This window comes from Watersipora subatra, chromosome 11 (genome assembly GCF_963576615.1).
Source record: "Watersipora subatra chromosome 11, tzWatSuba1.1, whole genome shotgun sequence".
NCBI lineage: Eukaryota > Metazoa > Bryozoa > Gymnolaemata > Cheilostomatida > Watersiporidae > Watersipora > Watersipora subatra.
In genome coordinates this window covers 41,856,973-41,915,689 of record NC_088718.1, presented here as the reverse complement: position 1 = coordinate 41,915,689, position 58,717 = coordinate 41,856,973, and the positions used below count along the sequence as shown (strand labels likewise).

General features: G+C 34.8%; 1 protein-coding gene across 1 annotated transcript; it reads left to right on the top strand.

Annotated features, from left to right (window-relative positions):
- Positions 1-34,285: 34,285 nt before the first annotated feature.
- Positions 34,286-57,355, top strand: LOC137408478 (galactose-3-O-sulfotransferase 2-like). Its single transcript, XM_068095020.1, has 7 exons — positions 34,286-34,389; positions 39,061-39,137; positions 40,631-40,807; positions 46,318-46,538; positions 53,924-54,093; positions 55,967-56,222; positions 56,888-57,355. The coding sequence occupies exons 1-7, from the start codon at positions 34,313-34,315 to the stop codon at positions 57,098-57,100; spliced, it is 1,191 nt and encodes a 396-aa protein (XP_067951121.1). The 5' UTR covers positions 34,286-34,312; the 3' UTR covers positions 57,101-57,355.
- The last annotated feature ends 1,362 nt before the right edge of the window (positions 57,356-58,717 follow it).

Genomic DNA, 58,717 nt, shown 5'->3' with positions numbered 1-58,717 from the left:
AGCCTATTGTATCTATACTGGACCAAAAAGAAACAATTATCTGCACATGTAGAGCTAATAAAAATATGTTACCAAGCTAGCCTGAGTGTAGTTTTGCTTTGAAAAAACTTTTTTCACTTTTTTGGAAAATGACCGAAAAAGAATTTTTTCTCATTGTGTAGTGCGTTTGTAATATTGTTAATCAAGTGCAACGCTCTAGGTAATATTTTTTGGGTTTATCAGTATAACAGTGAGTCATCCACAGGCTGGCTGCTGCAGCACGCTCCGTCATATTTGGGTTTCTCTTAAAAAAACATTATTTCTTTAAGTTAGAGCTTGTTTCTTGTATAATGCATGACACAACGCATTATAGTGTACAGTAATGTACAATAGATGATATCAAATAAAGGTATTGTATGATCTATCATAAGGTATTGTTTTATGTACATATCGTTTACATAAAACAACACCTAAGACTGCTTGATACAAAAGAACTTTACCCGTGCATTACCGTGTAGTTGGTCTCACTTAGTCTCTAAACAGAGCATGTTTATTCATAAAACAAGCGCAATGAATACAAAAAAGGTTCAACCACATGAAAAATTAGCAGTCATTTTCTTCTCGCAGCCTTCAGCAAGTTGTTAGCTCAAGCCTGAATCACCATTACCCGTCTATTAGGCAGCTTTAAGTGTATCTCATCCAACACCTATCTTGTTGGCAGTTTGCCTAATGTTTTAGTCCAGTGCTTGTCAAATTTTTCTATTTCTTTTGCACTCAGCTGTTTTATGCTGACTGCAAAAATAACTAATGTGAATCATCATTTATAAAACATCTGGTATGCTGTAGATTTTGATGAATCACATATAATTGCTCAGCTGCACCCAAAAATTAAACAAGCTAGTTATGGTGCCGCAAGTTAAAACAGAATTGAAACTTTTCTCAGATATAAGTAAACAATAATGACATCAATGCTCGCTTTTGTTATCTTGCATTCAGTAATATAATACTTAATTGATGTATTGCGATTCAGGTAACTAAAAATGCTCCTGATAGACTAGTGACATTTGATTATATAATTAAATGGCTGTGATAGAATAAAGAAACCTTTAGGTTCACCATTTCCTGCCGCTGGTTCTTCAGTTTCTGCAATTATCGTCGTCTCATTAGCTCTAGTAAGACAATCTTCAGCTTTACCGTCATTTTAATCACTGAAATCAGTTTTGTCTCCTTCTGAACAAATAACAATAACATCAACTAATTAATGATTATCATTGACACAGTAAAGGCACAAATACACTAGGCAAGATTTAGGACAATATTGTGCAGCATGGCGCCGATCGGCGCTGGATTTTGTTGAGCAATTTGATGCTGAGAGGTAATGTTAAATGTGCTCAATCAAAACCTTATTGCTCTCGAGGTTTAATTCAAATGATTGTTTTCTCCTAGAACATAATATCTACCATCGTACAGCAAAAACTTCGCAATTTTGTTACTATCTCAACATTATTAAAACGAATACTGATTTGTTTATATATTTATTAAAATTACACCTAGTTAATCCGTTATAATACAAAAGAATTACAGAGATATGAAATTAAAAACCAACATTTGGGAGTAAATCATGGCGCATATTGACCGTTTTGAGAATGGAAAACATCTATTTAGTACCATAAAAACTACTATAAAGTAAATGATATATACAAATCGTTAATTTGCATTGTTAGAAATATAACAATATTTTTTGTTGCCTTCTTGTAATGGCAAATAGTGAAAGTGATATCAGCTTTAACAAAACCTGAATTCACTTATATTGTTCTCTCGATGGCGCCATATTTATGTAAACTAAATAAAAACTTCGAAGAAATTGATGATGTAAAATTTTGTTGGATGTTTGCAACCTTGCCTATGTTATCACATGCTGGTGAATTGCTTAAAAGTTTACTTGCAACAAAATTCACATTACAGGTATTTGGTATTGAAAGGTTTGCCATGTTTTACTCTGCTGTGTTGTAGGTGCAAAATATATGGACATGCGATTACAACTTTTTAAAAGCTAAAGAACGAACAGTTAATCGCAGCCTTCACAAAAACGCCATAGTTGAGAATCTCTTTATTTGGCTCACGTACTCCAACAGTTTGGTTATTGTTTTGACACATGATGTTATCACCTGAAATTAATGGCCAATAAAAGGTTTGATATAAAACGTCTTGGAGCACTAGTATATGACAAATATTTCGGGTTCCACCGGAAAGCCCGTATCAAATATGAATGCTCGCTACTTAACAGTATCATTTCAGCCTGGTCTAATCATCTAGTCGTAATCTGATTATGTGACCCTACTTTCTGACAAATTGCGCGAACAGTTTCTGCAGCATTTTTCGACTATCCTGGGTGACCAACAGGTTCCTCGTGTTCATCAGAGAATGACATTCACTTCTTCATGCTAAGGTTAAAAAGTTAAACAAATTTTTACAGTACTTTTTGAGATATCAGTGCTCAACGGACAGCTTTAAAATTATGGTGAAATAGACGTGTAAGGACAATAGACATGGTTTTATTGAATACATTTAGTATATTTGTGAAAATATTTTGATGAATGATATGTATGAAAGTGTAAACAGAAGCCATCCTGTTTAACTACGTACCAGTTGAACCATTTTGGAAATGGAATCCAATCTACGGCGTTTTCGTGATGGCTGCGATTAACTGTTCGTTTTTTAGATTTTAAGAGCTTGTAATCACATTTCCACATATTTTGTACCTTCAACACAACAGAGTAAGACATGGTGAATCTGTTGATAGCAAATAACTGTAATATGAACTTTGTTGCAAGTCCACTTTTAAGTGTGTTTGAGCACACACCAGCAATATCTCCGCGCTCCTCATGGCACTCGTGATAAAGTTCCTTAGTTTGTTTCAGCCTTAAGCATTTGTCAAGCCACCTGATTTTCTAGCAATATTTAAAACTAAATTGCAGAGGCTGATCTGGAGATAACGCCAAATTCATGACTTTTAAATAATAAAACAAGTATTTTCAGATGCAATTTAGTTTAAGATCTATTCATAACAAACCTTTTAGGATACATTGCTGAATTGTAACGTATTTTGGTTTCCCTCTACAAATTAATAGGTTTACGACCTCTAAGCAGTCTAATGTTTCTTTAAGCAGTACTACAATTTACGGTAATATGTTTGTAATAGGTATGTATTTAGATTAGGCGACTTGATTGGCCATTAGTTGAGCACACCAACACTGCATTATAACACAACTAAAGTTAAAACCTTTATTAAGAATAGCTTATCATTGTCATGAATTGAAGTTGGAACTTGCAGATCATTGAGCTCCGTAGCCTAGCTATTGAGCTTGTGCAACTCTCCAGCATGGTATAGACATATTTTGTGAAAAAACAAAAGCGACAATTTCAGACAGCAAAAGGTTACCTAACATGTAATTGCTAAGTACTTCCTTAGTGTTTGGGCAAGCATACGATTGAAATGAACTAGGTTTTCACATTTTGAAATCACTTCTTTCGGTGCACGGTTGTGAAGAGTTCACCCTGCAACAAAAATTACATTATAATTATTATATCATTATTGCACTGACAAATAAATTTTTTGATACGTCAAGCACAAAGACCAGCAACGGCAATAAAAATAAATTTCAGATCATCCGATTTAGATTTTGGTTTAAAGCAAATAAAATATGTAATATATAAGATAATGTGGAATTGCTATATGCATACCTGGCAAACAAATAGTTTGTAGGCGGCAACCTCTTTGGTGTCGAGACTAGCAAAACATGTAGCACTTTTTTATCTGAACATTGACAAACACAAACAACTTTTTTATCTGACGAGTTGACTTTTTTCTGAATTCAACCAAAGGCATTCTAAAAAGTACCCAAAAAATTTGAGCTACTACCATTTAGGAGACAACTATGCATATTTGCAAACAATAAAACTGCTTGCAACGAACGATAAAAATTCTAGAAAGTTAGTTTTTACTATTTGACACAAAAGCTACTTTGGCCTTTATTACATTATTTCTATTATTTAATAATTATTAACCAAGTAAAGCTGCAAAAGTAACTGCAGGATTAATTCTGACCAAAGGTTATTTCTGTTTTTCCACAGCAAAAGCATGGTTATAATTAGTTTGTTCATTACTAAACAGCCACACAGGTAATTCTAGTATGTATCACATATGAGAGTCTTTTGAATATTAGGTTTTATTAAAAATCAAAAACTTGACAAACGCTTTTATTGTAACAATAATCTTGCTAATTACAAAACATTATATCACACATAGATATAGTAAACCCTAGATATGCGAATAATCAAAACAAGTGAGGCCTATAATTAGCATGACGCAACGTCATGGTGATGTGCAAAGCGAATCAGCTGATCTATTAACTCCTATTGACTTAGCACTAAAAACTGCTCAATTTTTCCATAGTTTGTGCATCTGAGACTGCATACTTTATTGAAAATATGTAAAACTTATATGCAGTAATACTTCAACATACAAGTGCCCTAACGTACGAGAAACTTGAGGTACGAGCCAGCTTTTAAGCAAGTTTTAGCATTAAAATACGAGCCATGTTTGAGATACGAGCACATGAGACAGTTGCCAAGTATGTCGGAGGTGTTTTATGAGAACAGCATCACTCTGTATTTTCAACTGCTCAGATTATACTTTTGTACCATGTTTACCATGTAAAAAATAGACATTCGGACAAGTTGCCTAGCGGTCATGCATTAACCCTTGGTGACAACACCTGTGTTCGTCCTGATCGCAACACGTTGAAAGGGCGACAAAGGCAAACGTCCTTAGATAGGTTTCTCTTAAAACGGCCGGCTGGTCGTCAGAGCGAAACAAAAGAAAAATTAGCAAACCAGCGAGAAACTTAAAACTATGAACGCCGAAGAAACTTTAATTACGTTAAGTTAAAGATTAAAGTTTGCTTTTAGGTTTGCTTTTAAGTTTGTCTTTTACGACTTGGATAAAATCTAAATTTATCAAAGTCAACTGTTGTAATGAAGGATAACTTATCTCTCCCTCTCTGGCAAATGCTAGCGTTAGCCGCTATTTTATGTATTTGATTTTACATTTTAATTAATCACATTTCCTTGCATTATTTTTATTTGTTGTTTTTTGAAAGCATGTGGTAAGTTAGGACAATAACCAACATGTTCTTTCTGTTACAATATATTGTTTTGAGTGTTTTATATGCATTTTCAGAGTATGAAAACCTATCAATATGTATTTAATTGTTCTATATATAAATAAATTGCACCAACATGCGAGTAAATTGACATACGAGCTCAGTCTCTGAACGCATTAAGCTCGTAAGTCGAAGTATGACTGTAATGACTTTGGATGAGAAAGGCAAGAATCTTACACACATGGTAATGAATAATACCAATGATTTAGAAGCTTCTATATTATTGATAATACAAAGAGTGACCAAATAGAAATTAAACTAATAACAAACTAATGAATCAGATGAGGTTTAGAAGCAGTTACGCTGGACCACTGTATTAAACACCCATTAGACATGACTGAAAATAACTAGACGAGATAGTTTTTGTCTAAGGTTGGTTGAACTAGATTCCTGCTTTGAAGCGGCATAGTGTTTTCTGATTTTAGTATAGCGATTTAATATAGTTTTGAGTAGACTGTTGGCATGCACTGTACATGTAAAACCTTGATGGAGGTTATATAATAAGACATATATGTTACTGTCTGTGATGTTACTTGTTTAAAAGCTCTCTGTGTGATACCACAGCTCTCCATGTGTGAACGTAGGCACTTTTCTGCAGCAATTCATATTCGGCCTATCAATCTGGTCACCAATCCTCCTCTATTTTTAACTGAGATTAGGGTTATGTCATCACTATTTCTACTTCCCACTACTTCGACATCGGTCAAGAACTTGATACGCTCATCACATTTGAGTTAGAAAAAAATCCTCATCACCGAACTCCTCATCTTCACCTTCCTCAGCTTTTGTCTCTTCTTTCTTTTTCTTTCTAGCCAGAGAATGTAGCAGGAGTTGGCCAGTTTTTTCAGCCCTGCTCACATCCAGATCAATACAGTTAACATTGGGACATGGTGTGATATCTGCTTTTATGAACAGTGCTCGAAGTGCAGATCTAAAGCACTGCACATCCGGATTATTATTATAGCCACCCTTAGATCGTATTGTGGAAAGCAGAATCTCAATGTGATCCTGGTTGATCTTAAAGGTTAGGAAGTAGTTGATGTAAGGGTAGTTGCTGAAAAGATATTGAGCAATGTCATGTACAGATTTGGCTGCTGACTCAAAACCAATGACGAAATGATGATGATTTTCCTATTATTTTCTACTAGCAGCTTTCAGCTTGGTGTCTTTAATCGGCATAGATAGCTTATGATATTGTTGAGAACTTCTTGTTTTGAGTTGAAGTTCTGTTTTGTTATGGGCAATTCAGGATATACCTGGGGTGTTGTAGTCTCTTCTGATGACATTTCACTAAGAATTTGGTCTTATTGTTATGTTTATGACTTAAAAACTAGCATGCCAAGCGTGATTCCACTACTAAACTTATTGCTCAATTGAAGGCTTTGATGCTGTGATGCACATCACTACGACGTAACGTCGTGAAAACAACAGCCAATTATAGGCCTCACTTTTGCTCCATTGTATTGATAGCTATTCGCCAATCTAGGGTTTACTATATCTATGATATCACAACTACACATTGCCTTCCAGTGTTCAGTTTAGCAGCTGAAATACACTGGCCTATGTATTAGCACAATTCTAAGCGCACGAAGAACACACATGTACTATAGAAGCTACTTTGATGAGCACATCTATGTATTATTTCAGTAGCTAATTATTAAAATAAATTGTCTGTCCCTTGTGTGAATGTGGAAGAACAGTTTGAATTTTTAATTGCATCAAATTATTAGAGAAATCATCAGGATAAACGATCATTTTCACATCAAATCTTAATATACATGTAGTACCGCCTTAAAATAGAGAAGACCAACCTGTTAGCCACTACTTTCTCTTCTACAGACAAATGAATTGTTATCTCTTCTTTCGGCTTCTGGTCAGCCGCCAAAGAAAGCCTATAGTCTGCCACCTGCAGATCTTGCACTGCCATTGGCCTCCTTTTGTTAAACAAGATGAGAGCTGAGATTACCACCTTCATCTAACATACATGATTCATAAAGGATGCCAATTGCTGGCTCACTTCTTGGTCGATATTCTTAGGGAGCTTCACCGAATCGGCGGAAGGTCAATTTCCCGGTTCAGCTTCCACAGCCTCTGTTTTTGCATATTGATGATGCGACATTTGTGGTCCAGCTCACCTTATATAGTTTCACAAATTGTTCACCACTTCTCTCCTCATCAGCATCTGACGCCTTCACTGCCATCGCAATCCTCAAATGGCACAACTGTTCCAAGTAGTGATCGAGTGTCAAACTAAGTTGGCTGCTCCTTTTGCTCAATTTTCTTGATGCTCTTACAAAACAATCGTAATACTTTGGACAGTAGTATGATGTAAAGTCATGCCAACTTTCACTCTCTGCCCAAATGGTTTTGAGGAAGCAGGCTAGACTTCTGAGTTCGTTTCAAATGTTATTAGTATTGCTAAACCTAAGGTTTTTACCCATCTTCAAAAACTGGTTTATTTCAAACAGATTGAGCAACTCATTCCTTTTGATTACATCTAACAGACCTAAAATATTGTCAAAAGTGCTATTGGAAAGACAGTTGCAATACTAGTCAATAAGCTAAAAAACACTTGAATGAATTATAACAAACACTCTCTTGACACTAGATAACTAGCGAATACGTACAACATTCAAGGCAAACACTGTGGTACCCACATTTTACAAACTTTGTTAAAAATTATTGTGAGTGAAACACAAGAATGAATACAACATAAAACTTTGAGAGCAAGGAAAGGTAAAAAAATAAAGAGAATGAAAACAAAAGAGAGAAGGTTGAGAAAAAAGTGAAAAGTTAAGAGCAGTTTAAACTACAAGAAATGCAATAAAAACTGGTTACCAGAATATATAAAGTATACCATGCAAGAGAAACCTGTAGATAAAAAGAAGTCTAAAGATAGATACGCATTTGCGTAATTATTATTTTTATATTTTATAGGTTTACAAGACAGGTTGCAAGATCTTAGTTTTGTTTTTTTACAGGTTTTAGGATCTACTGATGTAACCAGCTTTGTAGAAAAAAATAATTTAGACCAATATTAAGCATATTCACTTTGTAATACTTTAAAAGTTGCCTCGGTTCTCCTTCGTTTCTTTCATACCCAACAATATTTTAGTCTTTAGTTGGGTGCATCTCATTTCATTTAGCCAGATGAGGCGCAAGCATGAGGTATTCTTCCTGGCTAGAGTTAGTTGGCTTGATACTCTCATCTGTCAGGAGACACTTTCTTGCATGATCTGCCAATGTTTCTTTATTAAAAAATCCTAAACACATTGTGCACGGCAAAAATTGGTTAGCAGAAATAGGTACTGTAGGTGTGCGATTAACCACCAGTTCTCCTTCTCCAGCAGCAATAACCTGAAATATTGATATTGCAATAACATACTGAATGACTATGTTTTCTTTCAAAAGTGATGAAAACTCAATAGTTAGATTACACATATATTTTCAATTTAAATATTAGATTTAGCTATTTACAATTCAAAACAAAGAATATAATTGTTCACAAACATTATATGGGCTGAAACCATCACGCCTCTCAAAATCTTTGCACAACTAAATGTAGCCTATAATGATTTTAGCACAACTAAAACCAAAGTACTGCAATCGTGGTCTATAAAACTAGTGAAATTGATCAAAAAAAGGAGAAAAGTTGTCGTTGCAAACTAATAATGTCGCATTTACGGTATAGCCCACGAATTAAAAAGGTTAAGGCAAGTTTTTCCTTTTTGTATACCTAAAGGAGTGAGTTTGAGCCCTGACTAAAACACTGTCTGATAGGTTGGGGAGAAGTGTTTAGGATGAGTATCAAAAACAGTCCAAGTAAAAGATTAAGATTACCGGATTAAGCAATTTACATGTATTTTATTGTTCATATAAAGTAAAATCCCTACCGTAAACGTTTCTGGAACAGATTATTTATGTTTTAAGAGCGCCTATTGTAGTGAGTAAAAAGCACCTGATGAGGCATTATGGGGGCGGAGTTTTCTGCAAAATGATTGATAAGTCTTTGAGACTAACCTTCCAATACTAACTAGATAAAAATATGGCCACTATAATGTTGTATTGTAGTTGTTGTATTGTATTATCACAATAAGTCTTGTATCACAGAAAACACAGCTAACAGGTAAGAAGCACATAAAGGAACTGACTTAGTTAGCAAGCCCATAGCTATGGGTTATTAGACAATTATGCGATTATAGCACAGCTAAAAGAAAGCTGACTGCACAGCTAATATGTAACACATCTCCCTCACTATTCTGAGTTTATGGTTAGTCATGACCTTGTTAGAACTTAGAACTGTCATAGTAATCAGGTCGTCTTCTATTACGAGTAGGATATCTGGGACTTTGTACTGGCCTCTCATCAGGTACAGATTGGGCAGGTTGGATGTTAAGATCATTTGAAGCTGTGATGATATTGTCATTGGTCGATGTATCATTAACTTGAAGTCTAGCTTGTAGCTGATTGGCATGTCGTCTCCATACACCACGGTCTGTTCGCACAGCATACAGTATGTTACCCAGCTTGTTAATTATCGTTCCAGGTATCCACTTAGGTCCAGAGCTATAGTTCCTTGCATAAACCAAAGAGTCTACTTCATACCGTGATGATGTAGAAGATGCTTGACCTGGTGAAAGAGTTTTCTTGTTCTGAATTGGTTTCAGCAAGGTCAGAGTATTTCTCGGCTGTCGTCCATGTAGAACTTCAGCAGGTGATTTCCAGTTCAAAGAGGGATGAGGTAAACATCTGTAAGTGGTTAAAAACAGTTGTAGGGCAGTCTTGATTTTCTCCCCTCCTGCACAATTCTTCTCTACAGATTGCTTAAGAGTCTGGACAAATCTCTCCGCTTCTCCATTCGATGCAGGATGGAATGCGGGAGATGTTATATGTTTAATGCCATGCATGGTGCAGAACTGGTCAAATTCATTTGACACGAATTGTGGGCCGTTGTCTGTAACAATAGTCCGAGGAAGACCTTCATGTACAAAGATCTGTCGTAGCACGCCAATTGTGTCCTTAGAAGTAGTTTTTCCTACATCTAGCATAGCAACGTACGGATATCGGGAATGTGCATCTACACAAACCAACCACATCTGACCTTTAAAAGGTCCTGCATAATCCAAATGAATTCGTTCCCATGGTAGTTGGGTGGACGGCCAACTTTGGTAAGTCTTGGCTGGGTCATTAGCACAGATTCGGCAAGGTTCACAAGCTTTGATTAGCTGTTCTATGTCTGCATTGATGCTAGGCCACCATGCGTATCGACGAGCAAGCTGTTTTACTCTTTCTACACCCCAGTGTGATGTATGCAGCAAGTCTAACACTTTACTCTTCAGAGCCTGTGGAATGACAACTCTAGTAGTGCCATCACGTTGCAAAAGCACAGCCTCCCCATGAACAAAAAGAGACTCCCTCATATTCCAATATGGCCGCAAATGTTCATAGCTAGCTGTAAGCTTACTGGGCCAAAGGCCATTCAGTATCCACTCTTTCACTATCTGTAGTGATGTGTCTTTCATGGTTTCTTGTTTAACAGCCTCATCGTCAAGGGGACCATGATCGAGCTCCTCTTGTATAGTGTGTGAGACCTCAATGCTCTCCTTCTCTTCATCATGGTCAAACTTCGGGTCTGCCCCTATAGGTAACCTGGACAAGCCATCTGCATTGCCGTGCTGTGCTGTAGGTTTGTACCTGATGTCATACTGATAAGCCATCAGTGTGAGGGCCCATCTCTGCAGTCGCTGAGCTGTTAAAACGGGGATATTCTTTTCTGGTGAAAACATGGCAACCAGGGGTTTATGATCAGTAATGAGCGTGAAACGTCTCCCATATAGATACTGTCTAAACTTAGTCACTCCATAGATGATAGAAAGCGCTTCTTTCTCTATCTGTGAGTAATTCTTTTGGTGCACGCTCAATGTCTTTGATGCATGTGCTAGTGGTCTTTCAGCTCCATTTTCCTCTTGTAGGAGTACTGCCCCAATTCCATAGTTAGATGCGTCTGTTGCTAGAACCAGCGGTTTACTCTGGTCAAAATGGGTAAGTTTGGTAGCCTTGATGACACTTTCTTTAAGAACATGGAAGGCCTTGTCACACTCGTCAGTTCAGTCAAACTCGACATTTTCACGAAGAAACTTGTAGAGGGGGGCTGCTTTGCTAGACAGGTCAGCAATGTATGAGCCATAATAGTTGATCTTGCCCAAAAACGCCTGTAGCTGTTGTAAGTTCTGTGGTCGTGGAAGCTGTTCAATAGCCTCTATTGCAGAATTCGAGGGAGTCTTGCCGTTCTTGTCTATTATGTGACCTAGGTATTCAACAGCATTCTTAAAGAACTCGCATTTCTCTCTTTGTATGCGGAGCCCATACTCCTGTAGTCTAGCTAAGAGTTTGTCGAGGTTAGACCAGTGCTCACTCTCACTGCTACCAGTGACAATCAGATCATCCAAGTATGCTGCAACTCCAGGTAAGTCAGCAATCATTGAGTCCATGCATCGCTGAAACTGTGCAGGGCTTGATGCCAATCCAAAACACATCCTGTTGTAGCGAAACAAACCACATTGAGTGTTGATGACACACAACTTCTTTGCATTATCATCTAACTCTAGTTGCAAGTAGGCATCTGCCAGGTCTATCTTGGAAAAGTGTACCCCGCCTCTCAACTTCTCTAGCAACTCTTCAAGGCTTGGTAATGGGTGTTGATCAATTGATATTTGTTGGTTCAACATCTTGAAATCACCACATATACGCACTCTTCCATTTGGTTTGGAAACTGCTACTATTGGAGCAGCATAATCACTAAAGTCCACATGTTCCAAAACACCAGCTTTAACTAATCGATCTAGCTCTTCTTTTACAGCTTGGCGTCTAGAGAATGGCACTACACGAGGTTTAGAAAAGCTTGGTGTGCTTCCTGGTTTCAAGCGTACTGGTACTTTTACCTTTTTACATCGGCCAAGACCTGTCTTGAAGACATCAGAGTACTTAGAGGAGAGTGCAGCGATTTTGTCCCTAAATCCAGTAGGGTTACTTCCTGTGACAGTACAGGTAACATCACAACTACCCTGTGTCAATATAGCTAGCCCCTGCTGAGAGAGACCGAATTTGTCACTCCAATCTAGACCAAAAAGGTTTGAGCCTTGTGTTGTGTTTACAACAAGAAGTTTGAGATTTTGTTTTTCCACATCTCCTACCTTCACACTAACTGAACATTGTCCTTTAATCTGTAACTCACTCTGCCCATATGCTTTAAGATGGGTACTGACAGGTAAGAGGGGGGGGGGGTGATCCAAGACTTTGGTAGCCTTGCAAATCAACTATAGAGCAAGTAGCCCCTGTGTCCCATTGAAACATTGCATCATGACCATTGACAACAGTTTTGATCCAAACCTTTCTATTGACTCGTTGGAAAAGATTATCTGAAACTGCATGTACTGAATGATAAGGTTCACTTGCATCAGTGAGCACACTTAACACAGAGTTTTCAACTGTCCTAGCAGACTGTTCTGTCTGACTTTGTGTTGCTGTCTTAGCCATACAGACAGCCTCAATGTGACCTTTGACCTCACATTTCCTGCAGACAAATGCTCTGCAGGGACAATTTTTTCTGTCATGTTTAATGTAACAGCTAGGGCAAGACTTCAACATACCTGTGTTCTGTGCATTAGCTTGTTGCTTTCCAATGGTTTGTTGACCTCGGCGTGATCTTTGCTTGTACTGACCTGACATTTTGTTTACTGTGTCTTCGATAGTTGGAGAAGTTGTCTCCCCCTTGAGAATTTTATCGGTCTCCGTTGTCTTGATGAATGCTGTAGCCTTCTTAAGAACATCATTAAGAGAGGGATCAGCATCAAGTAGACACTGGCGACGTACATCAGCATGTGGCGTCTCTTTAATGATTATGTCACGAATTTGTTCATCAACATAACTAGTGCCACAGCCTGTGCTTTTGCACGTGAAAGCACAGTGCCGTGCGAGTCCACGAAGTTCTGCAGCCCAATCAACATAGGACTGACCAGTCTTCATCTTACATTGAGAAAATTCAAATCTTGCTGCCTGAACATGTATGGTATCTGCAAAGTGTTCATTAAGTTTCTCCGACAACTCAGTAAATGACTTGCTTGTAATATCCTCTGCGCCAAATAAGTTTGACAACAAGTCGTATGTCTCAGCTCCTACCCAAGATAGTAAGCATGCTCGTTTCTGACTGTCATCTACCACCCGATACACATTAAAGTGCTGATTGAAACGTTGAAGGTACTGGTTCCATTTTTCTTTACCCCTGTTGTATGCTTCAAACTTGGGTATGGCGACAGCTACTGGTATTGATGCAGCACTATCACTCTTGGTAGCTTCAAACAAGGAGATAAACTGCTTCTGTAGATCAGCGTTTTGCTGCTGGAACTGTTGTTGCTGTTTCTGCATAGCATCGATCAAAGCTTTTATGTTAGGATCCATAGCAAGACAATAGAAAAATGCTGGCTGTGAGTCCACAATGTTCGTTCCTGACACCAGTTGTTGTATTGTAGTTGTTGTATTGTATTATCACAATAAGTCTTGTATCACAGAAAACACAGCTAACAGGTAAGAAGCACATAAAGGAACTGACTTAGTTAGCAAGCCCATAGCTATGGGTTATTAGACAATTATGCGATTATAGCACAGCTAAAAGAAAGCTGACTGCACAGCTAATATGTAACATATAATATAACATGTTATAATATATTACTGTTGCCTTATGTTAGTATGGTGTGTTATATTATATTATCTTTAATTTATGTTCACGGTATCAATCTATACATACCCTAGGACACTTACGTAATCACCTCATTTAACTTTCGCTTTTTCGCAGAGTCATACTCTCGCGAAAAGTTCATGAGCGAAACTAAACTGTTATAACGAACTAGCGAAAACGCGGAATTAAATAGCTTTGTTTATTGATAGTCCAAGAAGAAAATGGCTGCAAGCGATCAATTTGCATTATCGATCTCGGCCACACAATTCTACCTGCGGCTCACAATTACAAACTAGTCCCAAATCGAAAATTGTTTTCTTATCGGTGAACCGAACTTAAGGAATCTAATTATGTTTGTTCCACCGCATTTATTTTCACATCACTATATTTTCGCACTCATCAGAGCTGTGAAATCAAGTTGCAGCAAAATTTTACTCTGTATGCTACTCACGAAACTAAATACTAGCAAAATATAAGTGTCCTAGGGTAAGCTGCTATACAGTACTAACATTAGGCCCTGCAATACTTAGATTCTTTCTTTTTCAACTCTTATTGTTTCATGAAAAAAATCAAACAACAAGTTTATTGAGGAGAAATGTTCTTAATGCATCTAACGACGGATTTTAGAGTTTCTAATCAGATAGACGGCGACGCATATATGCAGACAACAAAAGTTCCAAGATTGCCAATTGAACCTGGCCTGACTTAAAGTTGACCTGTTTTTGAACATTAGATAAGCCATAATAAGTCTGCTTTTGTAACTCTTCCTTCACATAAGAATTTGCTAACATCATGGAACATCACGGTACATCATGAAACATCTCGGTACATCAGGAAACATTGCGGAACATCACGGAACATCACGGAACATCACGGAACACCACGGAACACCACAGAACATTCCGGAACATCACAAAACATCACGAAACATCACGGAACATAACGGTACATCACGGAACATTACGGAACATCAGGGAACATCACGGAACATCAGGGAACATCTTGGAACATCACGGAACATCCAGGAACGTCCTGAGACGTCCCGGAACGTCTCAGAACATCTCAGAACATCATTCTTATTATACTAAAGATAGTTCTTTATGTTTTGAATGCAGTAAAGTGTCAGTCTGCCAAACCGAATTTCACAAGATCCCATTCCATTTTAGGAATGGGATTTATTTTTTACTGTAATAATTTATTTATAGTATCGTTAAAAAATTAGTGCTCTGTGAGATTTGAATATTCTACAACAAAATTAATGATATGTTTGCATTTTGTCTCACTCAACAAAAAATGACGACAAAAACAAAATAATTTTTTATAACTGTTTAGACCAAATGCCTAATACTTATAAAGCTACAACTTATTATGACAAACTGCTTGTAAAGTCTATTAGCTTGACATCGGCACTGAATCAGCCTTTGCAAATTACCTTTACATCCTTACAGAAACAACATGTCTTTATTGTAACATTTTACAGCTAAACAATTATCGGTTTCATGGGTTTGAACTGCAGGAAACTTATATTCTATCTATTTGCCATTTTGTTAAAACCAAATTAAATGATTCATTATTTGCAATTTTTAGTAAATACATACGAAAAGTCCATGAATACATATGAAGTTTTTCATGCTCGTCACTTTTACTTCACAAAGCAGTCCATTTTATTAGATATAAGAGCAGACAGTTATAAAGGCAGGTGCTTGAACATACCAAAACAACCTGCTAACAAAAATAATAACAAAACAACTGAAACTTGTTTAGGCAAAAGGAAACAAATCTTGAAACCAGAAGTGTTGACTTTAAACATTCTATCCCAAAAATTATCTAGCGTAGGTATGAAACCAGATGTAATATTTTACGATACACCATAATTAAATACTATTTGGTATTAGGTATATTGACATTAAAACATTTAAAGGCTTAAGTTTGAACAACAGTAAGTAGTTTTAGTTGGTCTTTTTATTAACCTTTCAATAGCTTCAATTACTATTCCTGTGAAACCATTTTACAAGTTACTTGGAGTTGTCCTACTTTTGGTAGCAAATTAATGTGACAACTTTGAGTTTAGCTAAAAACCTCATTTGTAAAATGTTTTTAAATCTCAATTCTTTGTTGAAACTTAAGCTATTAATTAATATATAACTTCATTTTTGAAAACTGCTAAAAAGAAAGTTTTAGCCTCTCACATGAACTCCAGGATTATTATAAGAGCTCTATTTTATAATCTTCTACTGCTATAAAGAGTGATCCTAGTTATACCAACTGAGGGTTTCCTGGCTATGCTACTAATTAGGAAAATTTCACAAAACTTCAATTACTAATAAAGTTTAAACAAACAGTGCAAGTTACATAAAAATGGTTTAATCATAATTACATAATGGTTAATGTTCAACTAGCATTTCGATACGACTTTTGTTTTTGTCCGAATAATGCAGCATCATTAACTTTACCTCCTTTTGAGCTTCAAAAATTCAGTTTTTCAAACATGATAAACAAAAATGGCCTGAAACTCTTAATAAAATCGCTTTAGGAACAGTCAGCAACGAAGACTACTTTTCTTTTCTCTACCTACAAAAGTGATACATTATTTGCTCACACGCTGACTAGATAGTTGGGTATGTTCCATAAAAAGTTTTCTTGATGGAAAGTTAAAAGAATTTTAAAAATGTATTCTTCTCTTTTAAGCCGGCCATGTAAAAATGTATAAATCAGTTCAGAGTTTGGTAACTATAAAATAACTGTGTTAATACCCATAGCTTGTTTAGCAGTTCGTTAAGGTTTTAGGGAACCCAATCTATTCTTATAAAAATGTGCTTAGAACTTGAAAAAAGCACTAGAGCGATGCGATCAACATTATGAGTAACACTGCATACACAAATACATAATGAGCGGAAACTCTTCAGTGACAATGGCTTTGGAAAAAGGCAAACAAAAAACAACAAAACCACAAGTTGAAAAGCAAACGGCGTTTAGGTACACCACTCTACTTGTCCAAAGTTAATCGAGCTAGCAAACTATAAAGACACTCAGGAGTACAAGTGCATTTTACTTTAAAACGATTTATCTGCTTGACACGAGTTCAGCTACTAGTGCTCATTCTAAAGACATGAGATTAACTCTGCCCCGGTGATCATACGTACTTCTCTTCTCATGCTGACTCAAGTAGCTGAATTACTAAGAATAATCTGAGCTGTCAGCTCCATATTTTAACGACACATATTCTTCAGTCTGTCTTGTTATATTTGTGCTAGAAAAAAAATTAGCTTGTTCAAGATTAAAATTCTGGTAACAAAACTAATCAATACTTTTAAAATTTCAAATAAAATCTTTTTCTACAAAAGTCTGGAAATGTTTAGTTAGTGCTAGGTCTATTTCTATTATAAAATTTATAGATTTTATAATCTTTATTGTTTCTTTTTCTTTACAAAACTCTTTAGCAGAAAAATGATACTCTCCCTCATATACAGTTTTATATAAAGAATCTTCACCATATTTATAGCTGACCCGATTAGAGTAAATATAAATACAAAACTATGGCATGCTTTTAAAGAACCAAGTTTGTGATGCAAATAACATATCAGAAATATATTATAAATAAGATTTAATTATTGATAAGATACATAAAATGAGATTTAAAATTTTAGGTTTTACCAGACAATACCACTTGCTGTACCATGCAGAGTATCTACAGTTTGTGTCATAACTGCCTGAAATATTTGCTAGTTCATTGAAATAATTCGACAATATATTAATACAAAGTAAAATAAAGTGTTACCTATTTTCACTATACCCTGAGTCTGTAACTTGTTTAGCTGATATAACTGTTTTCGGTTAGCAAAAAAAGATTACAGATTTTTGAAAAGAAAGTCTTTGCAAGTTTTTAAACTAGATTTTTTCTTGAAACACTTTTCTAGCTCAACAATCTACAGTCATATTAAATTGATATGATAAATCTGGCTAAACACAAAATTATTTTAGAATGATAATAACAATTAATAAAAGTTCTGTTTGTATTTACAGTCAAGAAAAAGGCTCCTGTGTAGTGAACATTTTTACCTATATTTGCCTTTAAAATGTATGTTTATCGCACGCCACCATCAGTATCATTACTATTATTACAACTATTAATGTTGTTATTATTAAAATATAATTGTTATTAATTTTATTGTTGTTATTATTTTATTATTGGAGTTATTAGTATTAATATTATTATTAGTATAATTCAGCGTTGCGTAGTTAAAATGAAAGATACATATAGACACTGATTATGACCTTATATTCTTTTAAAGCTTACAGAATTAGGACCAAAATAATATTATTCAGAATAACATCAGATATATTATGTATATTTGAATTTGCACATTCAACGGAACTTAGCAATCACAATATATTTTTCAATCTAACAACCTGTTTTTGTATGTGCAACAATATTAGAATTTGAGTTTAGGCAGCATAGGCCAGCTAAAATTGATGTATTATATATTGATACTTATTCCAAGCACTGTTTCCTAACTTATGAGATAGTTTTTCAGTCAGAGGCCAAGCTATTTTATTGCTTTTTATCTGTAAGTAGCAAGGTAAGTTGCTTATCAAAACTTGGTTTACAAGGTGAAGGATGTTAGTTTTGTTATGACAAGGCAGGGCAGCAAATGACTTGCAGCTGTCGCCAAAAGCAGCCAAAATTGCAAGATTGCAACGTGGGAGAACTACAGTTTATATTTGCTAAGGTTGTTGAGTTGCTAGTCTATTGCAAGCATGGAGCAGTCAGCTAACTATAGTACTTTACCAGGATGTCAGTTTAGTTTAACTTAAAAAATGCGTAAAAACTAAAAGTAGCCTTAGATATAAGTATTTCATTCTTTCAAACTGTTATTTTTCAGCAAATGTAATCCAAATCATATTTAGTGTATTTCATTGGCAAGTACAGCCAACTCCTTAGACAATCAAATGTTGAGTACAGTGAAACCTTTGGTACATTCAAATATCTAATACAGTCAAACCCCCAACACAGTCAAGCTTCTCATAAGGTCAAGCCTCTGATACAACTAAACCAAGAATAATCAAACTTCTATTACATTCAATCATCTAATACAGTCAAACTTCTAGTACAGTCAAACCTCTAATACAGTCAAACCCCTAATACAGTCCAGCCTCTAATACAGGCAAACCTCTACTTACTAGCTAATCAGTTTTCTACGACATTTGATTTTATGTTTGGATAATATACCAATATATGTTCATTATTTTTTAGTGATTATCAGCATTGGCAAACTTGGCATAGCTTATTAAAAATAGGAAATAAAGCTAAAGATCATGGATACATTTGGATGTTTTTTTTGTAGATGACACTCTTATTGAAATCCGTTCATGTACCAGTAACATTCTTAGAGAATTATGATTGGTTTTATGATTTTTAGTTGTAAAATGATACCTGGCAGCCAAGTTTTAAAGATCTCACTTTCAGGAGATAATCATTTGCTTCTCGATTAATCATTACAAAAATGTTTTAAAATCATTGCAAATAGTTAATATTTGTAGGTTAAAGTAAACAAACACTTGCGCTACAACAGTTGCTTTTGGTGGAAAGTAAAAATGTATCTTTTCTTAAATTCTTTTTTAAGTTGTTAACAGAGTAATTATTATGTCAACTGAATGCAATTGGAAAATCTGTGCGGAAAATAAATCCCACTTTATTGATTAATCTTATTTTATTGAATAAACTGATTCTACTGATTAATACTAATTTGTTTAACAATTCTATTTTATTTATTAATACTAATCTTTTTTTTGATCACAATTTATTAATTTCAAATTAAAATATCAATTAAAACTTATGATTTATACATAGCCGATCCAAAAGTACTAAAACAAACACGTGATAGATCCAAGGGGAATGCTGTTTTCAGATTCACCTTGCAACAGCTTTTTAGAGCAAAATTTGATGTTCATTCGTGAGTGCAGTTTGCTTAAATCCTGTGTGTAAACTCATTGAATTTGAATGTGAGCAGTAGTTTATTTACCAAGAGTGTTGTGAGAGGATGCTGATAAGAATTGATTGGATTGCATTGTAAGAATGCTGTGTTTTTACAAGCATTGTGCCGCAGAATACAATCAAGAACTTGAATTGAAAATGCAATTGCTCACTATCAAGCCTTTACTCTCACCTGACCATAGTGGCGGAACCCGCCTGACTCTCCTTTACTCCCGCCTGACCATACCTGCCTGGATAGTGCCGCACGAAATGCTCATCCGTTTATGCCAAAAAGAAAAAAGAAGTCTCAGTCTATCTATAGCCTCAGTGTTATTCTCTATATGCCTCTATTAGAGATATGTTTGTGAATGTTATGAATTCAGCGTAACATATTTAGTGAAAACTTTTGTTACAAAGAAAGTGTTGGGTTCCTAAAACATTGAAATATTTATCATAACCTCGGAGTTGTATTTAAAACTTTGAAGCCGGTGTCCGAGGTAAGTCAAGGAATCGTTTTCCCACTTGACGTTACTACTGAGTACATTTGACCGCATGGTTGATTTTGTTTTTTATACTTGCAAATTGTGTAAAATAACGGAATTTTGGTCAACTTGTGCGTAATAAATTTTGAGCATATTTCCAAAGTTTCAAAACGCTTGAACCATTAACTCTTGAGATATTGCTGAAATACCGAGGGTACTTTCAACTGATTGAAAAATGAAAATGGCTGCTGACAGAATATTAGTTCCAATTGACACACTGATTGAGGTTTTTGGTTACAAAGGATCAAAAACAGACAAACCTACAAGTATTCTTTTCCTCAGCAACAAGAGCGTTATATTAAAAACTTTTTTATTCACAACAAATATACACACTCTATCAGTCTCAGTTTACATCAACCATTACGTTTCTTTTATTATTTCTAAAACATTTCTTCTTTAAAAAATCGATAAGAAAAGCATTTTCTATAGTTGATTTCTGTTCTTGATTGAGCTCTCTTGCTATGAAGCTTCAAAATGATACTCAGTTTAAAAAGGAATTATGTTATTTTAAGAGCTTTTACAGTTGAAAAGCTGTTAATACTGTCTAAGACCAGGGAACCCGCTTATGTATATACTATAGACTAGGTATATATGCTTATGTATATACTATAGACTAGGTATATATGCTTATGTATATACTATCGACTAGGTATATATGCTTATGTATATACTATCGACTAGGTATATATGCTTATGTATATACTATAGACTAGGTATATATGCTTATGTATATACTATAGACTAGGTATATATGCTTATGTATATACTATAGACTAGGTATATATGCTTATGTATATACTATCGACTAGGTATATATGCTTATGTATATACTATCGACCAGGTATATATGCTTATGTATATACTATAGACTAGGTATATATGCTTATGTATATACTATCGACTAGGTATATATGCTTATGTATATACTATCGACTAGGTATATATGCTTATGTATATACTATCGACTAGGTATATATGCTTATGTATATACTATAGACTAGGTATATATGCTTATGTATATACTATCGACTAGGTATATATGCTTATGTATATACTATAGACTAGGTATAAAAGTGTTAATACTGTTTTATGTATATACTATAGACTAGGTATAAAAGTGTTAATACTGTCTTATGTATATACTATAGACTAGGTATATATGCTTATGTATATACTATAGACTAGGTATATATGCTTATGTATATACTATAGACTAGGTATATATGCTTATGTATATACTATCGACTAGGTATATATGCTTATGTATATACTATCGACTAGGTATATATGCTTATGTATATACTATCGACTAGGTATATATGCTTATGTATATACTATAGACTAGGTATATATGCTTATGTATATACTATCGACTAGGTATATATGCTTATGTATATACTATAGACTAGGTATAAAAGTGTTAATACTGTCTTATGTATATACTATAGACTAGGTATAAAAGTGTTAATACTGTCTTATGTATATACTATAGACTAGGTATAAAAGTGTTAATACTGTCTTATGTATATACTATAGACTAGGTATAAAAGTGTTAATACTGTCTTATGTATATACTATAGACTAGGTATAAAAGTGTTAATACTGTCTTATGTATATACTATAGACTAGGTATAAAAGTGTTAATACTGTCTTATGTATATACTATAGACTAGGTATATATGCTTATGTATATACTATAGACTAGGTATAAAAGTGTTAATACTGTCTTATGTATATACTATAGGCTAGGTATAAAAGTGTTAATACTGTCTTATGTATATACTATAGACTAGGTATAAAAGTGTTAATACTGTCTTATGTATATACTATAGACTAGGTATAAAAGTGTTAATACTGTCTTATGTATATACTATAGACTAGGTATAAAAGTGTTAATACTGTCTTATGTATATACTATAGACTAGGTATAAAAGTGTTAATACTGTCTTATGTATATACTATAGACTAGGTATATATGCTTATGTATATACTATAGACTAGGTATAAAAGTGTTAATACTGTCTTATGTATATACTATAGACTAGGTATAAAAGTGTTAATACTGTCTTATGTATATACTATAGACTAGGTATATATGCTTATGTATATACTATAGACTAGGTATATATGCTTATGTATATACTATAGACTAGGTATAAAAGTGTTAATACTGTCTTATGTATATACTATAGACTAGGTATATATGCTTATGTATATACTATAGACTAGGTATAAAAGTGTTAATACTGTCTTATGTATATACTATAGACTAGGTATAAAAGTGTTAATACTGTCTTATGTATATACTATAGACTAGGTATAAAAGTGGTAATACTGCCTTATGTATATACTATAGACTAGGTATAAAAGTGTTAATACTGTCTTATGTATATACTATAGACTAGGTATAAAAGTGTTAATAATGCATTGATACACATAGACTTATCCACTATCATTGGAACCCACCCGAGGCAGTTATCACAAGCTAAGATTTCTGTGATTTTCATAAAACTGTGAGGAAGTGCCATTTGAATTGAAAAACATGGTATAACCTGGAATTGAAAACGCAGTAGCACCGTAAGTTTTCTACAATATGTATTTGTTTTTTAATGCGTCTTCCAAGGCTATGAGCTTGACTCGCCCTTGTCTGATTAGCACATGATTGTAAATGATTAGGAGAGCGTGACACAAGAATTTAAAAAACTTTATACACTAAACACTTCTTTATGCTTTAACTCAGGTAAAAGGTAATTTTAGAATTACCGCTATTAATATATCATTGAGTTGTTGATACTCTGGCAGCTAAATATTGTACTAGGAGCTCATGTATTGCCTGGTAACAAAATACTTAACTGTTTTCATATTTATAGTTTAGCCAAAAATAAACAATCCTTGTTGAACTGTTTAGGCAATCTTTATTATAGTAAGAGCAACGTTCGTCCAACTGTCCAAAAGCACAATTTGAGGTTGTGAAAAAGAATGCACCGCCCAGTATTTGAACCCAGATATTTAGCTTCTTAACCAAGATCACCACCATCTGTGCCACTCACTCACCTTCCCACCATAAAGAATAATTGTGAACATGGTTATTACACCTGATGATCTCTCGCAGTGCTCAGAACTACTAGGGTATAGTTTATATTATAATAGGAGTTGTGTCCTCGGTGCACATACTTTTTGCTGAGTGTTTTAACCGCAATCAAATTTTGTCGATTTTAATTTTGAAACATTCTGGCAGTCAAATCATCTCAAACATTAAAAATAATCTCAAACTATAAAAATTTCAATACTTACTGACAAAATATATACTACTAAAATTTTGTGTAAGTTTATTTTTAGCTTGTTCTGAGGCTGATGAGTTATTACTATTACTATGGGTTATGACATTATTATTATTGTTGAAGATCAAATAATCACTCTCTCAATTACTATTACTAATTGCATAATCATCAGAAGCTCATTGATATATAAGTTGTGAAGCACCCATAGCTGTCATGTGTCTGACATACATGTAGCTGGTCATTGCAAAGAAGAAATTGAGATAACAAATAGTTTTTGCAAAGCGAAACTCAACTCAATCTAGGCTGTAAAGATGTTTCCTATTGGCTTGAGAAAACGATTTTTTTCCGTTAAAGTAATTGGTTAGCTACTTACTAGTTCACTAATTAAGGATATTTTCTATAAAGCCTACTACAGCCGCATGTGGAGTTTCTTGGCAATATGCAAATACTGTGTCAAGCTGCACTATGTAGCTGCCTTATGTTCACAATTTATGTTTCACAAAGAAATTGATCAATGAAGCGGACGAATGTATGTAATACAAACCATTGATATCATAATCATGAATCTTTTATTGTTTTTGAGGCACGCCCTAACAACGGCTATTGAACACGGCATTCTGCATTTCATGACAGTATTAAACGGGTGAGGCAAGCTCACACAGACTAGATAGTGAAGGTACGTTGCTAGCTATTCAATATAGTTTTTGAAATAAAAGTGCATTGTCACAATTTTGACAAAAATTAATTGAAAATTAAAATTGCCTTGAATCGCTAGGCTTAAAAAGCAATGTTAAATTTGCGGTGTATACTCTGAAGCAAACTGGAGCAGAATAAAATATGTTACAAAACATCAGTAAGTCCTACTGACTTTCCTTTTGTAACTACATGTAACACTCTGTCATGAGTGTGAGAAACCCAAAAATGCGAGCAGAATGCTTTTTCTTTGAACCATTCAATTTCTGTTAAGATTCTTGGCATGTAAATTGCATATTTCTTTTGTAGTCATACGCTTTTAATAATTATGCCAATAATTATTTTTGCCAATATTTATGTATTAAAAATGTTTGATATGACAAATTATATTATACTAGATTAGAGCATTTTGGTTCTGGGAATGAATCAAACTATTTTATGGCATCTGAACTTTATTATCAATCTTATTAACTGATGTATTAACAGACATGCTTAAATTTGGTAATCTACTAGTATTGTGGAAGAGTAGGAATAGTGAATTGAAGGCTGGAGTAACAGAAAAGTTGTAAACTGAAACATACAATGATGAATGTAGTGTGCTGGTGTCACGGAATAGAAAACTATGTTTGTCCTGTGTAGAAAGATAAATACAGATAATCTGGATATAGTTTACACAGGACTTTGAAACCTGTAACACAAATGCTGAAATGAGCAAGTTTGAGATGAAGCAATAGTTTCAAAAATTTTGTGATGTGATTGATGGAAGTGTGGTGAGCCGCAATACGTGATCGGTAGCACACAAGTCTTAGTATATATCTCTGTAAAGGAAATATCCTTGTCTGCTGTCGATATGGTAAGACGAGGAAATATATATCAACCCTATTGGTCAGATAAGAATGCACAAGTTGAAAGTGAAACTAGAGTGCTGTCTGTTTATGAAATATCTGTGTTGCCTCAAAACAAACATATTTGATGAAAGCTCTCTGTAAACATGATTAATTGTTTTGCTATTGTAAGATCACCGCTTATGATGAAGCCAAGCAGTTTAGCCGATCCCATCAGTTATCTCCACATGTAAATTAAAGGATACAGTACTCAATTACTCAGTACTCAATACTTATCAGGACATGATACGCTTCAGTGCTGACAATCAGGAACTACTAATGTACACAAAAACATCAACATTTATCACTAGCATAAACCATGTTGGTAATTTTTGGGTCGATTTAGTTTTAGTATGAGACACGGTTTTTAAAAAACTGTTGATTAAGCTAATTTTTGTTTGTGGCAAGGAAATGCACTAAGCAGCTTTTAGAAATAATAAGAATTGTGCTAACTCTTTAACCTTGGGGATTGTATAGGCTTTAAACAGATTCTTAAACTTGGTTTGATCAAGCTATAGGGTTCAGTGAGTCAGCCTCAGGAAGTTGGCGGAGGCCTCTCAAAGTCAGCAGCTGAAGTCAAAGTCAGATTTTCAAAATCATGGCTTTATTAAAAGATATGTTATTTGTTGGGAGATTATTGTATTGGGTTTGTTTGTTGAAGACAGTAATGTTAATGCACAGGTTATTCTGTACACAAGTAAACGTATACTTGTGCCTTGAATGAGAAAAAATCGTTATTAATTTTTTAATAAAGAAAGGTTTGGTAAAAGCGTATATGAAACTTGTAGGCTCAGTATGTCCATCAAAGTTGTTTGCCACGGATTGCTATTGGCTAGACTAGTTGCGGTAATATGACTAACAAAACATTGATTTACAATCATCTCCACATACAAGTTTAGTGACATGCAAAGTAAATGGTTAATAACGGTTTTAAACATGCAAAGTACATTTCAACATTTGATGTGTAAATTATTTTTGCAAGTTACTGGTCTGCAAAAAGAATAATTGAAAAGAGCATATTTTTATATAAATGCAGACTTTTTCATTGAGGATGTTAGCATTGTCAAAACTATCAAAAATGAATCAGAAACCAAAAACATGTATAACATCTTAATGTCATCTATTAATGATACGGCTTTTTTGCTACCAGTCTAATATTCATACTAGCCTTATCTCACTCTCATTCAATTTAGGGGTGGCTGTTATGAGCTATCATTTTTTATCCCTGGAATAGAGAAAAGAGTGCCAATGCAGCCAGATTTATAAATGATCTGGTACCCGCATGTTGATGTTTGTCTAGAATGTCTTCGGGTTGCTCATATCTCATTGGATGATTTTCTTAGAGTTCATCATACTTTTCATTTCTTTATGAACCACAAAAATGGGATGAAACTAGTTGTACCAAATATAGGTCATACAGTGATAGCAAATAAAATGCACTTGTGACCCTCATGAAATATTCCTTTAGTCAGATACACATCTGATGCAATATTTGCTACAGTAAGAGGTGTGTTTGTTTGTCCATTTGTCTATCTAAATCCACTATTAGACGCTAGAAAAAAGATGCACCGTAGATGATTCAAACTCATGACATGCAGATTAGTCGACCAGCATTCAAACAACCCGCGGCAATCAACTGCCTTCCTACACCTCAGAACAACTTTACGCATAGTAATTACACCTGACTCCGAGGATAGTAGTATTCTTAAAACATTAGCACCCTGGAAATCTTGTGAGCTGTAAGCAATCATCAGATGTAATAACTATAAATATAATTATTCTAAAATGCCAATGGAAAGCAGCTTGGTAGATTTGTTAGAGTGTCTGTCTACAACCGTGGAAGTTATAAGTTTAAATCTAGTGTGATGTGTTACCTCAGCCTCTAACCATGCCTTCAGACGTGCGGAATAGAAAACCTGCTATTTATTGTAGCTTATTGATTCAACTATAATATCTCTCAACAAAAACTGCTCAACTATATGTAGTATCAATGTGCTGTTCTGACCAGCCTATGATCAAGAAAAGACTAATACAATGGAATGCAATGTGTATCATTCATTCATTTATTTTCATTTATCATTGTAGTTAAATTCTACGGGCTGATACCCTTTGATTTGTTTCCTCTTGTACTAAAGTAGCATTGATATTTATGTTATTTTCTTCGATGAGATAGCCTAGAGTTCAGGACTACAAATAAAAGCATTAGGTAGGTTTTAATAAAACGTCTTATAAACTATCGATCAAAACCACGCTCCCGTTTTTCTTCACACACAAGGTTACTCATTTCTGATGCACTCTAAGTCAAGCCAGAGACCCATTTGCCCCAAAGAACAAAGAACAAAAACATACAACAAACTGTCATACAACAAACTGCTTTGTTCTTTTATAAAGAACAAAGCAGTTTGTTGTATGACTGGCAAAGTAGCTAGCCTCTAATTGTGACAGACTACTACCATACATAACTTGAGATGTCACTAAAAGAGGCTGAATAGACCGAATATGGCCCCTTTTATTTCTGGTAACATAGCTCTCTTTGTAGTTTGCTCTGGCAGACTGCGGTATATTATAACAAAGACACCTTACCAAACTAAAATAGTGAAGCATACTTTAGAGACTAGTTCTTAAGCTGATTACGAGATGCTTCCTATCGAGCAGCAAAGTTAAAAAAAGGTTTAGAAAAGTTTTAGAATGGCATGTTTCGTGTACACAGAGAGTTTATACTGGGATAAAGTGCAGAGAGAGAGAGAAAGAGAGAGAGAGAGAGGGAGAGAGAGGGAGAGAGAGGAAGAGAGAGGGAGAGAGAGAAAGGGAGAGAGAGGGAGAGAGAGGGAGAGAGAGGGAGAGAGAGGGAGAGAGAGGGAGAGAGAGGGAGAGAGAGGGAGAGAGAGGGAGAGAGAGGGAGAGAGAGGGAGAGAGAGGGAGAGAGAGGGAGAGGGAGGGAGAGGGAGAGAGAGGGAGAGAGAGGGAGAGAGAGGGAGAGAGAGGGAGAGAGAGGGAGAGAGAGGGAGAGAGAGGGAGAGAGAGGGAGAGAGAGGGAGAGAGAGGGAGAGAGAGGGAGAGAGAGGGAGAGAGAGGGAGAGAGAGGGAGAGAGAGGGAGAGAGAGGGAGAGAGAGGGAGAGAGAGGGTAAGAGGGAGAGAGGGAGAGAGAGAGAGAGAGTCATGTCACAGGAAGGATAAGATCATCCAACTGGGCTCATTCAACTTCTTTAGTGACATGACTGATGCATTAAATGAAAAAAGCAGCGTTGCCAAACATTACTACTAATGTTAGTATTGCAATGAATGCTGTCCGCAGCACTCGAATGACATCAGCGTTGAGCATAAAGCTTTGTCTTGATTTCTAAAAATGTTAATTTTTATCAAGGCGTTTGCGATACAAATTGCATATATTTAGTATTCCATTTTCAATAACTGTATTTGTAATTCAGAAGATGACAGTATAATTATTTTGGAGAAAACAAATGTTTATTTAAAAAAACTACATTTTTGTTGCATTTTGTGATTCATTTTAAACATCCTTTGTCATTTAATTATTTCTAAATAATGAAATGTAATTTTGTTCTCACAAATTAGCATCAAAATTACAAAATGATCAATATCATTTTGCTGACAAACAGCCAATTATTACAGCGCACAAACAAATTAGGCAGCAAACAAAAAGATCCAGCACTCCATATTGATGCAACTTTGCTAGCATCAGCCTCTTCATCAGCGCCCACAAAATATCTCCCGAGTTTTTTTTACTATTTTTTCACTCCTAAAGACGACTTTACACAAAATTTTAGTAGATTTTATTAGAAAGTATCAGTGTTTTTCTATAATTGGCGATTGTTGCTGATGTTTGAGAGTACATGTACTGTTATTTTGCTATTATTTGTGATTGTTTTTATTGTTTTATGTGATCTGTTTGCCAAAATGTTTCAAGATTAAAATCAAACAAACGTGATCTTGTTTAAAACGCTCAAAAGAAATTTTTTTTGAAATGGCGTCACTCATTGTTATCATTGTGATACTTGATATTGGCTATTGAGTTCAAGTTGCAGCAGTATACATTTTACTCTCTCAGTCTCTTCGCCAATATAGACCTAATAATTTATCTTTCGCCTGATCTGAACGTTTTAACTACGATCAAATTTTGTCGATTTTAATCTTAAAACATCCTGGCAGTGAGATCACCCTAAACATCAAACCAATCACAAAGGATAAAAAATAGCAATACTTTCTGGTTTTGTGTAGGTTCATTTTTAACTCTTTCTATACAGTACTCTAGTATGGCTCACTTGTCCTCAGATATACAACGAAGATAGACAACTCAAGCTAGTTGCTAAGCTATGATTATAATTATGTAGTCCTTCTCAAGATCTCAGATTACATAACTCTAGCTTTGGTCGAGGTATTACTAGTTGACTAATGTGACCATATGTCTGCTCGCTTTCTGCAGAGATAAAGTTTGGATTTGGTTAAAATACTCATTTTCTTTATATTTTGGTAAGAAATTTTATATTTAGCTGAGCTTTTGCTAATCTATGCTTTGCTAGCAGTTTTCTATCTTGCAAACCTGAGCATCTCTCTTATACATGTAGGTAAGTGATACATAACTTCTTTAGTTTGACTCAAGTTATTACACTCGTGATATAATGTTACTTGCGTTGAAATACCGCAACATGAAACAACTGAAACGACTAACAGTTTTTAAAGGCTTCAAGCACCTAAAAATTTAAGTGTTTTTTGTATGATGCTTTTATAGTATTTAAAAAAGTTCAATATAAGAAAATCAGACAATTATTGGAACTTAATTTTTTCACTTTCAACTAGTTGTGATAGCAATATAACATTGCTTTTATAGACAAACAGCAACATATTATGCAATATATTAGCATTATTACTATGGCGTACTCAAGATATGAGCATCCAAAGAAATGTTGAAATAATTATACTTTAAAGTAAGGTTTCATTTAGTGACAAATACTTAGTTATTTTAAACTGTATTGGTAACAGTTTTTAGTCATGAAAACAAACACTGCTGTAAAGTGTTCGAAGGTAAGCCGTTCAGTCAACTATGCGTGAACAATAAATTTCAATTGTCCTTTGCCTACTCTCAAGGCGCTGTTAGGATGAACAAGTATAAATTGTTCTACTCCTGATTGAACTAAAATGGTTTGTTGTATCACAATTTCTCCATGTGTGCAGGCTTCAAATATTATTGCTGAGCATTAATATCATAAAAGTGCATGTAGTAGCTCCGTGAAGATATGGTTTTGTAACCTGCCTGACCGCATTTTGATTAAAAATCTGTTGTGTACATGCAGTTCCATGTGAAACTCTGTTGTGCACAGGCAGTTTTATGTGAAACTCTGCCGTGTTTTACATAAAACTGCATGTGCACATATATTTCTATGTGAAACCCTGTTGTGCACATATATTTCCATGTGAAACTTTGTTGTGCACATGTTTTTCCATGTGAAACTCTGTTGTGCACATATAGCTCCATGCGAAACTCTGTTGTGCACATGTATTTTTATGTGAAACTCTGTTGTGCACATATATTTCCATATGAAACTTTGTTGTGCACATGTTGCTCCATGGGAAACTCTGTTGCGCACTTACACTGTTTCCATGATGCACATAATTCGCAATTTTGAGCCATTCCTGCAAGCTATCCGCGTCATGAAAACGGCATGAATCTGCGAGCTAAGCGAGTTTTGCGACTCGCAATACTTGATCGAATGCATCATGCTGCAAATCATGGAAACGGCAATTGCGAATAACAAACATTAGAATGTCGATGGCTATTCCATCATAAACATTTTCACGCTTCAGCTGTTTTTATTTCCAGTCTCCAATGATTTGCCAGTCTCCAATGCCCAACATTCTGAACGATTGCCGCTAAGCTTAGCGTGACAAGACTGCGTAGCTATTAATAGAGTCATTAATTAGGCTACTACTTGACCTATGGGGTCAAGCGCTGGCGTTAAATCCGCATCAGCGGGTGTTCATTGAAACGCTCAATTGCAAAGTAACTCAACTTGGAATCATTCAAATTATTCAACTCATGCGGATTATGTGAGTCTTGGAAACTTAGTGATATAGTTTTATGTGAATCTCTGTTGTGCACCTGTTGTTCTATGTGAAACTTTGTTGTGCACATATAGACCTCCATGCTTTTTCTATACTGCAATTTTCTGAACTCCCGCAATGTTGCTTGTCAAAGTGCAGGCGTACCTGTGCTGAACTGGAAGAAGAGATTTTAAGATCCGTTGCTATTCTTGTAATCCCTGGTGGCATTTTTAAAAATTGTATCCTGACTTGGTGCTGACAGACCAGATCACTAGATCCCTAGGTTATGTAAAGGTAATTCAAAAATGGATACCTGGTGGCTGCAAAGAGGTCCAATAGTTTCTCGGCTTAATTACGATAAATAAAAAACAAAGGTACATTGCCTTGCAATACTCAAGGCCTTTAGTGAAATATTTATATAGATTTATATACATTTATATAGATTTGTATATATGGATCTATAAATTTATATAGATTTAGATACATTTGTATATATGTATAATCACAATTTGAATTTTGCAGTCAAAAGACACAAAGCTCTACAACTTCAAATGTAACTAGCTTAACTTTTGCTGTCACTTGTTATAAGTAAATCAATTTTCACATTTTTATTTAACCAAATATTCTATCTACTGTCAAAATGCTTTGGAAAAAAATCTTCTTGAAACGCACTTGTAAAATATTTTACACAAGCAATTTCAAATTTAAACACTGCATGTTACAGCTTAAGGACTGTCTCTCTTTACTTTGCAAGCTTGTCTTCCTTTACTACAAACATTTGTTTGTTTCACTCACAGGAACCCTGTATCACTTTATACATGTATATGATTGTAAATTAGAGAACATTGTGTTTTATGCATCTGTCCGTATACCTTGTGTAGGGGAATGATGTTTTCATTTACCACTGCTGTAATACTGTGTAGCACTGTTGTATTACAGTAGTAACACTGAACAACAATGTGTATCACTGTTGTAACACTATGTAGCATTGCTGCATTTCAGTTTTCACAGTTCCCAACACTGTATAGCATTTTGTTAACACTGTTATATTACAGTTGTAACACTGCAAAATACAGTCTGGTACTGTTGTAACACTGTGAAAACTCCGCCGCAATATGTCGTAGCGTTATATCACAGTTGTAACCCTGAGTAGCCCCGCTGTATTACATTTGTAACACTACGCAACACTGGGTACCATTGTCACAACACTGTCCAACACCATGTAGCATTTTGACTGCTAACAAATGATTTCCCTGCCCAGCGTGTCATAATTTATTTAGCTAGTAAGACCTTCAACACATAAAGCTTACAACTACATACAGCTTATCGCACTGATGGTTTCAACTCAATTTTTAAACAACGAGTTTTAAATAAATCCTTTGTCTGTGATCTTTCACCGGTCAACTAGCATTGAACTAAGGCTTGTATTGCTTTTCACAATGCGCCTTATTTGCTGCGTTACTACTCATACTGATACGTCTAACTCATTCTCCCAGCCGCCCCAACCAACGTAATAAGGTAAAGTGTTGCTTTGTTGTTTGTGTATTATTGAATTATTTTCTTAGTGATGACAAGTTTCATTCATAAGTCTAGTCTACCTCAAATAGCTAACAGAGCTTCGATTCACCCAAGTATATTTGTAGACGCACTTTGGAAGTTTTGCTCTTCTGTTAGTTTAGCCTAATGTCATTCCTTACGGAATTTGTCACACATCTAAATATGTTTGTTAGGCTATATCTACAGTACTAGTAGAACATTAGAAGAAGCTCACGCTAGCCAAAACAACGTGCTGTTTGAATTTCTTATTTTTTTTGCTGTCATCTCCCTGTTTTTATCTGGATTTTTTTAACGCTATAGAGCTACGCTGCATGCTTGACAAATAACACTATGCGTAAAAGTGTGTGAATGTATTTAAAATATAATAACATGTAAAGAGACCTATGCACTACCAAACTCTGCCTCCTTTACTATTAAATCTTGAGTATCAAAATGATCATAAAGTGAATTGCACTATAAGCTGAAATACTGAGTTAACTAAATTACAACATAGAACAATATGCTTGTAGTCTAACCGAATAGGAAAAGCTGACTGAGCACGCTGAATGGATAGTTCAAGGCAGCAAAAAGCTTCAAATGTGTTATGTAACATATATAAACAGCTATGACAGTCAACATAAAATTAGAGGAAGCTTAAGAAAAGAGTGATATGTGTTGAGAACTATAAAGAAAACAAGCTTTGCTTATTTTCAGATTAGCTGATCGATACAATCTAAAAATCTGTTTGTTCACTGAACAAAACTATTTCATAACGCTCTATTCAAGAATGGTAAAATAGATCTATGAGCCGTATTCAACCAATCTCGTTTAATTTAATTCATATATATATATATGTATATATATATATATATATATATATATACGTGTGTAACTACACATCATTATATAGGACTATGATGACTATATATTTATATATATAAAAAAATGCTCAACTTCAGTTATCCGCAAATCTTCTTTAGCTTGTTGTTCTGCTCTGGAGACCCTAGAGCTTTATTATAATGTATAATATAGAAAGTACCTAACTGTCAATTAATAATGACAGATCTGTCTCAGCCCTCATCAGGTGATAACTTGAGAAAATTCATCAAGTGATTGTTTTCAAGCTTTTTATGTATATGCACACGTTTATATGTACAATGTATATATATACATATAAATTCATGTACATATATACATATATGTACATACATACTATATATATGTTTATAGTGTGTCACATCACTGGCATTATGTCTCTGACCTTAGAATATTCATGCAATCAAATTTGCTTTTTTACTCACATTTTCAAAAGTCCTAAAAGTACTAATTGGTTGAGTAGTGCACAAGTTGACATTTATACATGTGGTTGTTGTAGTTATTTCCAGAGCTGAAAGAAGCTTGCAAAAATGTCTATAAGACGTAAAGCCATTTCTGTCTTAGTTGTTACTGGTGGATGCATTGTGCTGGCTGGTGTTCTGATGAGGTGAGTTGAAGTCTAAATTTCTACATCAGTTGAACTGTTACTGATTTGGCAGTGCATTCTGCCAAATATGCATCAGCATATATTCTACAGTGACAGCATGGCATCGTATTATATTTATATAATGCAATGTACCTGTATCGTTAGATAAAAGCGCCCAATTGAATTATGAGAGCTGTTTATAAAAAACAATATATACAATACATACAGTATACATATATATAGATATACATATATATATATATATATATATATATATATATATATATATATATATATATATATATATATATATATATATATATATATATATATATATAACCACAATTCACAAAAGTGATTAAGCACATATATATGTGCTCAACGACATTTGTGATTTGAGCACTCTGGTGTCAGAACATTGACTTCTTAAAATCTGTGAGGCATCTTAGTTGCTTCATGACAGGAAGTCAACTCTCCATGGCAATGGGATTTGTCTCATTTGCTGGCTCTGAGCTGCACTGATAAAGCTTCAATAACCAAAACAGTACTGTATAAATAAAACAAAAAATTTGTTTCCTCACCCCGGATACCCCCCGTATGGGTGGTAATTTCTGCTCTAACTCGGGTCTCCTACCAGAGACCTGGGAGTTTGAGCACTCACCTCAAGATCTTAGCTGTTCCCAATAGCGCACTTTTCTGCAACTCACCTGAGTTGATTGCTGTTGGTATCTGGGCAAGCCACATTTTATGCGCCGATGTTATTGCGCCCAGTGCCTCAATGACTACTGGGATTACAGTTGTTCTTACATTCCAGCATTGTTCAATCTCTTCTCCAAGAGAGAGATATTTCTATACCTTTTATTTTTTTTTGCTGGCTATATTGTAGTCATTGGGTACTGCTATATCTATTATAGTAGCCCTCTTGTTCTCCTTGTCCACCACCACTATATCTGGTGGGTTTGCTAAGACATGCTTGTCAGTCCGGATGTAGAAGTCCCAGAGGATCTTAGCGCGGTCATTTTCATTGACCTTACCAGGAGCTTCCCACCAGTGTTGTGGTTTATTAAGGCCATACTCATCACATAAACTTCTATACACAACACCTGCGACATGATTATGCCACTCAGTGTATGCATTTCCTGCTAGCTGCTTGCATCCACTGATGATGTGTTGGATGGTCTCAAGTGCATCATTGCACAGTCTGCATCTAGGATCGTGTCTAGTGTGATAGATTTTTGTTTGGAGTTGCCTTGTTGAGACCACTTGCTCCTGGGCTGCCATTATTAGCGACTATATATATATATATATATATATATATATATATATATATATATATATATATATATATATATATATATATATATAATAACACCGGCGCATAAAATGTGGCTTGCCCAAATACCAACAACAATCAACTCAGGTGAGTTGCAGAAAAGTGCGCTATTGGGAACAGCTAAGATCTTGAGACGAGTGCTCAAACTCCCAGGTCTCTGGTAGGAGACCCGAGTTAGAGCAGAATTTACCACCCATACGGGGTATCCGGGGTGAGGAAACAATTTTTTTTTTTATATATATTTATATTTATATATATATAAATATATATATATTTATATATATATATATAAATATATATATGTATATATATATATATGTATATATATATATAAATTGTTTCTTCACCCCGATTAACCCAAAAGGGTGGTAATTTCTGTTGTAACTCGGGTCTCCTACCCGAGACCTGGGAGTTTAAGCACTCACCTCAAGATCTTAGCTGTTCCCAATAGCACACTTTTCTGCAACTCACTTTAGTTGATTGCTGCCGGTATCGGGGCAAGCAACATTTTATGCACAGGTGTTATCGTGCCCAGTACCCCAATGACTGCTGGAATTACAGTTGTTCTTATATCCCACAATTTTTCAATTTCCTCTCCAAGAGGGAGATATTTCTCTACTTTTTCATTTTCTTTGCTTGCTATATTGTAATCATTGGATACTGCTATATCTATCATAGTAGCTCTCCTGTTCTCTATGTCAACCACTACTGTATCTGGTTGGTTTGCTAGATCATGCTTGTCAGGTTGGATGTATAAGTCCCACAGGATCTCAGCGCGGTCATTTTCATTGACCTTACCAGTTGCTTCCCACCAGTTCTGTGGTTTATTAAGGCAATACTCATACATAGACTTTTGTACACAGCCCCAGCAACATGATTATGCTGCTCAGTGTATGCGTTTTCTGCTAGCTGCTTGCATCCACTGATGATGTGTTGGATGGTTTCAGATACATCTTTGCACAGTCTACATCTAGGATCATTTCTAGTGTGATAGATTTTTGTTTGGAGCTGTCTTTTTGAGAGCTCTTGCTCCTGGGCTGCCATGAGTAGCGACTCTGTATTGGCCGTTAGGTTTCTTTTGTTCAGCCAAATATATGTCTGGTGGAGATTGCCAACCTTAGATATTAGTTGGTGGTAAGCGCGATGAAAAGGTTTCATGTGCCAGTCAAGGTTCTCTTCATCACTGCAAAGCTCCATTGTCAGAGCAGCCGATGGAAATTCAGCTAGCAACTTATCTGAGGTGGCCATAGAGGCTGCATAGGCTTTAACGCTTTGTTCTTTCTCTTTCACTATTTGCTGTACACTTTTGAGTCCCCTACCTCCACCTTTTTTATTGAGATACAACCTAGTAGTATCAGATTTTGGGTGGAGTGCTCCATTCATGGTCAGCAGTTTACGGGTTGCTATATCGGTTTCCTTCATGGCTTCCTCAGTCCACGTTATTATGCCTGCTGGATATCTTATTACTGGCAGTGCGTAGCTGTTTAGTGCCATGACTTGATTCCTGGCATTGAGCTGGCTTCGTAAGACCTGCCGAACGCGTTTCTTGTATTCAGTAATGGCTTTGTGACGTATTTCGGCTTCATGGTTGATGTTGCTTTGCATAATCCCTACGTACTTGTACCCGTCTTCTATATTTTGGTAGTACCATTTGGAATTTTTAGGCCATCTGTGAACACAGAATGGTCTTTCTTGAGAATTAGCCTTCCATAATTTTCAATACCGAAGGTCATTCCGATGTCCTTGCTGTATACCTGAGTAAGGTGTATTAGCGAATCAATGTCCCTGTCCTTGCTAGCGTACAGTTTGATGTCATTCATGTAGAATAGGTGGTTTATCTTGGTGCCACTCTTAAACCAGTACCCACATTGAGACTTCTCCAGCATATTGCTTAGAGGGTTTAGGCATATGCAGAAGAGCAGTGATGATAAGGAGTCACCTTGGTAAATGCCTCGCTTAAATTTGACACTCGCCAGTTTTTTGCCATTAACTTCCAGTTCCGTTTTACATTTTTCTGGTCATTGACGTCTTGATGAACGCCACGAGGGCAGGGTGAACATTGTACAACTTTAGGCGCTCAAGTATCAAACTATGGGGAATTGAGTCATAAGCCTTTTTGTAGTCAATCCAAGCCATGGAAAGATTGGTATGTCTTCTCCTGCAGTCTTGACAGACCATCTGATCCACCAACAACTGATGTTTGGCTCGTCGGGTGTTGCGTCCAATTCCTTTCTGAGCACTGGTCATATAGTGACTCATGTGCTCTTCCAGTTTGTCTCCAACTATTCCTGAGAGCAGTTTCAGGTGGTGGGCAAAGATGTTATTGGCCGTTAGTTTTTGGGAATGGGCCTCTGCTTCAGGTCTTTTATCAGAAGTACAGTTCATCCTCTGGTCAGCCATTCCTTATGGTCACTTTCTTCTTACAGGCATTCTATCTGCTTTGCCATTCTAGTGTGAAGTTATGTTAATTTTTTCAGCCAGAAGGCTCTAATCATGTCATGGCCAGGTTATGCCCAGTTCTTCATACGTTGCACTCTGCACTTGAGGTCCTCTTTGCTGATGGTGAGTCCTTGCTAAGCCACAGTGTGTTGATGACTCTCTTTAAGCCTCTTCAGCCAATTTGCAGTAGTGTTATGAGTATAGCCTCTTTCTCCAAGATGTCCTTCCAAAACTTTAAGGTGCTGGATTTGGAAAGATCTGGCATTGGCCTTCATAGTTCACCTTTGAACTGGGAATACACTCTAGATGCATTATTGGTGAACAGTTTGTTCATTCTCTCGTTATCCTGCTCTTTGGTGTACCGCTTCATTTGTGCCGAGAGTGCTACTAGCTGCTATTAGGCAGATTCTAGAGCTTCTATTGTGGCTTCCCTTTTGGATGCTCCAAACTGTATATATATATATATATATATATATATATATATATATATATATATATATATATATATATATATACCTTGTTTGCAAGCTTGCAGTTACAATCTTCGTTAGTTCAAATCCTACATGACGGTGGTTTTTCATTGCTAAAACTTTAATACTATAGCTGGACAAACGAATGACAGACAAGCTTTGAGATTTATATATATATAAATATGTATAGAAAATTGTGATCTCGGTAGTCATAGAATCATAGGGTGCAATAATAACACCTGACATCAAATATGGCTTGTTCACATACCGGCAGCAATCAACTCAAGTCAGTCGCAGAAAAGTGCCTCATTCGGAATGGTTAAGATCCTGAAACAAAAGCTCAAGCTTCCAGGTCTCTGGTAGAAGCCCTGAGCTTGAGTACACATTATCATCTAGTTAAGTTAACAGGGCTGAGGAAGCAATTTCTTATATAGGCATAATTATATTTAGGAACTATGGAGTGACTGACCTGAGGTATTTCGTCTCTGATAATGGTGGTGATGTGAGGGAAAATTCACAGCACGCAGGTTGGTTCAGAGATTTTTTCATCAATATTTTTGTTGCGTTCACATATATAATACTTTACTGGCAATAATTTTATTTCAAACGTAAAATGTTTTCCAAAAAAAGCTACACAACAACCATAAAATGAAAAAAAATGAAAAAAGGAAAAAAGAGTAATAGTGAGCCAGTAAAATCAAATAAGTGGTTTGACCTACAGCAGTTAAGTTGAAATGAGTTAAAAACCTGGAAGTGTCCGTTAAAAATTAAGACAAAAACCTTGAAAGACTTTGAAACTTTTAATTGACGTAAAACAAACATTTAGCATAAAAAAACTAAAAAAATTCAGAGATTTGGAAAGATCATTCGTTGCAATCAGATATGCTAGAATATGATGTAAATTTGCAATTAGTCGGAATGATTTTTTAGTGGCAAAAGTAAATCAATAGTTTTTAAGACTACAACTAGAGCTGAAAGAGCTTTACCTAAACAGCTAAGAAAAGCAGTCATCTACGAGTGAATAGGTTACCAGATCCACAGCTTTATTTTTTCGTTTCATTATGGCTTAGTTTGTTTTTAAGCTAAAGGTACGTTCCCGTCAAGATGATCTGTACCACCATTGTACTATTTCCCACACTATTGGGAGATATGAATATTCAAATCCGTGTTGTACTACATGAATTATGGCCATGAAAATTGGTCAAACATAGTATGCAGCAGCTCACTGATCTTGTGTTGGAAATTGGGTCAAAGCCCTTGTTACAACCAGCTTTTGTTATATACCAAATCGACTTTGTCGGAGTGGAAGCAACTCCGATATATCATCTTGGTGTAAACAAACCTTACGTAGCGTTGCCAGCATTGTAGATTTTAATGTTTCTTACAGCTATCAAACTCTGCTTTCAATAATATCTCAGGGTATAAAAAAGCTTTCAGTATAAATAAGCCTCTATTGAAAGCAAGATCAGCGGCTACCTAGTTGCTCACAGACTAGAGCATAAGTAATGAACAATATACATATAGTAATAGATATTTAACTGAATGCCAATCAGAACCTAAATTGCATCATACGAATTGTGTCAACAGCCCTTCTGATGGTTGCTTTTTATGTAGTGTTATGCGTTTCCATTGCATAACCCCAATGTACATCATTTTTAAACAACTAACTGCTCTGCTTGAATTGTAAAAATAGTGTCAGATTTCATGCAATTCATTTTTGTTTAGTTAAAGCAACTTGCAACACAGAGCGATTAGCAGCACATTGGCATTGTTTTTGTTAGTTGAATAGTGTAGCTAACAATTGAAACATTCTAAATTGAAACGTGATGAACATTAATTCAATTGGTTACTCCAAGAATAACATGTTTGCATAATAAAACTCCCTGATGCAAATGGGTATGTCATACGCCTGTATTGTTTTACCATTGTGTCACAAGTGCATCTTTAGGCTTCGTGTAGGAAATTCCTACGCAGCTTAATTCCGGAATGCTGACTTTGATCAAAAATATTTACATTGCAGTAAATTCTGTGGAGCAGCTAAAAGAGAACAAACCAGTTCAGAGGTTCGTGATGACTAAGGTAGAAAAAACAGGTTCCTCTACATTACGTGCCATCCTCGGTCGATTTATAATAAACAACAGGTTGAATGTCTTAACATCTTGCAAAGGTTACCATATCATATGGACCATCAAGGAAAGTAAGTTGTCTTATGTACACTTGTGACTTACTATACAAATGAGCATAACACTAGCTTAGTTTACGTTGAACCCTTGTGGGAAACAAAGCATAGGCCTTTCGCAAACTAGGTCACAATGAAGAGCGTTAATCTTCTCTGAATAATTCATGACTAGTACCCTGGTAGTCTTGTGTGCTCTGAGAGATTTTCAGTTGTCTCCATAAAACAAAGAGATGTAAAAATGCACAGAACTATTTTGATGTGTTTTGGAAAACAGATGAGGTAGCCCAGGTGTTAGAACGTTGGGCTACAAAGCCAAGTGTCAGATGTTTGAATCCGATATTACGAATCTTTTTACCAACCTCTAACCATCACTTCGAATGAATGAACAGATGGATGTGGCTTTTATTATAGTAAGGTTTTGGTGTTGAGTTTTTTGAACAACTGGACACCAGAAACTTTAGGACTAAAGCTGCAATACAAGTCTTCAACAATTACATGGCAAAAAAGCATAGTTGTGGCAATAGACATCAGAATAATGTTCATGTAGCTTGAGAAAAACAAACAGTTCACTTTACTGTTCACTTTACTTCCTCAAAATAATAGTAAAATCTACATCAAGTGGATCAAAGAGATTCCTATTATTTGCTGCCTTAGGAAATGCGTACCTTTTAAGGTATATTTAAAAAAAGCTGCCAATTTGTGACCAATTAAATGTATAAAAATTATAGTTTATATTTTCAAGTATTTGTTATATTTTTATTTGCTGATACAATGTTAAGTGATGCAAAAACTCCTCAATAAAAAATCTGCTATCATATAGATCAGGGCTGGGCAAAGTGCTGCTCTAGAGCCGCGTGCGACTGTTTGCAAATTTTGTTGTGGCTCTTTCAACTCTGTGGAAATTCAAATTCTTTTGACGTATATAAAAATATCCTTATAATATACTGTACAAAACTACATGCATTGTGACATATTAGGCTTATCTAAAAGTTCACTATTACTGCGTTATATATATATATAGCATACACATGCATCATGAGCCATAATTCATGACATCATGTACATGTAGCTTTTCTGATGTAATAACGTTCGTTGCTGACCTAATGAGGAAAAAAATAAAATGCTCCAGAAAGGTTCATCAGGAAGTCATTTCATCATGATTTCATAATGCTAGCTTATATAAGATGCTGCACCTTAGTTGAACATGTCATTTGCAATTGAACCAATTAATGCAGGGGGTAGCAATGGCATCTTCAACAAAACGAACCATTCCCAGAGTTACAATGGAAGCTTCACAAAGTAAACGAAATAGAAACGATTCTACAAGAGAATTCCAAGATGAATGGACCTTGGAATGTTCATTCATTTTTAGGCATGCTAAACCGCAATGTCTATTGTGCCAGGAAACAACTTCCAGTAACAAGAAAACGAACATCCAACGATATCATGCGACTAAGCACAGAGAGTTTACTGCAACATTTTTTCTGGGATCTTTAGTTAGACATCAAAAGCTAGATAAACTTAAAAAATCACTAACTTTTTCAGAAAATTTGCTAGTTTTTTTCACAGCTACTGATAAACGCGCTACACAAGCTTCTCTACGAGTCTCAAAGATTCAAGCAAAAGCAATGCTTCCCTATTCTCATGCTGAGATTGTAAAAGAAAGCATGGTTGAGGCTATAGAAACACTTTTTCTAGATAAGCGTGATGTGATTAGTAAAGTCAAGGCAATACCACTTTTTAGGAAAACTGTCACTGTTGGAATTGAAAGCATTAATGATCATCTCAAAATGACTTTGCTAACCCATATAAACCAGCCAGATTACTTTCCAATCACCAATGATGAATCTACTGATATAATGGATGTAGCTCAATTAGCAGCCTTCATAAGGTATGTAGGTTACTGTGTGTACACTAACAACTGGTAATCCTTTTTACCATGCATTTGCAAGCTGAAGTCATACAAGTGCATTTTAAAAGACAGTGAAGAGAGAACACAACTCCAAGTAGAACATGTTGCACTCATTTTATGATATTTGTTTCAAAGTGACTACCTCACACACTTATACTACAAGCTTCTTTATGAAGTATCCGTATGTTTCTTTATAAAGCATAGTATTATACTTTACTCACATACCCTGTGTTGCAGATTCTTTGATGGTGAAGAAATGAAGAAGGAGCTTCTTACTTTGGTTGGATTAAAAGGAGAAACCACCGGTCAGGCTACCTATGATGCCCTCGTTAAAAAACTTGACAAAATGAAGATACCTCTTCACAAACGCATATCTGTTAGTAACAACAAATGCCGCACCAGCCATGGTTGGAAGAGATCAAGTGCTCATAGCTAGATTGAAGAAAGATATGCCATCAATGCTATAATTCCATTGCATCTTACACCAAACTGTTTTATGCGGAAAACTAAATGATCACTTTCAACAATCAATGTGTAAGGTTATGAAGACGATCAACTGCATCAGAAGTCAATCAGCTCTCAGACACAAAAACTTAAGGAAGTTTCTCAAAGAAAGCGATGCCACTTGTGAAGATTTATTAACATACAATAACATTAGATGGCTAAGTAAGGGAAATGCTCTGTAGAGATTGTGGAGTATTTGTCAAAAGCTAACCTCATATCTAAATACATCCACAAGCCTGAATGCAAGACAGTTTCAAGAGATGATGAGCTCTTCTAAAGATATGAGTGACCTTGCCTTCCTTGTTGACATCTGTGGCCATTTGAATGATTTGAACCTCAAGCTTCAAGGGAAGAACAAGACTATCATTAATACACTACCAGCTGTTCGAGCCTTCTCCCATAAGTTGGAGTTGTTTCTGGTGGAGGTGTAAGGTGATATGTTTCACTTTCCTAATCTAAAAGCATTTTTAGATGACAATGAAGAAATGGCGTCTTGTACAGCTGAGTACACTCACTTTATAGAAAAGCTGCAACAAGAGTTTAGCAATCGATTTAGTCAGTTTCAATCTTTGAAACATATCATACAACTCATAAAAGCACCTCAGAAGGCAAAGCCTAATGAAGAGTGGGTTACTCAGTTGCCATTGAAAAGTGTTAATGTCTCATCTCTGCAACTGGAGTTGTGTAACCTCAAAGGTACAGTTATAGATGAAATTGAAGAGGGGTTCTACTTGAAAGCTTCAACAAAGGCTGAATATCCACAGCTTGTTCAACTAGGAAGATGGTTGTAGACTGGGTTTGCTGCCATACTTTTTATACTGATAATACAAGTTTGGTAGTGGTATTGTAATTAAATTATTTTATTAAAATACTTTTACAATAACATTGAATAATGTTGAAGTGAACCTAAAGAGCTTTGTATAACTTAAAGTTTAGTGAGATACATAGAATTTTTTATGGCTGCTCATTATCTCTAGGTAGTCTGGCTCTCTACTGCAGCATGCTATTCTTAGGAGCTGACACAAGTGATCTTGGTTCAAAGTGGATCTCAACTTGCTCTTGATATTATTCATGTATGAAAATGCTGATTTACATATATATATATAAATATAAATATATAAATATATATATATAAATATATATATATTTATATATATATATTTATATTTATATATATATATGTAAATCAGCATTTTCATACATGAATAATATCAAGAGCAAGTTGAGATCCACTTTGAACCAAGATCACTTGTGTCAGCTCCTAAGAATAGCATGCTGCAGTAGAGAGCCAGACTACCTAGAGATAATGAGCAGCCATAAAAAATTCTATGTATCTCACTAAACTTTAAGTTATACAAAGCTCTTTAGGCTCACTTCAACATTATTCAATGTTATTGTAAAAGTATTTTAATAAAATAATTTAATTACAATACCACTACCAAACTTGTATTATCAGTATGAAATTTTATAATCTAGCTCTTTATGAAATGTTATGCTGTTATACAAAGCACTTTAGGCTCACTTCAACATTATTCAATGCTATTGTAAAAGTATTCTAATAAATTTTATTACAACCACTACCAAACTTGTATTATCAGTATGAAATGTTATACTCATACACATATTATGCGGCTCCCAAAAATCTTGTAACTTTGAAATTTGGCTCTTTGAGAAAAAACTTTGCCTACCCGTGATATAGATCAACTGAAAATTCCTAAACTCTTTACTACAATACTTTTTGTTTTATTGTGGATTTATAGATATATTTTTACTTTAAATGTTCAATTTGCCATTAATTTGATTAGCTTTGTCATTTGCTGTATTTTATGTTAATCTACTTAACGGACACCGAGTGCAATGCTCATTATACACAAGCGGAGTTATCCTCTCCTAGAGGTAGAAAAATTATCAATACGAGTTTTCCGATAGCATTATCCATGCATTTATAATCGGCAATTTCATTGAGTTTTATGATTTTGTTATTCAAACAGGCTGACATATAGCTGTTATACAATTGTAATTATATTGATTTATGAGCTATTTATTGCTTGTGCCAATTTTAAAATTAAAACTGACTGATCATGAAAAAATTTAAAAACAATATATTGTCTGTCTAGGAGTGCACTTGACTCACTGATATTTGTGTTGATGTTTCAAAGATTTCTCTGTTTCATCAAGTTTTATAGTTAGGTATATAAAACAACTCGGTCCCATGCAGTAGATTGTGTAGCAGTAGGCACCCTCTTCTAATCTACATAAGGAAAGCGCAAACTTTAATTCCACAAAATTTAAATTCCAAAAAGTAAGTTCATAAGACAAACTTGATTTATTCATTCTGTGATTACTGATAGAGTATAGATGAGTGCTGAAATTAAAAAGAATACATCCACATGAGAACACAATTACCAATAGCACAAAAGGTATAATAATTTGAACACAATTTTATTTTAAACATTTACTCAGCCAAAAGCAAATAACGCAGCAGAAATAGTATTTGCTAAGCAATAGTCATATATTTTTAAACCAATGCTTTTTCAGGGTAATTAAGCATGTAATAGATATCTTATGTTTGCATCTCTGCTGTAACAGCATTTTCATTACACAACATGTCACTTCATTGAAATGAGTAAGTCTCATGATAAACTGAAGCTATTTTTTAAACTTCTAGATCAATTCTAAATCTATTTAAAAGGAAATCACACAAAGTCTTAGCATATTTTATCAGAATGCCTTTTTATTTTTTTCCCGGTTGCAATTGTTTTTGATGTTTGAGGTGATCCGACTGCCAGGATGTTTCAAAATTAAAATCGACAGCAATTAAAACTTGATTGTGATTAAACTGCTCAAAAAAAAATGTACAAAATAATGTCACTAGCTGTTATCGTTGCTATAGTTAATATCAGCTTCTTATACCGATACTTCATGATAAAAATTTTGTGCAAGTTGATTGTTAAATGCAAGTAAAAGCTAATGAATTTGGTTAAAATGTAGGCTAAGAGTTGCAAACGAAATTACATGTAAATGTTAACGTTTTTTGATGTCAGTAGATGTTTAGTAACTATTTGAGAGCATCGCTTGACCTTTTGGTAAAAAGCAGCGATATTTATCTTAGGTTGGACAATTGGACCAGGGAAAGCAGAAAAAGCAGATGCACTGGTAAACCATGCTCTTTACAACAAGAGCTTTTTACAGAAGTTTATGAAGCCTGGTTACAAACACATAGCACTTGTCAGGGAACCTATTTCCTGGTTTAAATCAGCTGTCAGGTTTTTCACAAAGGCTGATCCCGGAGACATTAGGAACCGATTTCATTTCACCAATCCTGGACCTCTGGTAAGGTTTCCTATCTTTTATCTAAAACTAGTTATCATTTTGGTAAAATTACCTTTTTCTTCTGTAAAGACTGCTGTATCTTGTCCAAGGTTGCCTATATTTTTGACAAGGCTACAGCTTTCTCTAATCAAAATGTTTCACTTTTGAAGATTTTCTTTGCTATCAACCCTATTTTCACTAAAACTCTGCTTTCAAGATTTATAATTATCAGACTTTGTAGTATTCTCTGATGTGTACAAACACACAAAACTACAATTGCTAGATAGCTGCCTAAGATAGCTTTTCTATGGTGCATATTCGTTCAAAGCCTGATCGTAGAACTGATTTTGCGACAAGCGAGAACGGTAGTTTTTAAAGATGTAGATCTTGTCAGAAAATATCAGGTTTTAATTTAAAACTTCAGGTTTTAATTTATATCAGTTAATTTAATGTAACATAATCTTTAATATAATGATAGCAAACGCATGGCATTCCTCTAGTTTTTAATATACTGATAGCCGTGTCTGTTCATTTGTTCTCAGAGCATTAGGAAAAAAATACTTCACAATTGGAATCGAACATACATATTCAGTGTACCGGTCAGACAGACTACCAACTATGTCACTCAACCACCTTGCTGCAATTGCAGAATAATTATGCACATATAATATTACACATGCCAATTTCTTGCGGTGCCATGGACCGGCAATATACTAGTTTTAGTTTAAACCTAAAAATGCAAAACAGTTGAATACTATAAAACTTTACTTTTAAACAGCTTCAACAACGTGATGGTCACTGCAAATTGACGACTTTAAATAACTCAAATGTTGTTAATATTGTTATAGCTCAAATAATTTTGTTTAGAGCAACAATCAGTTGAGAGTGGAGTGACATACAATTGTAGTTTTTAGTTGAAAGAATAATTATTTCCACAATAGATATCTTCAAAACATTTAAAAACCTTGAAACTCCGCTTTTGCTAGACAACATTATTATTATTATTATTCTTGTTGATTTCCTTAGCTTTACAGCTGGTGATAAGTTGGTATCTGGCTAGGGGCCTTAACCTGGAATATCCAACACCTTTCTCAGTATTCTCGCTGATCCTAGTAGGGCAGAGAATTGTACTCTAATGTAGCTACTTTCTTTTTCCCTATGTCCAGTAGCTGCATTTGCTCATGCAAGTTTGCCACTGTTTCCAGTGCTTCCACAAGGATTGGTACTACCGTCGCTGATGTTTTCCATACTCTTTCTATATTAGTATTATTACTGCCATTATTTTTAGAATCATTTAACAATGCTTGCTTCTAATACAAACACCACAGTTTTAAATAAATTTACATAGAAGTAGTGTAGCATTGTCACAAAAGTAAAAAGTTAAAGGCTTAAGGATATCAGTGCTGTATTGCACAAAATTTCAATCCACTCAAGATTTAGCCAATGATTATGGCCGAAAAATTAAAAGAGTTATTTAATAATTTGCATGGGGATTTAGGTTGTCGCAATCATTTTTTATCCTACGGCCAAACACGAGCGAAGCGAGTGTTTGGGAGCTTTATGATAAATGCATATGTGCACACAACTCACAAATATTATTTATCAACGACCGTCCCAAACACTTGTACCAAAATATCCTCAACAAATTGAACCATTTGTCTATGGGGTCGTTTAAGTATAATAACGATACAAAACACATATAAACCTATTTAAATGTGTTACCAAGTCTTTGAAAAGTGTAGACAATATTCTAAAACTTACCCATCTGATTGGATAATACATAACTAGACAGATTAATTTGACCTAAAATTGCCACTAAAACCTGACAAGCCTTTTTTAATCCAATTTAAGACCGGCCAACGAAACGCCGATAAAGCCGTGCCACAGAGTAGAACCATTAAGTCGTGCGCATTTCACGAGAAAAACGTGCACATTTCACCAGTCTATGGTATTGTCCAATTGCCGAAGGTTTCTGTAATTGATGTAGAAGTACTGAAAAGTAATCGTTTCTTTTTTGCCGATTTGAAAGATAACTGACATTTTAGACACTTATAATTAGTACTTTGGTATCCCAACTGATGTCCAAAGCAGTAAAAGTAAAAAAATGACGATGATATTTTTCTAACGATTTTTATAAAATTATTACAACATTTAATTATATGAATAAATATTCAATTTTATAGGATTATTATAAGATTTAATTATAAGGATAATCATTCAAATTTACAAGATCAAAGTATATAGTGACCGATGTTGGGCAATATGTTACTGTCATTATTTTTTTCAAGATTTTGTTGATGATGCTACGGCTGTGCCCAATATCGCAGTACTGCCAAGCCGTTTTTAATATCTTGCAAAAATATTTAACTATAACAATAATTATTCGATTTTATAAGATTTAATTATAAGAATAATCATTCAAATTTACAAGATCAAAGTATATAGTGACCAATGGTGGGTAATATGTTACTGTCATTATTTTTTTAAAGATTTTGTTGATGATACTGCGGCTGTGCCCAATATCGCAGTACTGCCAAGCCGCTTTTAATATCTTGCAAAAATATTTAATTATAACAATAATTATTCAATTTTATAAGATGTAATTATAAGGATAATCATTAAAATTTACAAGATCGAAGTATATAGTGGCTGATGGTGGGCAATATGTTACTGTCATTATTTTTCTAAATATTTTGTTGATGATGCTACGGCTGTGCCCAATATCGGGGTACTGCCAAGCCGTTTTTAATATCTGCAAAATTAAGTTATAAGCCTACACCTTTTTATAGATATACAGCTATGTCTATGACAACTAACCAAAATCTGTTTAAATTTTTAAATTCAGCATAATTGTTTGCATATAAATACAAAAATCTAGATAAATATCACAACTTCTTGATATTGGTTGCTATGACTTTTTGAAATGTAAACAAAATTGTGCATTGGTTTTCGTTTCTCAAACTTTAACACCAGTTTTCTCAGAACTGTGTTTTTGCAATAATGGTAAACACGCATTCAGTTTATTGACCATAAAATCTGCTGTAATTAAGCTGGAATCAAATTTTTTGTTGCAAAATAACTGAGAATTTTCTTCTTTTGCTAGTGTAGATAATTCTAGATCTCACACACCCGACTTAACCATGATCTTTGTGATCATGACCCATTTCTTCACTTTGGTTACAGATCGCAGTCAAAACCATTCTACATGCAACACAACCAACTTTCAAACTGTGTATATTGCACATCAGCTTGCCATTTTACTTTTAATATTGCATTTCTCCTATTGCAGAGGAGAGATATAAACATATAATATTTTTCTTTCATTATTGCTATTTGTTGCACATAATAACACCCAGTACATTACAGCTACCATTGCAGCTATCATTGCAGTTCTCCTATTGCACTGCAGTACCATTTGACTGCTAATGTTGCATTTCTCAACCAGCAAGACCCTTTCTTTTTTCCAATATCACTTTGGTCGTGGGCTGTATGACAGGAGAATTTTTAGTGGTAATGTCAAATAATCTTCTCATGAAAGAACTGTTAAACAGGTGCAATCAATCTGGGCAAGGAGTTGTAGAGATCAATAAGCTACACAGGTTATTTTAGCTGTTTGTTTAGTAATGTTTTGAGTTAGCCAACGAGGTGAAACAGTTTGTCCGGTGTCTTACCACATTACTATGTCAATTGAACGTCATTTAGACTTTTCTCTGATATGGTCACAAAGAAAATCTTGTATTTTAACAATAACATTGTCAACATACAAGAGTTCCTTTGGGCAAAAAGTAAAACATTTTCTAAAAAAACTATTTGGAATATAGAAACAGAATTGTCGCCATTCTCCGTATAAATGCCTTCACCATCTTTATTTTGTGGTTTAGAGGTACAACTCAGTGCTTTTCTTGCACTCAACCTTAGAAAGCATGTCAAAGTAGTAGCTGCTGTGTTAATACAAAAATCTCCACCCCTCCAGACAAATGATTTTCCAAGCTGCAAATGCCCGTAACTCAGATAAGGAAAACTCACCCTTACGTACCTTTTTCCTAGTCACACCTCATATATCTGCTATATCATGAATCTCTGATCTCGTAGTCCTGCTTGAAACCATTGCACAGAAGAACTTATAGAGGCAGTAATTAAAGTCCTTTGTAAAAAATTGTTATTTTCAAGTTTCGTACTCATAACATTCAGCTTCAAAGGTCGACACTACTACTTGCACTACTGCTACGAACAATCTTTCGTATCATACTAGTAGTGTTCCGTGATGTTCCTTGATGTTCCGTGATGTTCCTTGATGTTCCGTGATGTTCCGCGATGTTCAGTGATTCAGTGTTCAGCGACGTTCTACTCTTCACGCCCTACACTCTCCTAATTGCAATGCTACTACGAGGAGTCTTCAGTATCATACTAGCGATTCTCTGTGATGTTTCTTGATGTTCCGTGATGTTCCGTAATGTTTCTAAATAGTCCGTGATGTTCCGTAAAGTTCTGTGACGTTCCGTAATGTTTTGAGATGTTCGTAATGTTCTGCGATGTTACTGAATTCTCGCGAGAGGAAAGGCTATAAGAGTAGACTCAATACATTTTATTTCATGTGCAAAATCAGGCCCGCTTGAAGCAATGTCAGGCTAAATTGGCAATCTTAGAGCTTTAGTTTTTTATTATAATCTGCCATGATCTATATGAGATAAAACTCAAAGATTTGTCCTCGTAGCGCAAACAACAAACCTCCAGGATGAAGCAGACAATCTCAGTAAGTGGTGCGCTGACAATGACCTTCTGCTAAACTCTAAAAATCTAAAGAGTTAATCTTCAGTAACTGTCGTGATAACCCTGCCGTTCACAATCTAGTCATAACTCGATTATTGAGCAGGTGTGAGAATTCACCTATCTCGGCACAGTTCTGAACCAAAAACTAGACTTTAAAACCAATACTGAAACGTCTGTATCCAAAGCTCACAAAAGACTACATATTATGAGTAAACTGCGGCATCTGGGTATCAACACTAGTCTCATCATAACATGCTGTAAATCTCTTATCGAAAATGTTCTGACTCACTATCTGGTTGTTGTCTTCTCCCATCTCACCAATGACTCTAAAAATTATTACAAAGGGTAGTAAAATCCACTATGAAACTTAGTGGTGTTTTAGCATGGCAGTCTGTCCAACAATTATATGACTGCCGCTTAGCCATAAAAAGCTCAAGGTTAATAACATCTGAAGCAACACCAATTTTAGTTTTTGACAAAACTACCCTCAGAACGTCTGTCCACGATAGATTTTAGAGTGAACCTACGCAAACACTGTTTTAGATCTAAGCATATATCGTATCTTAATCCCATTTTTACCAAGTAATAAGATTTTTATGGTTTTACATTTTGTATTTTTATTTATGCATTTTTCAGTCAGCATCAATTTTTATGAGCATATACACAAAATTTTTTATTTCTCTTACTGAGACGCGCGCACACGCACGCACGCACATACGTATGCACGCACGCACACTCACTTTAACTTTATTGAAGATCATCGTCTTCAATGAAGGCGTTCATGGAATTTGTCATGAAAGCATTTTAGCAATTTGCTAACGATATTAAGCAATCTAGCGGTTTTAAAATCAGAGAAATCCTGGGCAATGCAGGCTTAATAACTTGGTGGGCATCATAATCTTAATTTTTGATTGCTGAAAGGCCTTTTCGTCTTTCTATTACATTACTTTGTTTCCTATAACTTTTTTTTTTTCAAATTCATTTTCAACTTTTCAAATTTTTGTATTTAAATAATACATTATAACAAGATATGATCGTAACATATGTAATATATCATAATATATAAATGTAACAACATCCATGACATGGGCAGCAGTGGCTACCAATGCTAGTCTATTGAAGCCATTTATATAAATAACTCGCAAAAGTGAATTACATTTTTCAATCATAATAGTTAAATACAATTTTGTACGAAATATAATTATTTTCAAAAAACACTACGTTATTTGCAATGAGCACTTTATCTAGTATTCAATAAAATAAAATGGTTGTAATGCTTTGTGTGAACAGAGAGATCTTTGCAAATAATTTGACATTGAAGGAGTTGTCTTATCTCTGTTGCTATTTAAGTTTTTTAGCAGATTAGAGTTTTTACAGGCTAAATATTATAAAGTATATAGAGGATAATAGTGAAGTGTAAAGTATATAGTGTAATGCATAAGCTAAATGATTTGCCATCGCATGAGTTGTTTTACCTTCGTTGCAATTTAATTATTTTTTAGCAGATTAGAGTTTTTTACAGGCTAAATATTATGAAGTATATAGGGTATAGTGAAGTGTACAGGATATAGTAAATACCTAGGCTTTATTACTTAGATAGTTATTACTTACTACTTATTACTTAGCTAAACAGTACCACCTACCACCCTTATCAGTTTGTTTTAATGATGGTTGGCTGTAAGAAGGCTAGGATATAGTAACTATTAAGTTTAAAGATACTATAATCCACACTTGCAGGTGTCTTTAATTATTCATCTTCTACCTTCTCTAATAACTCCAATTGTGATATTAAATTTTCATACTCAACTAGGACAGTAAAATATATTTAAGAACAACTTCCTTGTATCTTCTAATGATGAGCAAAGGAGCTGATAAGCTTGAACTGGTTAGCTGCACATAGAAAAACCATTTATAAAAAAAATTATAAATAAGCAATTCACATTTCCCTGCAATGAGTGCTCCTCCCACTGCCTTGTATTGTATAAAATGGAAATGCAGGCCAGCAGAGTTGCAAAAGATTTTAGTTGATCATTTCCTGTTAGACAAGTAGCAGACACATAGAGCTATTGCTTGTGTCACCCCCTTTGTTTTCATGACATACCAGTTTGCATTAATCCGCTGGTCATCCGCAGGATGAAAACGTCAAAAATTCACAGGTCAGGCGAGTTTCATTACTTACAAATTTTTATTGAATGTTTCATGCTTTCGAATCATGTTCAAGCAAAAGCCGTCAGACTATAATAATTCCACTACAAACAGTTTTATACTTCAGTCATTTTTATTTTAAGTTGAGCAGTTTCAAATAGTTCCAAAAAGCTACTTAGCGTGACAAAACTGCATTGTCACTTATTGACCTACGGGTCAATAATCAGTGACACAGCCTTACCGTATGTTTCCGCATTAACCGCACCACACGAATGTCCATTGAAACAGTTATCACAAGACAACTTAACCTGCTCACAACTCACACTCCGTATCATGTGCATCATGGAAACAGTAAATAGAGGATAGTCATTTTGCATTCCCTTGAGTTAGATTCTGAAAGTTGTTGCTGCTAAAATACAATTTTTGCTTTTACATTGTTTGTTGGCTATCATTTCCAACTACCAGCTAAAGATCGCAATATATTTTTTCAGAAACCTGAAGAGGTAGCCGCTAATGATAGTTTGCTTTTTGTGACCCGGAAACACCCAGGACTTCCAGATGCATGGTTCCATCTTGGTCAGCTGCTGTGGTACGGCTTCAACTATGCTGACAGAAATAACATCACAGCTATAAATAGCTTTATTGCATCTCTAGTTAAACAGTAAGTTAACCTAAAATATATATAGACCTTTACTGAAAATCTCTGTATCACAATATGTAAAGGTTAACTGACAGGCTGTAGAAATTACAATATTTATTACAATAAGAGCAGTGTTCGTCCATCTTTCAAGAAAAAAGATTACAGCCAGATATTCAGATTCAAAGACAAGCGAACTACCATCTGCCCTGCTCAACTACCTTCCTACCTTTCCATCTATGAATAATTGTACTCTTACTTATTACACATGGCCATCTCTCATGGTACACAGAACTGTCAGCATACTAGTTACTTATAAAAACATGTTAACGATATTTTTTAGCATTTATTTTGATGTTAGTAGAACAAAAAACAGTAATTTACTAAACAGTTTTCACAGGGCAATGCTTTGGTTGCAACATAGTGATACTGTTGTCTTTTGCAAAGCGTATAAATATGAACTTCAGCTATAAATAGGTTTATTTCAAATTTCATTAAACAGTGAGTGCAACAAAACTTATCAGCGAATGACAATGTTTGACTGTTAGAATATTTTCTATTCCAAAAGGTTAGACGTTGTATAAGTCAACACTATTGGTGTATTCCAGTTGTTCTTATTGGGCAATAGTCAATATTTCTCTAGAAAGCTTTTGAACTAAATGTTCCCTGAATAAACTTTGCTGCCCTACGTGAAAATATTACACAAGTATCAAAACATACTGATAGCCATTTAATGCTATAAACTTTTAAAGATGCTTTAACATTTTCTCTATAATTTTGGGCTGTAAATATTTAGATATACTTTAATATTTTTTTTGTAGTTCTTAGAAAGGTACCTATGACAAACTATCAAACAAGTATAAGTATAGAATACATATAAACATATTATTTAACCATTTTTCAATTATATCTCATACATAATACTGTGCGGTTAATGCATTCCAATAGCAATATGTCTCAATCAATCAGCTCATATGACAATTGTCTTGTATCTCCAATTAAATCTTTTCATATAACATAACTAAATTCAAATTGATTCATTCTACCCTCTGAAAAACTGTCTAAAACCGGATATTTTAATGGGAAAATTTGTTTTTAATTGTTCTAATTCACCACCTAAGCTTAAAATGTAAGAAATACTTATTCTGTGGTTTTATTCTGCAATAAAATGTAACATTATTACGAACAATACTGTAATGAGTTCTTACCTTTGAGACAGAAGGTAGCGGCTAATGGCACAGAGTTCAGTACTCATTGTACAACTTAAGTAAATTTATCTTACTAAACACACACTTGAAAATAATCTTTAATTTTACATTAAACTTAATTCTAAGTTTGCCTTCGAGTTCATTTTGTACTTTCTTTTTCCCGCGTGGCTCCTTTTGACTCGCGTTCACATTCACATTTAGCAATACTTATCAAATTATTTTTTATCTGACAAGAATCACCAAGCAATACTGTTTTCAAAAGCAGTATTAAATTCCTGTTTTCATAAGCAAGTGACACTCTGCCAACTTGGAATATGCCTTTTAAGCTTTCCGGCAAAATGTCATAATAAGAAAAATGAAAACTGCTCATATAAGAAGCAAGAAAAGTGTAAAAAAGAATAATTGTAATTAATAAAACATAAATTGATTAAAACATAAGTGTAAGTAATACACAAATAGTAATAATATTCTTACATCAGTTAATGTTTGTTATTGACAAAGAGTTCTCATCCAGCATCGTAAACAGAGATCAGCGTACTTGCTTCGCATGTGTATCTACTGACCATCAAACAAATTTTTCCTTTTTTTTAATTTTTACTTCGCACGTAATATCCCAAATATCCACTCATACTCTGCACAAAATCTCATTTCTGATACATGAACTAGTCGTGCTTTTATTTCATTTCCAGAGCCGATGTTATAATGCTCTATGACCAGCTAGACGCTTCATTAGTTCTGCTGAAGAGAAAGTTCCATTGGACTTTCCTTGACATTTTTTACAAGTCCTATGCATTCGAGCCAAAATCAAAAGAAGAGCTATCAAAAAAATCCATAGAAAGAATACTTTCCAAAGAAGTAAACTTCGGAGATAAACTTCTTTATGACAGCATGAACCGAACATGGTGGAACTATCCAGAGCTCAAAGAACAGCATTTCTGGGAAGAGGTGAGCATTGTTTAGGAATTACTTAATCCTGTGACTTTTTATGATTGAACTTGCAAAGTAAATGTTGTGACTAGTGGTGCTAACCTATCGGAACTCAGGTAATGCAATACGTAGTTTATTGCTTATGTGGTTATGAAAGGAATGTGCAATGGTCATGGACATTAACAACTCTGTCAGCGTATTATTCAACAAGTGAACGTAATCTGATGGTGAGAATTCAATAGTTTGCATTGTCCATAAACATTCAAAGGTTGCTACAAAGTGGTTAAATAGATGAAAGATTCCATTGATTCCTTGCAACTTGAGAAACACTTTGATCAGTATTTTGGCTCATTAGCAAGCCTCATCTAGCATTCCATATTTGGATGAGTCAACGATGCCAGTTGTGATGGTCAGCAATAAGCCATAATGTCAGCGATAGGTCTTTGTGTCAGCAATAGGTCATAATTGCCAGCAATAGGGCATAATGTCAGCGATAGGCCGTAATGTCATAGACAGATCATCATATGCTACGGGCAGCTGACCGTGTCACTGGCAAGTCAAATCACTTCTCGCCCGCTCAAAGTATTGCTGACCGATCAAAATGGTGCTTAAATTCATAATTCTGATGTAAAAAGCTCACTTGGTTTGTCAGTCTCTTTGTCAACCATTATGTTATTTTGTAGGTAAACTACTTTAAGGAGCTGAACAAAGAAGTTAATGCTTATTGTTCAAGAAAACATGAACTAGATGAGGGGGTCTTTGTCATACCTGCGAGTGAATGGCATGAAGCTTTGCTTGTCACTCCTCAGCTCTGTTCTTACCTTCGCTTACCGGGCTCAACTAAAAACATGATAAACCAGATCAATGACTATGCTGAGAAAAAGTGCACCATATAGTTCCAATATAGCACAGAAAATTCATTTAGGATTTTTAACTATTTTTAGCTCTGTTTAAATTGCACTTTTTTCTACTACCATTAATTTATTTCTACCAATCACATATCAGGAAATTAAATAGAATCGATCAAAGGCGCATAACTGTTATTTTTATTTATCAAGTCAGCCATCTTTATTAAAGATCCTATTTGTTTTTTCAAGATCAATTTAAAGCAGTTACTAAATTTATTTGAGTATAAAGCAGACTCGTTTGCACATGCACCTTCAATTTTGGAATAAAAATTGGCGTCAACTATTTTTTCATTTTTTGGCTCAGATCTAGAACAGAAAGTAACAACTGCAGTTGAAGTTGCAACTGCTGTTTTATCAGCCAGGTAACAAAGGCACACTTGCAAAAACTGTTATATATTTGCATTTTGATGCCAACAACAAAATATTCTTGGTTTCCAACAAGGGATCAGAGTTGCTATCATTTATTTAGAGCAGAAACCGACTGTTATAAGTAAACTAGCTCTACAATCCGGCGTTGGCCGGGTAATAAAAAGTTTATGAATAGAAAATTTATTTGTATTTAACATATAACAACATTTTCCATTCTAACTTTTAAACTACTGAGAAAAGCTAGTTAATTAACTGTGAAATGTGTTATGCGTAATTGAAATAAATGAGGAGAGAAAATAAAAACAACTGTAAAAGTTTCCAGACTTTGTCAAACAACTTTTAAACTTCATATCATGAGAAAAATGTTTCGTGCAGCTGGAATAAATTAAAAAAATAAAATTGCTACGAAAGGGTTTAAATGTGAATGTGAAATAATTAGCATGAAATAGCTAAATTAAGTCTGTTTTGCTAGGAGTACAATAAGGGATGATTCGGTAATGATAGAATTATTACGAACTGAGAAAACAAAATAAAATTTCTGAATATGTTGAATTTATCATAACAATTCTTGCATATAAGTGTGTGTGTAAAAATGTTACTGTTCCACCAGCAGCTATCCATCAAAATTCTTATTACCGCAATACTGGTACCTCTCGATACTGGTACAAATGTAAAGATGAGTTGTTGTACTGTCTTTGTCTGATCTTTGGTGAGAGAATGTAGAGGCTACTCCTAATCGAGATTATACAATTGTCCGCATGAAAAGTATCGTCCTTTACCACGATTTAGCAATTGAACCTTACGAAAAGCTGGAAATAGAAGTTCACGAAAACGCAAAAAAGCATCGTGTTTCATAGAGTTAATAGAATTAAATCGTCAAATTTTAATTTCGAGAAAATCTATTGTTGATATAATTTTGCCGAAAACAAATTAGCTCTAATATGGCAAAGACGAAGAAGCATTTTGTTTCAAAAAGCTAAAAGAGTTCATAGAGTTTAAATTAATTCATCATTTTGGTGTTAAAACGAAAACTGATGTATATGTTAAGTAGTAAGATCAAACTATGGTATGAGCTTCTGTAGTCTTGTGGTTAAAACGCTGGATTATTAAACTGCATGTGCAATCTTTGTGAGTTCAAGTCCAGCAAAATGTGAAATTTTATTTCCAAAATTTTGATAGCTATAGCTGGACATATCGAAAACAGACGACAGAAAACAGATGACAGACAGACGAAAA

Excerpts from the sequence above, each read along its gene's own strand:
- LOC137408478 (XM_068095020.1), top strand. The coding sequence starts at position 34,313 with ATGTCTATAAGACGTAAAGCCATTTCTGTCTTAGTTGTTACTGGTGGA. Across the intron at positions 34,390-39,060 it reads CTGGCTGGTGTTCTGATGAG|GAACTATGGAGTGACTGACC; the intron begins GTGAGTTGAAGT and ends AATTATATTTAG. Across the intron at positions 46,539-53,923 it reads TCACCAATCCTGGACCTCTG|AAACCTGAAGAGGTAGCCGC; the intron begins GTAAGGTTTCCT and ends ATATTTTTTCAG.